Below are 71111 nucleotides of genomic sequence, written 5' to 3' on the forward strand. Positions count from 1 at the left end.
GTGCAGCATCATGCACATTTAATTAACACATTCCGTTTTTATTCTTGGCTCAAGGGATAAAAACAGTAACCAAAGTCACACTGAACAAATCCGATAAAAGAATACACGCACAACGTCATATATATTTGTTGACTGTCGTTGTGCAAGTTATGAGTCTGTTTCTGCGGATGGTATTTTGTAATGTCCGAGTTGGCTTGAACGCAGCATTGACTGTCGACGCTGGATCCGGGTGACGTCATCACGATAAGACGTAAGTGAAAGCGTGTGCGGCGCACGGCGAGGAAGAAGAGCCGCATGCGTGATGTGTGGTTGTGTAGAGGTGGCTAGGTCGTACGCGGTGGTCCTAGGTAATAGTAGCCAGACAACGGTTCGATTGCCGTCTTGGACTTTTTGACTCTTACAACGCAGGGGGGGACAAAACAAAGCTACCGACGTCTCAACGCCCTGGACAGCAGCAAAATGCCGAATATCAAAATATTTAGTGGTAGCTCACACCCAGACCTGTCTCAAAAGATAGCAGACCGCCTGGGACTGGAGTTGGGGAAGGTTGTAACTAAGAAATTTAGCAACCAAGAAACATGGTGAGTGTATTGTTGCTTTAGCTTCTTTAAAAAACAAAGTAAAAACAAGCAACGGGCTAGCTAACTGCGCCAATGTAGCCTAGCTAAACGTATCCAACGTGAAACGTGACGTCACGCTGAAATTGCCGCGCATGTCTTGGATCTCTTGCTGTTATTATGCCTGCAAATTCATGTATTATGTCTAAAAAAAAAGCTATAAGCATCCCTTTTTTGTTATTTTATAACCAAGCTCTCCACCTTTTAACCCAGAGTCGCAGCACATTTGACACCTTTTATTTATTCTTCTCCCTCCCTCTTGTGTGTTTTGTTAGCTCTTTGCTGCTAAGTGCTGTTTGTTTTGTCACCCCCGCCTCTACAGCGTGGAGATAGGAGAGAGTGTACGTGGAGAGGACGTCTATATCGTTCAAAGTGGCTGTGGGGAGATAAATGATAATTTGATGGAGCTCCTAATCATGATCAACGCCTGCAAAATAGCCTCTGCCTCCAGAGTTACAGCTGTCATCCCTTGCTTTCCATATGCCCGCCAGGACAAGAAGGACAAGGTGGGGGTGAGGGACATGTCTAATTATCTCTGTCATGCTGTTTGCCATCCAACATCATGACGAGAAGCCTCTGGCCATGTCCATGCACTGCTTTTTTTTGTTTTGCTCTTCTCATCCCTCCATATTTCATAGTCCACTGCCTGAAATCCTGTTACTTCAATATTAAAATATATTTTGGACATTTTGTTTAATGTACCGTATAACCTTTGACACCCACCATCGCATCCGGGACACCACATTGCTTGTATTACTGCAGGTGATTATTTCTCAGACATTATTATAGTGGTGTGATGTTTAGAAAAAGATGTCTAATCTCCAAGTTGAGTCCTATTTTTAGCCTCAAGTCACGTTTGCCACCAGACTTATTCCATGTGACTTAACAGATGCATTTTCATCACAGAGCCGAGCTCCCATCTCTGCCAAGCTGGTGGCCAACATGTTGTCTGTGTCAGGTGCAGACCACATCATCACTATGGACTTACACGCCTCGCAGATACAGGTGAATATTTGCAACACTGCAACAAAGGTGTGGTTTGTTTTTACTTCGGCAGAAGACCACTCGGGGTTTAATCACTTCAGCATACAATCGGAATTAGTGCTTGTCTTACTGGTGGCTAATAATATACCCGAGACAAGAACTGTGTGTGTTTCTAGGTATCATGTTTGCGGAACTATTGCTGTTCAAAATGTTTTAAAGCGCTATAATTAGCTGCTCTGCTCCAACCACACAGATCTGTACCAAAACATTACATTATTTGTGCATATTTGCAGTGTGAATGCAAGGGGATTAAGGGTAATGTCTCCACTGGTCACAATGAAGGTGGACATCACTGAAATGCAGAATTCTTCTTACCACAGTTAATTGGTTCCAGACCCGATCGCGTTACGTGTATATCCTCAAAGTAAGATTCAATGTTCATTCATTCATTCATTTTCTACCGCTTTTCCTCATGAGGGTCGCGGGGGTGCTGGAGCCTATCCCAGCTGTCTTCGGGCGAGAGGCGGGGTACACCCTGGACTGGTCGCCAGCCAATCACAGGGCACATATAGACAAACAACCATTCACACTCACATTCATACCTATGGACAATTTGGAGTCGTCAATTAACCTAGCATGTTTTTGGAATGTGGGAGGAAACCGGAGTACCCGGAGAAAACCCACGCAGATTCAATGTTAATAAACAGAATATTTTCTGACAATACTTTAGCACAGTGTTTTTCAACCTTTTTTTAGCCACGGCACGTTTTTTACATTGGAAAAATCTTGTGGCACACCACTAACCAAAAATGTTACAAAATGTCACTATGACATCACACGTGCATCAATAAGTCTATCGGAGGAACAAGGTAGGTGTTGCCACACGGACCAATATTACATTGCTCTGCCAGTCTTTACACCACAGACACTCCACAGTAGCCACGTTTTTACATGACCAGTTTTTCTCTTTCCGAATGACCTTTCGGGAAACAATGGTATCCATACAAAGGAATATTCCGATCTCTTGTCTACTTGCGCCGTGAAAATCAAACAGAATATAGTCAATGGGTCATGTGCGGTAAAACGTAAACATCAACATCACGTGATACCGACTTCTTTGAGTTTTTCTTTCACTTGTTGGAGTAACTCCGTATTGTCAGTTTTTCGTCTGTCTTGAAATTTAGTTTAAATAAAAAAAAACTTTGTTTAGCAGTCCAGTGCCGATTGCTGGCCTCCATTTTTAAAACTGAAGAACGTCTGGATCTGCGTGTTACGTCATATCTGAGCATGCGCTGAAAGAACGCGCCCGGGCTAAATTTAAACAGGAAAAGATCAAATTCAATCTTGCTAATATTTTTATAATTAAACTCAGGACATGTTTTATATAGATATATATTTTATTTTTTAATAAAACTGGACTTGTGAATAAAGTATAGAAGGGTTTAGATTCTGTTTCACAGGTGGCGCTAATGCATACGAAAGCTGCTTGCCAACCGCCAATAAAGTACAATGTATTTGCTGTAAAGTTGTGCTTCAAACGGAGAGAAGTACAAGAAGTCAAACATACCACTTCTACACGTATTGGGCGGTCTTTATTGTTTTTACTATCATGGCTGACCAGAATACTACATATGACTTGTCTGTCAATATTTCTTGACTGTTAGGCTATAATCAACCATAAAAGAGTGATCATATTACACGCTAACGATCGATTTCTGCGCGCAGCCAGCAGAGTTATCTTAGTTTACCACAGCATGCTGGTGTGGGTTGTGTCTGTGTTCGACTCAGGCTGTATTAGTGTGTTTGCAGTGTTGTTTTATAGCGTTTTGGAATGCCCGCTTACAAATGTGTAAGTTCTGAGTGAAATAAGGACAAAAGCTACAGCAGCAGGGACGCACTTTTATGTCTGCACGTCCAAGCTTGTTCCACTTAAGAGTCAAGAGACAAGCTCAACACACACACTTCTGGTCTTCACAATAAGCAACAAGTAACTTGTGCAAACATAATAAAAGTTAATTTTTAGTTAATCCATGTAATCGATATCAACAGAGCTCACTAATTTTTGTGAGTTACCTAGTAGGGATCGACCGATATGTTTTTTTTTTTTTGGGGCCGATACCGATTTTTTCCTATCACCCTTAGCCTTGTACCTAGTCCTAGTTGTGACATACCTGTGCATGCTCAAACTGAACACTTTTTAGCACACATGCATTACCTCCATGCCTACATCTGAAATGAGACCCCTTCCAATTATCTTTTAGGGATTCTTTGACATCCCCGTCGATAACCTGTATGCAGAACCCGCCGTGTTAAAATGGATTAAAGAGAACATACCCGAGTGGAAGAACTGTACCATCGTCTCACCGGATGCTGGAGGAGCAAAGAGGTAAACAGACCATTGAGACAAGGTGCTCCAGACTTGCAATTTAGAATCTAAGGAGATGATGATGATGATGATGAGGCTATATCTGTGGAGTGATTTCTTGGCTGTAACGCTGCTACTTTTTCATTCTTTGTGCAGGGTCACCTCCATCGCTGACAGGTTAAATGTGGACTTTGCCCTGATTCACAAGGAACGGAAAAAGGCAAACGAGGTTGACCGCATGGTTCTGGTCGGGGACGTGACCGGTCGGGTCGCCATTCTTGTCGATGACATGGCAGACACATGTGGGACAATCTGCCACGCCGCCGACAAGTAAGCATCAAGCAAACAACCTCAGAACGATACATGTGATCTCATACTAAACTAATAGTTTTTGTGTTTTAGGTTGATTTCTGCTGGTGCTACAAAAGTCTACGCCATTTTGACCCATGGCATCTTCTCCGGACCCGCCATCTCGCGCATCAACAACGCTTGCTTTGAAGCAGTTGTGGTTACAAATACGATTCCCCAGGAAGAGAAAATGAGGCATTGTCCCAAAATACAAGTAAGTCATTCTTTTGCAGTGGTTCTCAAACCTTTTTCTGTCAATTCTGGTTGTCATATTGTTGCAAAAGCAAGTTTGTGGTTATGTCAAAATCATCCCCCTTTTTATGTAGCTAACAAAATGCACAAATAGAGGAAAACAATGAAAAATCCCTTTTGGCTTTCTTATGTTGTAGCAATATTGTCCAGCAACTTACTAATAGTGATACAGGCAGCAGCGTTCTACTGGAATGGAATGGAATGGAATGGAATGGCCTTTAGTCATTATACAAGATGTACAACGAGATTGGAGAGCTTCTCCTTTCAGTGCAGTAGTCAAGTTTAAAAAAACAAACAAAAGAAGTATATAAAAGTAGAGTAAAAAAGACAATTTAACAAGATATATATACAAGATAGCCAAAATACGTATATACATAGTATTGCGCAGGAGCAGACATATTGCAGATATATTGATTTTAGTGCAATTATAAATGGGTCATAGTGCAAATAATGACTGGTAAAGTCACATATGAGTGTATTGTATTGGGTTGTTAAATAAATAAATATGATTGAGGTAGTAACAGAGGCAGTGATGGAAATATTGCACATTTGCATTATGCTAATGACCGGGTACGTTGTATCTCTGAGTTCAGGGTGGTGGTGGCTCTTGGCTCTGTAGTCATCTTGGGAGCCACGGTGTAACAGGATTTATTTTTGCATTCATCCTGCAGAAAACGGCATAAATTAACCCCATGCAGAATTTCCTACCAAAGAAAAAAGATGGCGTCACACTCCACAGTGAGAGAACAATTCATGGAAAGGAAGGCAATCTTGTTGCATTTTAGGGTGAATGTAGAGTCCCAACACACCTGAAGATACACAGGTTGCGTAGGAAGCAGGCGTTAGCCAACCAAGTGTTCAAAAAGAGTTCATTCATTAGTTTATTTAGATAACGTTTCGGTCTATTTGACCTTCATCAGACATATTTTCCCCATCCCGGCCCTGCACACATATATGTATGTCCCTGATGGGTGCAGGCGACCAATCCGGGGACAATCCGGGACCTGTTTTGATGAGTACCGCCTGTGGAAGGGCAATAACAGGTGTACAGATTTTAACATATGAAAAAAAATTTTTTTATACATAATTCAATTCAAACATAGCACATAAACACATGTACAAATAAGGGCATTCATGCCAATGATTTAAAAACAGTTTTATGAAAAAAAAAATTTAGGGTAAAAATTCAAGCTGGTTATTTCTGTCCATCGCAATTAAAGCTCTAACATTCAACAATTAATTTTTTTTATTATTTTATTTTCAGGTTATCGACATCTCCATGATCCTCGCAGAGGCCATCCGTAGAACTCACAACGGCGAATCTGTATCGTACCTCTTCAGCCATGTCCCATTGTAACGCCGTCCACTGTCGAGCCCAAAAAAAAAAAAATACATGGAGCGACATCCCCACACTCACAACAACAACCATTAGTGAAGCTCTCCTACCAACTCCACTTACTGTGGGATATGGGGGGGGTGGTCTGTTACCTTCACTTTGTACATTGTCTCCCACGACCGGGGGCACCAAATGAGCTCCCAGTTGAGGCAAGCGTATTTATTGTTCTTTGATTAAGTGTCTACTGTGCACTTTGTCCGCTTCTCATAACCTGTAGAGATCTTATAACGAACGAGAGACCTCAAGCGTGCCATCCGAGATCTCAGGAAGGAGAATTCCGTGGAATAGAAAGCTGTTACAAAGAGGATGTTTTCATGTATCCATCTGAATGTGTAAACATTAGTTTATGGTGCCACCACAAGCTCCACTAAACACCGAATGCCTCAAGAGTTTGAACTTGCTACTAATTTTATTTTTAGGGTGTTTCATGTAAAAAAAAATAATAACACGCAATAAACAACATGTGAGCGTTTCAACTCTTGAGGCACCCATTCTTTAGTGGCGTTATGTTTTATGACATTTTTGTTTTTATTAGCTCGGGGTCTCTGCAGATTGGAGAAACGATACCTGCTAAGTAACCCTGCTCACCCCAACCCTTTTCATTTTTTGTTTTGGGATTATGTATCGTTTTAATGCCAAACTATAACGTTTACTTTTTGAGTAGGCACCATTTATCTTGGTACGTGTTTTTAATAAAACTGATTGGAATCCGAAACAGATGTCTTTTTCATGTGTGCTGCACAGATGTGCCAAACTGACTGAATATTCATTTATATTTATAGTTATATTTTAAAGAAAATAGTAGGGATATGTGTCATTTGTTTTACTTCTGATTAAACCTCTTTAAATATTAAACCTTTAGTTTATTGCTGAATTAAGTGTAGTAATTGTGTTAAGATTAGCATTAAAAAATACATTTATTGAGTCAGCATTTGTTTGGCTACAAAGATTTAAAACAAATGTAACCAGTAATAATTCGCGATTTAAATTAGTTTTCTTCTTTTTTCACAAAATATACCTCGACTTCCGGCACTTCTCCAAATCATTAGTCTTCAAGACACTGAGACACGCCCGAGCTGTTGATTGACAGAACAGAACACCCAATCCCTGACTACATGACGTATTTGGTCTCCACCAATAGTTATTCTAAAGTGGGCGGGACAATGCTTGCTAAGCGCACTGCATCCTGTTATCTAGAAGCGGCGACTTATTTACTCGTCCTGATGACAACCGGACACTTTTGGGTTGTTATTCTGAATGAAAATAGAGGAAAATGTTGACATGTGTAGAAAGCTAACGATAATATCCGTGTCGGATGTATTTTTTTAGAGTTTAAATTGAGAAATCACAAAAAAAAAATGGTGCTGTCATTGTGGCTTGACTCTGCTTTTGTTTACAGTATTGGCATTTGACTGAGTAAGTACAATTCTTATTCATTTTAGTGTGATGTGTGATTTTTTTTATTGATTTTTTTTTATTCCCACATTCGACTGTTCATGTTCAGAATAAGGGTGAGGCACTTGATGTTGATTTATGATGTCATTTTCCAGCTGAAGAATGACCAGACTTCCCAACCCTGCACAAGATGAAGAGCGCCTTAGGGACTCGAAGGCACGTTTCCAAAGCTACCTCCACGGTGGAACCTCAAGCCTGCTCTCCACTCTTATTGTCTTCCCTGTCTACAAGACTGTTTTTCGCCAACAAATCCACAACATTCAGGTTCACCGAGCTGTCGATCAACTCCGCAAGGAAGGCCTTCTGAAGCTATACAGAGGTGTGACGCCGCCATTATTGATGAGGACACTTAGTGGGACGCTTCTCTTTGGTTTGCAGGATACATTCCTTCGCTTGCTGTCTTTGCCGTCCTTCAGCGTCATACCCCACTCATTTCTTCCGTCTGTGGCGGGCCTCGGTGTAGGAATAGTCGAAGCGATAGTCTTTACTCCATTTGAGCGTGTTCAGAATGTATTGCAGAGTGGCCACAATGACCGCCATTTACCGACTCTAAAGAGTGTTCTCATGAAACTGAAGGCACAAAGGATCTCGTCCGGGTTCTACCGCGCCTTCTTACCTATTGCAACCCGAAACGCTCTCGGTAGCGCTCTTTACTTTGGCTTAAAGGGACCCCTGAGTGCCGCTGTAGCCGGGCAGGGGCTCTCACCGTTAGCGTCCTCCTTCATATCAGGGACCTTGACCTCCATGGCAATTAGCTTGACCTTGTACCCGCTATCTGTACTGGTCGCGAACATGCAAGTCGGGGTGCAAGCAGAGCCGAAAGGGGTCACGGCCTGTTGGAGGATGCTGTGGAACTCCCGACAAAGGAGTGTGGTTTTACTGTACCGTGGGGGTGCACTGGTTATTCTGAGATCATGTATCACTTGGGGAATCACCACAGCCATTTATGACAGGCAACAAAAGTCCTCCAGTTGATACATCGAGATGTTAGAAATGCAAGATTGTGCCGCAATGTAAGCAGAATGAAAGAATGGGTGAATCAAACTTTTGATCGAGCATTAATTCTGTAAAAAAAAAAATAGGTCAAACAACAATCATCATGAATCATAACACAATTCATGACACTGTGTTTTGCTTTTTATGATAACCCAGAGATCAATAAATGGAACTTGTTGTACACTCTAAAAGTAATTCAGAGTATCTGTTGACACCACTTGATTTAATACATAAATGCAATGTAAAAAAAAATGTAATTAATTGATTTAGATCAGGGGTCTCAAACTCAATTTACCTGGGGGCCACTGGAGCTAGGGTCTGGGCAAGGCTGGGCCGCATCAGGTTTTCCAAAAAAAAACAACAAAAAACACATTTATTAAAAACAGAAAAATATACAAACTTTTTCAGTGCTTTGGTTCCAATTTTCTACAATAAAACCTCTGATAAAACATTCCACTGTTCTCAAATATCTTAATTTTTATTTTCTGCACAAAATAAGATGAAAAATAAATAAACAAATCAAGAATAAAGAAAATCAATCAATCAGTAATAAATATAATAATAATAATAATAAAACGGCAAATAATAAAAACTTAAGAAACCACATATAGTTGGTGGGTAGACAAATTATTTTTTTCAGATTAAAATGAACAAAGCATTATTAGAGCCCTGTAGACATGACAAAACACGACTATAGTCACATTTATACTCTTTTTATTTACAACATATTGCGCAACTGCAGGGTCTTGAGACACATGCTAACTCGCAAACTAGAAAGCTAGCGACCTAAACGGTAGCCTTCAAGTTATTTCCTTTAAACTTAAATAGCCAAAAACTTACCACTTCCACACGGATAGGGAGGATAACTATTAACAGTTATTTAACCTTTAACATGAACATTAATCAAACGTAATAATTTTTTCTGGGTACATGATACCATACAGCATCCATATCAAACTTGCGCGGGCCGCACTAACATTAAACTTTCATATCAAGGCGGGGGCCTCGAACTAGTGTCCTGCGGGCCACATTTGGCCCACGGGCCGTGTGTTTGAGACCCCTGATTTAGATAAACACAAGAAGGCATGGCTACTTGGATATAATAATAATAATATGTGCAATACAATTCACAACACAATTTTATTTTAAAATGTTACTTCCCAATGGATGGAAAAAATGGCTTATTTTTTAACACAACTATAAACAATAAATCCAATCTAAGGTAAAATGCTCATTTTGTCATGATTACATGTCTACTAGATGTGTGTAGAAACGTCATTAAATAATATTACACCAATTAATATTAAACCAGGCATCTTTCTTTCTGTATATTTGTATCGTTTTTTTATTTTTTACTATTTGGGTGGGGTGTATTTTGCACAGATATGCTATACCCCAACTTGTCCACTAGATGTCAATATATCACAAATAACCGCCACACCCAAATAGGATTTACAGCTCAGTGTTGCTCATTGCCAAAACACAGCCTTCACGCGTACATGCTAGTAGGCGGGACCGTATGTGCATTAGCCAATTGAATTGCTTCCTGTAAGCTTTGCTAGCCAATGGGAATCCGAGGCATAGGTGTGCTGGATGGTTTCCCGTACAAAGGGGGTGTGTTGCGCCTATTTATTAAGCCGTTTTTGCTTCCTGATCCCACACACTCATCTTACCTGCGGAACACGTTCACACTGCGCACCTCTGCACCAGGTAAAAAATATATACTCTTTGTGTATATACTTTTGTTGTTAATGCACAAGATTAAACTGTAATGTTTCCTTTTTTGATGACACCAGCAGTGTTCTGCTTTACTTTACATAATTTGCTGTAATGCAGTTTTATTTTATTTACCTATGATGTCTTTTTTGGATAAGGGCAATGCTATAATAACAAAGTGATCCATGTTGCAATCATAATAAAGGTAATGAAATGTTTTTTTAGACTTGCGTAACTTCAGGGTTCATTACAGTGCAGGTATGTTAACCGGGGTGGGGTTTGGCGAGTCTACCTGTTTGGGCCTGTAGCGACCACACCTTTTTTTGTGGTTAAAAAAAATTCAATTGTATCAGCAATGATGAAGCAACATACTGCCAGTTAATTGAATGTGTTTGTTTATCTTCTTATTTGTTTTTTCAGTGCTTGGAAAAAAAAACATAATGGGTGACAACAACCCTGTCACTGATGAAGTGGTGTCGTTTGACAAATGTAAGCTAAAGAAGACCATCACTTCAGAGAAGAACAAACTTCCGACTACTGCGGGTAGATTTTCTTGTTTTCTGTTCCCGTGTTGCATGCAAATATGCAATATTTTGTTTGTTTGTATCTGCTTTGTCCCCATTTATGATACTCTTTTTTTTTTTTAGACATTGAAGCGGAAAAGAAAGTGATTCAAGAGGAATGTAGTAAATGAATCTGCCCTTCATCAACCCTGGCTTCCGCTCCGCCGATGTATATCTTTCCATCTTCTGCCACTGTTGCCATGTGCCAATATGAGCCAAACATATATATACCACCCAATGTGTTTTATTGTTGTGTTTTCAAAAAAAAAACATCATTTAGAAAGAATCAGACAAAAAAAAAGCAGGAAATGTGCATTAATTTGAATTAGTGTGAGTAGCGCCATTTGGAAATATTACGAAAAAAAATCGCATCAAACATAATATTTTTGTAACTTGTTAAAATTAGCCTTACTGTTCTGCAATAAATTCCCAATGTTTCTTTCTATTGACATGCAATTTGACAAACTTTAAAAAGTGTCAAAAAAAAGATATGCATGTAAAATAAATGATTTGTGAAATGAAATGCTTTTGCTTTTTTTTTTTTAAAGTGACATGAACATGTTCCAATAAAGCAGTGTTTCTTAAAAAGTGGGGCGGAACCCCCCCTGGGGGGTTTTGTGTGGAACTGTCAAGAGGCTTTCGTTTTAATGCAGCATCTACATGTACAATTTGACTCTTGAATATACTGAAAAATATTATGAAAAATGAATAAATATTCATGGTACTTTGATCGATCGACTAATACTTGCTTTAAAACGCAGATTCCCTTTTGCCGATCAACACCCCCCTGTTGCATCATTCGGAACAAACCGACTTCCTGTCTTTGTGACACTTTAGATTAGATTAGTGCGGCATTTCGGGGCGAGGAATACTGTACACTAATGTACAATGTATACTGTAAACATTATGTCCCGGGAAAAGGATGAGTTACAGTATTATTGTCAGTATTGTATGGTAATGGTAATGGTTTAATTTCATTTGAACATGCATCAGATTACAATTGAATGCATCACATAATCAGTTCACAGTTCCACATGTCCAAAAGGAGTAGGAAGAAGCAAAGCTTATTAAATCCTACCCCCCCCCCCCCATCTGGTACTTTTACCATCTGAAACTCTTACATTTGTTCACTTCCTGCTTTCCTAATATGGTAATGGTTTTATTGCATTTGAAAATGCATCAGATTACAGTTCCACATGTCCAAAAGGAGTAGGAAGAAGCAAAGCTGATTAAATCCTACCCCTCCATCTGGTACTTTTACAATCAGTAACTGTTACATTTGTTCACTTCCTGCTTTCTATATAAGGTTTTTTTTAAATAATATCACAGTAATTGGAATGAAAAACTTGTTACAATTTTACAAAAATGAGTAGTAGCTCTTGGCTGTTTTCATTTAGTAAAAGTCGCTCTCACAAGAAAAAACCTTGGTGGCCCCTAATATAGTCAGTAGTACTCCTATCTACAATGTTTACACTGCATGTATGTGATCGCTATTATTACATACAAACATATAATGCTGTTTTGTAGTCCTATTATTTGTCTGTCCATCCCATTCTTCCATCAACTCTGAATCCCAGACATTACTTCCTGTTCGCCGACCACTCAGCTCCACGAGGGTCCACATTTATAGCGACACACACAGGCACTCTTACGATGTATACCAGGGGTCTCAAACACACGGCCCGCAGGCCAAATGTGGCCCGCAGGACACTGGTTTGAGGCCCCCGCCTTGATATGAAAGTTAATGTTAGTGCGGCCCACGCAAGTTTGATATGGATGCTGTATGGTATCATGTACCCAGAAAAAATTATTACGTTTGATTAATGTTCATGTTAAAGGTTAAATAACTGTTAATAGTTATCCTCCCTATCTGTGTGGAAGTGGTAAGTTTTTGGCTATTTAAGTTTAAAGGAAATAACTTGAAGGCTACCGTTTAGGTCGCTAGCTCTCTAGTTTGTGAGTTAGCATGTGTCTCAAGACCCTGCAGTTGCGCAATATGTTGTAAATAAAAAGAGTATAAATGTGACTATAGTCGTGTTTTGTCATGTCTACAGGGCTCTAATAATGCTTTGTTCATTTTAATCTGAAAAAAATAATTTGTCTACCCACAAACTATGTCTATAGGGGTGTTATGTCATATTTGAGAGCTCTAATTATGTTCATTCATTCATTAATTTTCTACCGCTTTTCCTCACGAGGGTCGCGGGGGTGCTGGAGCCTATCCCAGCTGTCTCCGGGCAAGAGGCAGGGTACACCCTGAACTGGTGGCCAGCCAATCACAGGGCACATATAGACAAACAACCATTCACACTCACATTCATACCTATGGACAATTTGGAGTCGCTAATTAACCTAGCATGTTTTTGGAATGTGGGAGGAAACCGGAGTACCCGGAGAAAACCCACGCATGCACGGGGAGAACATGCAAACTCCACACAGAGATAGCCGAGGGTGGAATTGAATACTGGTCTCCTAGCTGTGAGGTCTTCTCGCTAACCACTCGACCACCGTGCCGCCCTTCTAATTATGTTAAAAAAATATATTCAGAAAGTCACAAACAGCTTTTTTTCTGCTCTAACTACAAAAACAAATAATTTATAGATACTTTTTTGTTTGTAAGAATGAATCCTGCATTTTTGGGGCGCAAACAAAAGCCAACTATCAGATCTACAACAGGTCCAAGCCTGCTGCAGTAGAGGGAGTTGGTCTTTCACCTTTTTTTTTGGCTGCAAGTGTTATGCATGAGTGTATTATTAATGCAAGCAATGTCTGGACTCCTCTGTGATACCACAAGATTACCTCAGAGTGAGAGTGAACATGCCCTGGAAAGCCAATGAGGGAAAATGTATCAACTAGTCAGGCATGTTGTGTTTCATTCGATTTCCTTCAGATGGTGAGAACTGTGTTTTTCCACAACAGGCTTGCAGAAACATGCTCACGTTGCAGCAAGTGATCGTAAATATGCAGTACTGAAGAAGTGACTTGGGTTATGATGCAATACCTACCTATTTTATTTGTAAACATCATCTATGATAACTCGTTAATGTTTTTGATTTGTGTCACGTACAAATCAAATACTGAAAAATGAAGTGCTCATTTTAAGGCTGCCATTGCGAAGCTTCCTGTTTCAATTGAAGGAATGTCTTTCCTTGAGTCTGGTGCCTATAGACCACACGGCCAGCACTGACATGCACGATACCGCCCACCTTTTTGCAGCTAGTACAGCTTCGGTTATTCTAGCAGGACATTTTGTGAGATAAGAGGTCACAGGGGAGAAAGGACTCCACTCACAATCTTTTTTCTTGCTCATTCTAAAGATATTAACTCAGAATAGATTTCACAAAGTGTTCAGAAAATGTCAAAATACCACTTTTTTATCATTTAATTAGTTAATTTATTAAAGGGTGTGTCTCAATTACATTTGAATGGCCAAGTCTTTGTACAGAATCAGGGAAAAAGTTAGCACAATTCTAAGGACCACTGTCAAAAAAAACAGGTATGGTGAGAACAGCTGCCCAGGGGGATGCCCGATGTATTTTTTTTTTCATGGCAGCATCCCTGGTCAACATTGCAGACTCAAAAATAATTTGACTTAGTTCACTGACTCAAATCCAGGGATTTGATTAGCTGACTTCACTTGTGTCAGTGAAAATTAAAGTTACATAATTGCAACAAATGAATCATTAAACACAATGGTGTTCATTGTGTTGTGATATATTTTAAGCACGTGCAACAATGATTTTCTGTTGAATTTGTTCTGTCAAGTTGTGTTTGCCTACTTTTTTGTGTTTTTAATACTAATCTCAGTACATTCCGTACCACGGTTCATGTTAGATCTTCCACCCACTCATATCTTTATCCATGTGGTAAACAGCGACACCCGGTGGTTGTAATAAGGAATTAAAAAATAACATTTCATTCCCCTTCCAGTAGGGGGCGCTGGATATCAGCGCGAACCCTCGGGGGAGGGGCTCTGCGGGTCTTGCTCGGTCGGCTAACTAAACTCCATCAACAAGCTAGTTAGCGCCGAGTGAACGCCATGAATGCTCCCAGTGAAGCGCCGCTGGTTTTACGAGAACATGGACACAAACTATTAACGACGATATTCATCTGTTTGTGAGTCGCTGCCTCATTCATGCTGTCGCTTGTGCCCAGAGGAGTTTGAGGTCGGAGCGGTTGGGGTACGTTCAGTCGTCACTGCTTGAGAGGACAACACGGAACACTCACCGGTACGTTTGTTTTGCTGCTAGCATGCTAAGCTAGCTAACATGAAGCACAGCGCATGGGTGTACGCGATGGAGATGTTATTATGTTCATTGATGACAACAGCTACGTTTTAAGGCAATGGCGTTGCTGTTGGTATCGTCCAGTTTCTACTACAAGGGTTAAAAGTGATGTGAATGTGTTATTGAATACATATTTGACTGTTTAGATGAATGAACTGTGTGTGTGTAGAGAAAACTAGCATACTTCTGTCCTGTAAATAAACGTCACTTCGCCTCATTGTAACCATTCTAATATGAGTGTTACTCCCAACAGAAGAGCATGGTGGTTCCGGACAGCGCCAGCCTGCTCCCCCCTGATAATGGTAGTCCCCCTGGCCACATGGAGGGCTCCAAGCTTGGATGTGAGGAGGAAGTGGAAGGGGGTCAAGACCTAGCCGTGGTGGAGCTGGAGGAGGTCCGAAAGTTGCAGGAACTTGTTCATAGATTGGAGGTGCAGAATGAGACGCTGCGTAACCGGGGAAGCAAAAACATCGGCGCAAGCAGCCTCACCTTGCCTGTCAATATCAACGAGAGGCTGAATTGCGGTGGGGGTAGCAGAGAGTTGGAGCTGGTCACCCCGCAGGAAAGCTGCAGCAGCAGCGAAGAGATGTCTCCGCTTCCTGGGACCAACAGACTCGAGGAGGAGGAGGAAGGAGAAGATGATATAGTAGAGGATGGCGGTCCGTGCGGCGGCTTCCTCACGTTGACCTGCAGCGGAGGGCCGAGACAGACCCAGGGCCAAAGCATAACGCCTGAAAGCCCCTCGCAGGAGAGTTATGAGTCAGAGACCCTTGCAGAAAGCGATTCAGGCGTGGACCAAACAACGTTAGATGATGTGGACGTTCTCGATTTGGAAGATGAGTGTGCCGAAGTTGAAGATGAGGACAGTTGGTATGTTTCCACTACATCACAACTTAGCTTTTGGGTAGCATTTCAGCAGTAAAATGAGTCACATGTGCTTTTTTTTTTTTTTTTTAGTTTGAACTTAGTTTTTAAAGTGCATTTCTACCCTGTAGCGCATGTGACTGTTAGGTCTAATTAGGCAATTCTGAGTTCAGAAACATCAACATCCCTCTTTTAGATTATAAATGATGAGCAACAAATATTTGGAAAGCCACCTCAAGGCATATTTAGCATTGAAATTTATCAGGAAAGGAAATGAAGCCAGCTGGTGGGAGTGATTTTGGAAGTAGTGCAAACACCAGAGGCTGTTAGCTCTGACTTACTTAAAGTAAAAGGTGCTGTCTGTCTTGGTGAGGCACTCTGCTATTACAAGGCACTTCCTATGTAACGCCGTCTAAAGCACAACATGACATCTCAGATATAGTAAGTAGCCAAATAAGGAAATTGAAACAGGAGCTCAGAACATTCCGAATTTATTCATTGATTTTACCTACACACAATATTTGCAGCAAATTAATCCCCAAAGCAACAACAGAAGTCTTAAGCATTACTAGAAATAATTAGCATTGTGATTGCTTATATACAAATATAATGCAGAACAACACTGAGTTGGTGCTAGCTAATTTAGCTTCTCCACAGCCAGGCTATTCATGGCTTTTGTTCAGTTTCACATCATTAGCCATACCATATGTGATTTAGAGGGTCATCATTGCCAAAATACCCAGTAATCCGGGTAGGAACATAATCTGATGCTGGCCTGACTGCTGCCGCATGGATAAAGTGCTTTGGGTGGGATTTCACAGCATGTGACACGGGGGCCCAACTGTGTCCAGATTGCAACTGGGACACGGAAACTGAGTGGCGCTGAGGGAGGCTGTCGGAGCTCTGGGGAATGTGGGAGGCGATCTTTACAACAGGATAAATTGGTTGGACATTTTGTTTCTTGCTTTTAGAGCAGGAGTCTCAAACTCAATTTACCTGGGGGCCACTGGAGCTAGGGTCTGGGTGAGACTGGGCCGCATCAGGTTTTCCAAAAAAAAAAAACAACAAAAAACGGAAAAATTAATAAACTTTGCTTTGGTTCCGATTTTCTACAAGAAAAGCTCTGATAAAACATTCCACTGTTGTCAAATATCTTATTTTTCTACACAAAATAAGATGACAAATAAATAAACAAATCAAGAATAAAGAAAATCAATCAATCAATCAGTCATAAGTAAATATAATAATAATAATAAAACGGTAAATAATAAAAACTTAAGAAACCACATATAGTTGGTGGGTAGACAAATTATTTTTTTCAGATTAAAATGAACAAAGCATTATTAGAGCCCTGTAGACATGACAAAACACGACTATAGTCACATTTATACTCTTTTTATTTACAACATATTGCGCAACTGCAGGGTCTTGAGACACATGCTAACTCGCAAACTAGAGAGCTAGCGACCTAAACGGTAGCCTTCGAGTTATTTCCTTTAAATTAAATAGCCAAAAACTTACCACTTCCACACGGATAGGGAGGATAACTATTAACAGTTATTTAACCTTTAACATGAACATTAATCAAACGTAATAATTTTTTCTGGGTACATGATACCATACAGCATCCGTATCAAACTTGCGCGGGCCGCACTAACATTAAACTTTCATATCAAGGCGGGGGCCTCAAACTAGTGTGGGCCGCGTGTTTGAGACCCCTATTTTAGAGTAACATGCATGAATAAATACACGGTTTTCCCACTAGTTTAGGAACACTAAAACAAGATCCAAAAAGTGCAAAATTCAGATCTATTACTTCTGATCAAATGTCATTTTGAGAATTGTTCGACAATAGAAGTAATTCAATCGGTTTTCATCATGACATATGTCACTATGACAAGAGTGCAGTCAACAAAAATCGGAGCTTAACTGCCCTTTATGACACACTGCAACTGTTTCATTAATGAGGCCACGGGGGTTGGGCATTCATCGAATACGCAACGTTGATCAAACGCACTGTTGTGTGTCCATAAAAAGCCCTCCCACAGAGAAGCTGTGCTCTTCAGCGGGACGTACGACCTCAATATTCCCCTTTTGTGTCGTTGATTATTGCGCTGGGAAATTTGCGCCTTTGTGTTTGCCCAATGGAAAGATGATTTGTGGTTGATTCTGTTTCCAAACCAGTTAGTCCGGGTCCTTTTGTGTATGCACCTCAAAAGATCATCCCATGTGACTTATCATTTGTCTGTTTTTGTGTATATTTCCTGCATTGATACCCAAACTTGCAATGCAAAACGGTGCACTGTTTGAACCCTCTTTGGTCCTGGACACCTCCATTTTGCTAATTGTCTGACTGTGTAGGTTTTGTCCCAAATCTGTCCCAACTTTGTGGACAATAATGCATGCACAGCAAGAGGTTTTGTAGTTTCATGTCGCAACCACATTCTAATTCAAAGCTTTCCCGTGTATCACTCTCCCATATCTCTTTCACGTCTTTGCTCTAGTTTCCTCACCGTTTACAATGTGCTTTGTTTGCTGTCACCAGGTTGTATGTATCACCTAAAAAAGAAGTTTCAAACGCAGGACCCGGCTCCCCTTTGAAGTGGTGTCGGCAGGTTCTGGACCACCGTAGCCCAGAGACGGAGAAGGCATGTCGGACCCTCATAAACCGTTTGGACCAATGTATGTATTTTCTTTCATTCATTCATTTTCTACTGCTTTAAGCGGGGGTGCTGGAGCCTATCCAAGCTGTCTTCGGGCGAGTGTCGGGGTACACCTTGGACTAGTCGCCAGCCAATCACAGGGCACATATAGACAAACAACCATTCACACTCACATTCATACCTATGGACAATTTGGAGTCGCCAATTAACCTAGCATGTTTTTGGAATGTGGGAGAAAACCCACGCATGCACGGGGAGAACATGCAAACTCCACACATAGATGGCCGAGGGTGGAATCGAACCCTGGTCCTCCTAGCTGTGAGGCTAACCACTCGACCGCCGTGCCGCCATTTTCAATGTTTTTTTTTTTTAAGCATCTAATTTATGTTGTATTATACTGAAACATTCATTCATTCATTTTGTAACGCTTTTTCCTCACGAGGGTCACGGGGGTGCTGGAGCCTATCCCAGCTGTCTTCGGACAGGTCCGAAGACAGCTTCGGACCTGGACTGGTCGCTAGCCAATCACAGGGCACATATAGACAAACAACCATTCACACTCACATTCATACCTATGGACAATTTGGAGTCGCTAATTAACCTAGCATGTTTTTGGAATGTGGGAGGAAACCGGGGAGAACATGCAAACTCCACACAGAGATGGCCGAGGGTGGAATCGAACCTTGGTGCTCCTAGCTGTGAGGTCTGCGTGCTAACCACTCGACCTTTTCAATGTTTTTTTTTTTTAAGCATCTAATTTATGTTGTATTATACTGAAACAAATACTTGAAAATAAAGGCTAACATAATAAATTTTAGTATGAATACAAAATGGACATTGTAATCAATTTATGGATTGAATATAATGTTAAAAATACCATCAATTGTGTGGAGTTGAGGCGTTTGGGAGTGCACTACTTGGTTCCAACCAGCAGAGGCGTTGTTGATTCAGTCACAGCTAGTCTGCAAACATGCTAATTATTCTGCTCTATAAAACACTGGCATTCAGAACAAATCTTTAAAATAATAAATGAAATGTTGTCCCATCCTCACTTCAGGTCTTTGTGTCTCTACCTAATAGATCCTCTCCTTAAGATACTGTTAACTATTATTACAGATATTTGAGAAAATAGCCATATTATGTGAACATACTGCATTCTTGGTTATGTTGGGTGTGTGCACTTGAGGCAGAAGTAATTCAGTGTCTCATCCAACACACCCCTTTCATTATTTTATCTCTGTGCAGCACGTATTTCCTGCTCTCTCCAGAAGCCAAACAACAGCGCTTATTCCCAGTAGAGCGGAATGACTACAAAAGTCATGTGTCCCTCCCTGGGGCAGGCCTTCCTTTTTAAATGGCAACACAAGGAGTCAAACTGCATGTTTTACACGCACACACACACTCATATTTTTAGAAACACCACCTATACATAGCTAGCTGGTCATCTCAGTAGTTTAGTAAGTAAAAGTAAATAAAAGGAAATAGTATTTTTTAATGAACATACATTATTACAGTAGCTCATGCCCTGCAGTTCTATTGGTTTTCATTCTGCATCTTTTGTTTACGTCTTAAACCTGTTTTCACCTTGACTTTGCTATTGTTGTATGTAATCCCAGCTATCCCTTCTTTTTCCTCCCTAGCATCTCGATGGAGGAACATGTACAGCAGCCCATCAACAGAGGCAGGCTCAGGCTTGATTTCTCCGGGGTACCACAAATCGACTAACAAATCTCTACTAACCTGTGGCAGCTCAGGTATGGCATGACATTAACACGCTGTGCCCCTCATGTTCTGCACAACACTGCAGCGGTACTGATGTTTGTTTGGGTTTTTTTTGGAGGGAGGCGGAGGGGGTAGGCAACTTGTGTGTGGACTAATGTGTCAACAATTGCGGTGTCCTTTTTTGCATGTTCTACTGGGTTTGCTTTGTGTCACATATACAGTACACATATACATACATACTCGACAATAACGATGTACAGATGGCCCGGGGCAAGTAAATCCAATCAGTGATATTCCCGTCGGGCAAGTGCACTTTAGCATTCCATACTGCCAAGACTTTTTTTTTAAAGCGGTTCTTGTTGGGTGTTAAAACACGGACTGTGTAATTCCGGTGGTAATTTGCAAACCAATCCTTGCAAATCTTGAAATGGACCAATCAGAATCGTTTATTTAGACCGCGGTCTTCGTTTTACCCACACCCGTTCTTGTTCACGATAAACCAATCAGCGATCGTTTGACTACGAAAACATCTATCATGGCGTCCCTGCCAACATGGTCTAATTCTTCAACAACTTGTGAAGGAAAACACCAAAAAGTGATGAAACAGTGCCTCCTAAACAAGTATTTTATTAGCGGCAGCAAATCAAATGATGGCCCAGGTGAGTGAATCACATTGCTGTGACAATTTGAAGTGGTCACAATGAAACACCACCGATTAGATCCAATACCAAGTGCTGATTTTTGCACAAGCTACAAAATCTAGCGCTTCCATTTCTCTTGTGTATTTTTCTCACCTTTGCTTCACAAATTATTGTTTGACTATATGAGCATTTTTTCTGGATTAAAAACACTTTACTAGTACACAAATGTGTCTATTCAATAATGTTTCATTGTGGTGCACAACTTATGAAAGGCAAAGTGCCTAGAAGTCTCTTGACAATCCAGATTTCCATGCAACGTCATGATCTATGTAGGAAAACAACCACAAGAAATGATAATCATTTCATCTTTATTTGAGATTCTCATGTGATGCCACAAAAATTAGATGATATCATTATGGCAGTCTTTTCATTTTACATGGGGAAAGTTCGGGCAAGTAGTTCTCACCTTAAGGATTCCCCATGGGCAAATAATTTTTGTTTTTAATGTAGAACCCTGACATATACCGTACTTGAAAAAATTTGTTTGACAGTACCGGTTATCAGCAAAAAAGCCAATATCGGACATACCTAATTATATAACCTTACTTACTTAATACTGCGGAAGATGGCTAGTAATTGTCTAATGTATGTGTGTATGTGATGTGTGCACACTGTTTCTAAAGGTGTTTAAGGAATGCTAACCAATGACGTGTACGTACATAACTGTCTGACTTGAGTGTAGCTGTTGCATTTGCCCTCCTGGTAGTCCTGACATTGCTAAAGTTGTCGTCAAATTCTACAAGTACCAGTTTTTGCATGACTTTATAAATGTTCAGCCAATCTTAATTCCGGCACATGTGACTTTACCAGGACACATGATCCAAAATACCGTACCAGCGACAGGTTTGGACACACAAACTGAGAAGTTACGTCCAGACTTTTCACTGGCACGTAAACATAACATACGTGTGTTTGTTTGTCAGTGTACTAACCGAGCTGCTTGGTGGGAAAACAAACTTGAGGTGTTGCTTTGAAGCTAACATTCTTCAAGCTCATTATGACCGACTGTTTGACAAGTGACTCATTATAAATAGTACAGTGAGCCTCGTCAATCGACACCTGCCATGAGCAGAGCAGTCTGATAAATTCTGACGGCACCTAATCTTTTGTGATCTGATGCAGTTACCATATTTATCATTGTCCTCAACAACTAGGACATCATAATTATTGTCCTGGTTAAAATTACAGTGGAATTTCCTAAAGTCACCTAGAATGTCAACACATGGATAGGGGCTGGCGTCTCACTTTTTTTTTGGATCTTACAATGAAATTCTAATGGAAATAATGTAATATCTAATATCCCAAACTGTGTGACTTTTCCTGGTTGGTTTTCCAAATTGGTACAACTTCAAGGTATTGTGATTAATTTAAGGATGCATTTCATAACGGCCTAACCGACCTTGTTCTGTTATGAAACATGAATTCACATTAAAGTCAGCTACACACATGTATGTGTGCTATAGACTTTGGGGAAACACTGAAGTGACTACAAAAATGTGGCCCAGGATGTTGATCCCAAAGATGCTGTGTTAAGCAACTCATCCCACTCTTCCAGGTGTCTCAGGTGGACCCTCAGCTTTAAGCTCCCAGTCCTCTGTAGACAGCGAACTCAGTACTTCAGATGACTCCATCTCCATGGGTTATAAGCTGCAGGATCTTACCGATGTCCAAATCATGGCTCGCCTACAAGAAGAGAGTGAGTTCAGACATGGTCACAGTTGGCCTTTCTGCATGAAGTTTTTCAATTCAGCATATTATTAAGTATTGGTTATTATTTTTTTATGTTAGGCCTGAGGCAGGATTACGCTTCCAGCTCAGCATCTGCGTCACGTCGTAGCTCCACAACGTCCCTGCAATCCCTTCGCCGGGGAGGCACCTACAGCGACCAAGAATTTGACAATTACAGCCTGGAAGACGAAGAGGATGAATTCAGCCCGGTGCCCCAGCAACGTCGCCGCTTCACTCCCTCGCCCTTGGGGTCACCTCGGTGCCTGTCGCCGTCCACTTCCAACCACGGTCAAGAGCATACCAACAGACTCGGGGCCCCTCGCACAAGAACACCCAGACGCTCTCTCCAAGGCCCTAGTGCGGAGCTCCTCAAATTTGCCAAGAGTGAGGGTAGGCAAAAATCTTAATTCCGATCATGCCCAATAGTATTTAATTTCAGTCAAGGTGATCACACCCGTGTTGTCCACCTGTGGTTCCAGAAGAGTTGAGGCACAGCATGCCTAATCTGGCCCCCCGCACCAGCCTACGTTCCCTGGAGGCAGTCAGAAACAGCCGCAGCATGGAGGCTAACCTCCAGAGCTCTGGCAACCGCATGTCCCACCTGACTCCCTCCCCTTCCTCAGGTAACCCCCGCCCTCATTTTCCTGACCCCCTTCTCCTCTCATAGAATGACATCTGCCTACCGGGATTGCTGAATCCCTGAGCAATGTTGCTTCCATGACAACGCCTACACTACCTTACCCTACATTACGTTACTGTTACTGTACATTTGCACGTGCATATTATTAGAAAAGCCTTCTACAGTAAACCTCGGGTATATAGGATTCAATTGTTCCCACTGGTTTTGTCCGATATAAGCGAAATCCGTTATATGCGTATACCGGAAAATGTCCGTTTTACGGTATATGCGTAAATCAGATTTTATCCGTTATAAAAAGGAACTTCCTTGACTATGTTTCCAATGTACCTGGACGCGCAGGCAACGCTGCAAATGACGTTGTATAGCGGCCTGTCACGATTCGGCGAATCGGAGCGCCACGATGCGGCCATCCGATATATGCGAGGGAAATTTAATGGAAATGCATTGGAACGGGACTGGAGATTTTGTCCGAAATAGGCGAAATCCGTTATAAAAAATACGATATATGCAATTAATTTTTATTGGAAATGCATTACAGAAAAATCGGTTCTTTTTTATCTGTCCGTTGTGAGCGAATTTCCGATATATCCGAGTCCGATATATCCGAGGTTTACTGTATAACAGCATGAATTAATGACACTCCCTTTTGATATGCAAAGGCTATTTCGACAACTCAAATGTATGCTCATCACAGTCAGCCTAGATGCCACATTTTCCTTTTCTGATCTGTTATTCATTAACCTGACAAACATAGAATGACTGGACACTTTATTAGGTAACATGCACACACTAATAAGATCCTTTAAAAAGTTACTAATTTAACAATACAGGGAGTATGGTACAGTAAACCTCGGATATATCGGACTCGGATATATCGGAAATTCGCTCACAACGGACAGATAAAAAAGAACCAATTTTTCTGTAATGCATTTCCAATAAAAATTCATTGCGGATTCATCTGATTTTTTATAACGGATTTCGCCTATTTCGGACAAAATCTCCAGTCCCGTTCCAATGCATTTCCATTAAATTTCCCTCGCATATATCGGACGGCCACATCGTGGTGCTCTGATTCGCCGAATTGTGACAGGCCGCTATACGACGTCATTTGCAGCGTTTGCAACGTTGCCTGCGCGTCCAGGTACATTGGAAACATAGTCAAGGAAGTGCCTTTTTATAACGGATAAAATCCGATTTACGCATATACCGGATATAAATCCGATATATGCGTAAAACGGACATTTTCCGGTAACGGATTTCGCTTATATCGGACAAAACCAATGGGAACAATTGAATCCGATATATCCGAGGTTTACTGTAGTATGAAACCGCCCTCCATCATAATATGAGCTGCATCTGTTATGACGTTCATGTAACTGTTATACTGTGTGTTCATCAGAACTGAGCATTGCCGTATTTTATAAAGGTGGACTTTTATTGTTTCGGAACTTGTGCAGGCGTGCCCAGTGATGTAGTCATTCTATGTTGGAACACTTCTTGCTTATCTTTTTCCAGACAGTGTTTGTTTTACACCAACGGTCATAAAAGCAGCACTTGACAAGCACCATCTTTCCTATTTACCAAAGGTATGTCCAGTAGTCGTCTGCGTGGCAACGGCCAGTCTCCTCTCTCTATGCGAGCTCCGGTGAAAGCTGTCACACCCGTGGGCTCTATGGCATCTCGTCAGCCTTCCAGAGGCCTGCCTGTTATCCAAGCGCCTACCGCAACTGGGGCACGCAGGGTCCAGCCCGGTGGTTCCGCTAATGGCGGCACCTACATACCAGGGAGAACCTCCGCTGGGACAGGGCGACCTGCGATGGGAAGAGGGCAGTCTACACCAGCACCATCCACTCGAAGTAAATTATCACAACCTGCCAGAAGGTGAGTGCTTTAATAATGTGCATATATACTTTTGCCTCCATTGTGACTACTAACTTCTCACTCAGAGAGTGCAATGTTACTCTTCATCTTATGAGGTCATAACAATAACACCATTGTGCTACTGAGTGATCATAAAGAGTAGTTTGATGACACTTCAAGCGGTTCCTGTGAACAAAGACAGACTCTCTTGTTTTATCATCAGGTCTTTGGGTATGGCTAGAATCTCAGATGAATCCTGGAAAGATGGCTGCTACTGAGTCCGATGGGCCCGACGGATGAAGGAATTTCACTGCTGCAAGCCTCGCTTAATTCAGTGACTTCTTTAAAGTACAAAGCAAAGTCAGGACCGGATTTAGTCAAGACTCTTCTCTTTAGCTTGCATGAAGCATTGTCAGCAACATCCAGTGTGGATGTTTCGACTAACAAGAAGGCACACTCCCAACATAGACAATCTCAGAGCTTCCAGAAGATGTCTTTGGGGGAATTTTACTTATTTTTTTATGCTAATTGTGAAACACTGCTGGAATATTAAGGGTTGTAATTACTTTGTGAAGTTATTGATATGAAGGCAATTTAAAAGAACATGTTGGTTTGTGCATTCCTGTGTGAATTCCTACTAGATGTAGGCACTGCATGCATATTGTTTGTTTTTTTTCCCCCTTTACGTAACCGTAACATGACAATTCTGTCATGTGTCGCACAATATCATGTGAAAATTTTTGGAATGATTTTTGTTTACACAGCAATGAAACTGCAGCATTGTACCACACTGCCCTTGTTCATATTTTAAATATATATATATGTATGTGGATTGTGCCAAGGTGCATCTGAGTCACAACACTCTTACCAAATTATCACTAGTCCTCAAAGGTACAATGATGCATTTTTATCGCACATGCGTTGGCAGTGTCTTTGTGTTTTGGTATCTACTGAAATAAAGTATGTTTATGCAATGCAGGCCTCCCTGCCTTAGACAGCTCCCACTGTCGTGTCGTGTATATCTGAAAAGAAGGAACTAAAATAAAGTGCAGTCTAAAACCGACGGTGTCTATTGACTTGTCTGTTTGCATCCCATGCTAACAAGTTCCAATCTGCAGCAGCAGGATGCTTGCTGGGTGGATGACCAAAAATGCTACCCAACCCCTCCCTAACAAAATGGCCTACAGGCCTCGTCGGTGCAAACAAATGTGGGAGGAAATTATTCTGAAATGTTTTCATGGATTTGTATGGTTAAAATAAATTGTGTTTCCATGCACACTGCGCATATTATGTTGTCATTAACATAAAGACTGTTACAGTAACTGCTCTCTTATGCATGACGCAAATAGTAAGGGATCAGCGGTAAACGAGGCCACGCATTGTCTGCCCCCCGCCCTCCCTCTGCTTGTCAGGAAGCAAGCTGATTGGCCGAGGCCTAGCAAAGAGTGCCCGGGGATCCAAAACTGCAGGCCGCACTTAGCTTACCGTCAAAAATAAACCAAAACAATAAAAGACAAAACGGAGGAGAGTGAGAAACACCGAAAGAGTCGGAAGACGACATTATCAGGTAAATTCGCTTTTATCCAATTCGAATGGAACGTGGTTTAATCCGCAGGGGCCCAGTCGGCCGTAGCGGGCCTCTTTCAGCCTTCTCGAAAAACAACATGGAGATAATGCGGCACAAGGCGGCTCCACCTAGCTTAGCAGGCTAGCTAGCCAGACGGACGGTATTGCTCGCGAAAATTCCGAATTTATATCTTGCGAGACATGAGTTCGGCGTCTTGTGTGGTGACGCTATTATTCTTAGACCATTGTTAGTCATATACTTTAGAATTTCCAATTTTACGGCGACCGACGAATGTGGGGGTTAGCCGTTATGCTAAAACAAAATGGCGCTGGGTGGATCAGTCATAGCTTGTTTGCTAGTTAGCTTCGCTTGGGTGGAAAGCGGTAGTCGACCATACGGGAAACATTACATAACGTATGCGGTATTTCAAGGCTAGGCCATTTCCTCGGTATATTTATACATACTGAAATGATAGGGTGGGCAAATGATGTGTGAACAAGCAATTAGAAAGCTAGGGTAACTTTAGCGCACTGCAGATAGGCAATACATTGTTTTGAGCAGTGACGTGACGGCAGTGCATTTCCTCCTACTGATAACATGCAGGAATCCCACAGAGGCGATACTTGCGGGCTTGTCCTGCCCACTTTGCAGGGCACCCAGCACTTTTCCAACCGAGCTCTTTCAATCAAGCTCAACTAGCTCCAGGTGTATGGTAATATAGCCCCTGGTTAAAGGCGCTTGCAGTACTATTAGTTGGCAATGGACGGAGCCAGTGGTCAACAATATGTCGTTCCACTTCCCCAGTGCACCAAACACCGCAATTAAGTTTGATGCAGCCCATCACACGTTCTTTCTCTACTATATATATATTAGAGTGTATACAGACAATAATGCATTGATCTCATTACATTTCAATGTGATATGGGCACTAATATTTGTCATTTTCTCTCCCAGAGGGCTCAAATGCATTGATGGAAGGACACGTCTAATATCCTGTTTTTATTTTAAGGTTCTGGGCAGCAAATGTGAAGGTATTTCATTTTGATTTGTATGAACTACTACTACTATAACTATGTTATAGTAAGCAGCACATGCATTTAAGGGGGACAAAGCTAATAATAATATGTATCTTATAGTTTTCAGGTTGTTTTATTTTGCCTGAATCAAACATGGACCAAGGAGGCGGTGTGTTGGAATTACATACGCAGGAGCTGAAAATGCCCCATGCTATGATCATGCAAGACTTTGGTAGGTGGTGATGTTGATCAATGATTATTAAATTTGTAATCTGGAATCCCCCAATTGTAAAACTGATGTGAGAGTGTGGCTAATAACTAATAAAAAAAATCGCCTGAGTTGTAACACATTAATTTAGAGCACAGCAACATGCCAATTAGTGTTCACTAAGGATTGTGTGGATATTGGTACATTGTACATTTATGTGACATTTGGTCATTTCTTTTAAACACAATGTAACCGCCAAGTAAATTGTGTAGTATACAAACAATATAGAGATGTGCAGGGTTTCATTACATTCAACATTCATTTGAGCTAGTCTGTTTAGTGCAGTTTAGGGCAAAATGAGGTTTAGATCTTTGATGTGAAGACATTTGTTTAAAAAAAAACAAACAAACAAAAAACTCCATTTTAGTTGAAGAGTCTGTCTTAAACCATTACTGGTAACAACTTATTCTTGGTTAGGGAATAAAATATCTTAAACCGGTGACATATAGTAGCATTTACATTTAATTGGTTACTCTCTCCGGCTTTTATAAAATAATGTATGTGATATAGTATGTCACTGACCTTTCAATAATAACTTAATTTTGTTTTAACAGTTGCAGGAATGGGTGGCTTGGCACACATTGATGGGGATCACATCGTGGTGTCTGTGCCAGAGGGCATGCTCCTTTCTGATGTGATGACGGACGAGGGCATCCTCCTGGAGCACGGGCTTGAGGTGGAGGGCCTGACTCAGGTCGTGGAAGGCCTTGAAACCGAAGTGGTTGAAAGTCTACACGCGGATGTCGAGGGATTGGAGGCAGAGGTGGTTGATGGGCTACAGACACAAGTGGTGGAGCTCGAGGCTCATGTCGTGGAAGGCCTAGACGGTGAGGTGGAGGTGGAGGGCCTCGAAGCACAGGTGGTTGAAGGTCTGGAAACTGAGGTCGATGTGGAGGACCTGGAAGCTCATGTTGTCGAAGGCCTTGAGGAAGAAGTGGAGGTGGAGGGCCTAGAAGCAGAGGTTGTTGAGGGTCTGGAGGTGGACGTAGAAAGTCTGCAGTCTCAGGACGTCGACGGCCATGAAATAGGAAACGAGGACATGGTACACTCGGAACACAGTGTGATCATGCCGGAAAACATCTTGGGGACAGAGGTTGCAATCGAGGCGGCTCTGGACCACCACCACCACGTGCTAACCTCAGACCTTATCCAGGATGCCAACCACGACGACATGTCAGACCAAGTGTTTGTCGCAGAACTTCTGTCTGAGCACCAGGACAACACTCTTGACCACCAACTTGTAGCAGAGGGGCTGATGGTGACAGAAGCCAATGCAGAGACCATAATCCACCAACAACTACCACCTGAGGCGGTTCCTCTGCAGATGGATGAGGATGACGACGGGAGAAGCAGCTCTGAAGATTACCTCATGATTTCCTGTAAGTTTGTGTTCCAGATATGGCAGTGTTGATTATGAATGTCGTGTTTTTCATATGTGTTTGTTGTTTAGTGGATGAGGTGGGAGAGAAACTGGACATAGGAGACACCCCTCTAGAGATTAGCACCGAGGTAATGGAAGACAAGGAGTGCAAAGAGGATGGTGCTGAAGTCATCAAAGTCTACATTTTCAAAGCGGAGGCGGATGATGATTTAGGCAAGTTGCTGAGTTTTTCTATGCCAAACCAACTTTATGACTTTGATTAAAACATCATCTTCTTCTTCTTCTTCAGGTGGAACAGAGGTGATCACAGAGGACGATTACCAAAATGGCCACCCAGATCTTGAAGCTGCATCCTCAGGAAGACTTGGAGTTGGCCGTGACAAGATGGTCTACATGGCAGTCAAGAAGGAGCCCAAAGTAGAAGAGGACGATGAGGATGACAGCGATGAGGAAGACGACGACGATGATGACGACATTAGTATGTTCCCTGGGTCAACGAATCAAAAGCTTGTGTTTTGTTGTGGACTTACGGCCGTGAAGACTTCATTGAGATCGTGACCCATATGAGAATGGTATTGCTTGTTTTTTCTGTGTGCAGGTAATACCATAGATCAGGTGAAGAATGGAGCAGCAACACAATTTCTACAAACTCGAGAAGGATTGGCCGCCAACCGTGTGCTCAAAACCAAAGCAAAGAAAAAGAAGAAAGGAGAGACCCGCCAGTGTCAGACCGGTATGAGCCATACGCCCTTTTTACCGGGTTTGTGGTACAGATGTGCAAGTGGATAGATTGCGGCTTTTTCTCAACTTTCCACTCAAGTTTTCAACTTCCTCTTTCAGCTGTCATCATCGGGCCTGACGGCATGCCTTTGACTGTCTACCCCTGCCACATATGTGGAAAGAAGTTTCGCTCACGAGGCTTTCTCAAATGCCACATGAAAAACCATCCGGACCACCTCCTCAAGAAGAAGTACCAGTGTACAGACTGCGACTTCACCACCAACAAGAAGATCAGTTTCCACAACCATTTGGAGAGTCACAAGCTGCTCAGCCACAACAGCGAGCGCTCTCCGGAATACACGGAGTACGCGCGGCGCCACCATGAGTCGAGCCCCCTGGGCTCGGACAAGCTCATCGTCAAGGACCGAGAACCCAAGTTGCATCACTGCAAATACTGCGACTATGAGACTGCTGAGCAAGGCCTGCTCAATCGTCACCTGTTGGCGGTGCACAGTAAGAACTTTGCACATGTGTGTGTTGAGTGTGCCAAAGGCTTTCGCCACCCATCCGAGCTGAAGAAACACATGCGGACCCACACAGGCGAGAAGCCCTATCACTGTCCGCACTGCGAATTCCGCTGTGCAGATCAGTCCAACTTAAAGACTCACATCAAGAGCAAGCACGGCGCAGATCTGCCCTTCAAGTGCAGCCACTGTCCCCAAGCTTACGCCGATGCACGGGAACTTCAACGTCACATCGAGATGGTGCAAGGCCACAAGACCCACCAGTGTCCGCATTGTGATCATAAGAGCACTAACTCCAGTGACCTGAAACGACACATCATCTCTGTTCACACCAAGGACTTCCCTCACCAGTGTGACGTGTGTGAGAAAGGCTTTCACAGGCCCTCGGAGTTGAAGAAACACGCCGAGACGCACAAGGGCAGCAAGGTGCACCAGTGCCGGCACTGCAACTTCAACGCTCCCGACACGTTCACCCTGAGTCGCCATATTCTATCCTTGCATACCAAGGAACTTCCGTTTAAGTGCAAAAGGTGCCGGCGAGGCTTCCGTCAGCCTGCAGAGTTGAAGAAACACATGAAGACGCACAGTGGTAGAAAGGTTTATCAGTGCCAGTATTGTGAGTACAACAGTACGGACGCTTCTGGCTTCAAGCGGCACGTCATCTCCATTCATACCAAGGACTACCCACACCGCTGCGACTACTGCACCAAGGGCTTCAGGAGGCCTTCTGAGAAAAGCCAGCACATAGCCAGGCATCACAAAGACATGCTAATGTAATGTGGTCACTCTTAATCAAGCTCACTCCTCCACCCGCAGTAAATCTGTGTCACACACTCGGAGGTAATATTAGTGTATTAAACATAAATGGTGTAGGCTGTTGAAGGCAACTACATTATATTTGCCGTTCTGTGTTGTAATGGATGTAAGAAACTCCTCCCAATGCCAGAACACATTTTAGTTGTAAGTAAAATCTTTAAAAAAAAAACAAAAAAAAACTAAATGAGTGTGCGCACTGAGTGGGACATCTGTAAATTATGTTTCTTTTTGTTGTTGCAGAAAATCACATAAGAACATATATTCAGGGTTTCAAATGTCTATATTTTTATACCCATTCAGCTGAAATGCTGCAAGAGGCTAATTCTGTCCTGAAGTAAATGGAAATGGTGGTTAATGATCATGCTTCTTCAGAAGATGGGAAAAAAAAATATCCGTATTACCCAGCAGAATCATTATAACCAGCTTTTACCCCAACATTTGTTTTGACTTCCATCTGTTGTTCTTACAGCTTGCACCATTCAGGAGCTCCTAAAAAGCTTTTGAGTGATGTCGACATACATTACGCACCTTCTGAGCATATCCAGTGGTTTTTATTTCCACCGTTCTGCATTTAAACACTTACATTTCCCTCAAAATGATCACGGAAGATGCAACTGCAATCAATTGTATTAAAGTTAATTCAGGGTCCCGGGATGGTTACACGAGTCAAGCTCATCAAGTCTGACTTGACTTGACTTCAGAAATACGACAATTCTAATTAAGATGGTGCTACAAATGAAACGGGCTTTTAAGAAAATAAATTAGGGGGTTGGCTTCAAGTTCGTTAACCACTCTGGTGGTTCCATCCGACTGTTGTAAGCTGCATTTGTGGATGACGTTACTTTTGACGCTGATGTGCTCCGTTTAACTATTTGCTATCATGCCTTACATCTGCTGGTCTTTCTCCCTTAAGCACTGATGAACACAGCCAATTTGAAAATAAGCATTTTTTTTTTAACTCAAGCATACTGTATCAATCCCATTCTCCCAGAGATTGTGTTTGAGTCAGTAGAAGGCACTTTAATAACTTGTATTTTTTGTATTTTAATGACATGTATGGGGTATATAAATATATGTATATGTTTAAGATATATATACATATAATATAAACCCTAGCTAATGATTACAAAGCCTTGTGAGTGGGTAAATGTTATCTATAGCAAGTGGGCACAATACAATTGTTGTCGAAAGTGGTGGATGAAACCATTTATTGTTTTGTTCCATGGCAAAGAAGTGTTTGGGTTTTGTGTTTTGGTTTGTGCTCACTAACAAAGGTTCCCAGACCCTAGTCCTGCAGTCCTATATGTAAACCCAGCCCAATCCCGCATTTGGGATTATTCCCTTGTCGGTGGTCATCATAATGGCATTAGTCTATTAAGTATGCACATATGCTGTTTCCATGAAATTGTGGTATATATTAAACTCCCTGCATTTCATGTACCTTTAGTCTATATTTTTCTTTCAGTCTGATTGTGGATAAACTACTGGTTGGGGAAGAAACCAAAATAAACAAATATCTTTTTATGTTTCTTGTTTTTCCTGATTTGACAGTTATAGTTGAATCAGACTTTAGGTAAAGTATTATTGTTGAATAATTGGTTCAATACTTGTGCACGTTGCCATCAGATACAAGTGTTATGTCATCAAGTTGAAATGTACACTATAGTTGACCTGAGCACCGCGAACAAAAGAAATGTAACATTGGGTTGGGTTGCCAGCAGCAACTGACAAGGATGCAGCCATCAAAATGCCAGTCATCAATCTCCCCTTTTATTCCGCAGAATCATCTGAGAGTTCTCTCAAAAGAGGCCGCCCGGTGGGAGCCACCAGTCTGCCTTCGCAACTCAATTATGTGCTTGTTTGGGGGCAGTCGAGCATCCAACACACTCCCACCTAAAATGGCCCATCAGTGATGAGAATCGGCGGCTGCATTAGGACGTAATCCAGGTGTGTGCACAAGGTCACTCATTTATTTGATGTATTCATCAGACATATCAGCGCATGGGTTGATTATGATGATGCACTTGTGAAGGGTAAATCCATGAAACCTGTTGATGTGTCTGACTCAGATTTAATCATTTTGTCCCCAACAGCTGTCAGCAAGGCCAAATATGTGTGTTTAGCTTTATAGTGCATGTGAGTCGGGATCACGCAGCAATGTGTTTTGCAACATGACAGTGAAGGGAATAGCAAAGACCTGGGAATTTAGCCATCAGGTCCTGATTTTGGCAGACAACCATGACACATTCCACACCCGACGCTGGCCCACTTAGCCACAGTGGACAGATCCAGATTTTCTCAGACAAAGCTATATTGCTTCCAAGTAGAGATTGCGGAGTCCTCGGGGAAATCACAATGCTTTGGAGTCAGGGACTGTGTCAGCAAGGAACGGGCTGCTGATAAGTCACAAAAGACAACTATTGACTGGGAGAGCATCCGAAGGCCTGTGACAGTTTTTTTTTCTGCATGAATCGTGTGTATTTGCATCCTAAAGCGCCGAACAAATCCATCAGGAATTTGCAAACTTGTGAGAATTGTGTTGCGTCACATGAATTCATTTACTATGACAAATGCTCAAAATGGGTCATTTCTCAAAATGTTGCACTTCCATGTTAATCTACAAACACTAATTTTACTCGTGTTTCCAATGCCATCACAAAAGCTGAATCTAAAATTGTTTTATGTATTTAATGTGGTGGAAATTCATGTATGTTCATGTTTGTTTGTGTTTTTATTTTGTAAAATGAAAATGATCCTTAGTAGCTGTCGTTCTTTTTGGGGTATTCTAACATGAGACATTAGAAATCATTTCACAAGCAAAAAGTGACACGCCTTTTTTCTCTTTATATTATTAATTAATTATTATATTATAATAATTATATTTATAATTTTATATATATATTATAATATATATTTATATTTATTATATAATTATAAAAAATATATAATTATAATTATGCGAACTGAAGATTTAAATGATTAAAATTGACCCTGTAAATATAAAGTAAAAAAGAATTATTATATAAATAATAAATAAAAATATTATATATATATATATATATATATATAATATTTATTATATATTTATATTTATTATATAATTATAAAAATATATGTATAATTATTATAATTATACGAACTGAAGATTTAAATGATTAAAATTGACCCTGTATATTCAAATGTTCAAATTAATAAAATTGTAATAGTTATTATAAAGTTAAAAAATGTATTATATATATATATATATATATATATATATATATATATATATATATATATTTCGCAAAATAACAGGAATATAAACATTTTATTTTCTTTCAGAAATCGAAGTGACATGGGGGACCAATGATGTGTCATTCTCGCTAGATGTCGCTAGAATCACACCATACAGGTAAGCAACACAACCAAGTCCAACCGGGCTTTACTTCATTCATTTTAATGACGCTATTAATACTCATGAAAAAAAGGTTTATTGTTATTAAGTTTATTGTTTTAACTTACCTGCCCAGGGGCTGCAGATGGAAAGTAGCTATAGCTGAACTTGGTGTTGGCACATTACTTCTGGTAAATAAGTAAATAAACTAATTACCAATACCTTTAAATATGACGCAGAAATACATCACACTTTGTATCATGATCGATCATTTTGTAGTTCTTTTAGATGATGCCGTTAGCAGTGTAACCGTAGAAAACTGCGTTTCCATAAAAGGAGCTTTACTGCGATTTCACTGTATTAAATATTATACCATTGTAATATTATATACAATTATCACTTTCTAAACATTTTCACTGACATAAATGGAACAAAGGCGAGACAAAACTGAAGGGAATAGAATGATAAATGATTCAAGCAGGTTGTCAGGGCGGAGGCACGTCACCGCCAAGTGGGCGTGTCTCATCGGGCTGAGCGATGCACCGCTAAGCCGCAGCAGAGCTTCAGTCAGACGGGCAGAGAGCAAGCCGATCACCGCGCCGGGTGTGTGTCTGTGTGCGTGTTGGCCGGAGTGTCGGCGATGGAAACCACGGAGATATTTTTGTACATCTTCCTCGTGTCTCACTACTTGTGGAACGTCGCGTTCATCTCCTGGCTCTTGGTGTTCGGTTCGCCCACGGAGCTCACCAACTATGCATTGCCTCACTGAAGTTGGCGTGGAGCGGCTGCAGACTCGTTATGGACTGTTGTGAAATTCTAGCATTTCCTCTTTTGAGAACTGGTGACCCACACAGGATTTCCGGAGGATATTACATCTGTTTCTCATAACGGTCCATGCCACTGTTTTGGTCACCATGGAGAAGGCTGCTGTTAGAATAGTGTAATAGTGTACCTGCCATCTTACTTTGTTAGGGGCTCATTGGTCAAGTGAACTTTCCACACAAGAGCTGCATCCAAGTGGAAGAAGTCAACCATGGCTTTACCAGATAGCGGCATATCTGCAGAGGAGGTGCCCTTCCCAGAGATCATCGAGCTGAATGTCGGCGGCCAGGTGTACATAACCCGCTACTCGACCCTCACAAGCGTGCCGGACTCACTGCTATGGGAGATGTTCAGTCGCAAGTCAGCCAAAGGACTGGCCAGGGACACCAAAGGGCGTTTCTTTGTGGATCGGGATGGCTTTCTTTTCCGTTACATCCTGGACTACATGCGGGACCAGCAGCTGGTCCTTCCAGACCACTTCCCCGAACGTGGGCGGCTGCAGAGGGAGGCAGAGTTCTTTAACCTACCCGAGCTTGTCAAGCAACTGGCACCCAAAATCAGCAAGCAGAACTCCTTGGGTGATGACGGGTGTCAAAGCGACCCGGAGGACTCGTCACCTGGGATCGACACAGCCCGGAACCTCGGGTCCCTGGGTGCTGCTGCGGCAGCCTGCGGAAGCCTGATGCCCAGCCCCATGGACGGGAAGAGGTCCGGGTTCATCACCATCGGCTACAGAGGCTCGTACACTCTGGGCCGCGACAGCCACACCGATGCCAAATTCCGTCGGGTGGCCCGCATCATGGTCTGCGGGAAGACCTCCCTGGCCAAAGAGGTCTTTGGGGACACCCTGAATGAGAGCCGCGACCCAGATCGTCCGCCTGAGCGCTACACGTCCCGCTACTATCTCAAGTTCACATTTCTGGAGCAGGCCTTCGACAAGCTGGCCGACGCCGGCTTCCACATGGTGGCCTGCAACTCCACAGGAACCTGCGCCTTTGCCCACGAGCAGACAGACGACAAGATCTGGACCAGCTACACTGAATATGTGTTCTACCGTGAGTGACGCTATCGACCATTGACCTCCCCTCACCTTGTCTCCAAGTGTCCCCCTCCCAAGCCTCAAGCCTGGCTCCTGCACCAGTAGATGTACCGTAGATGTTCCTGTCCCAGACTCCGCAGTTCCTGAACACTGACTCTTTGCACCTTCTCCCTTGACCCCTTAGACCCATTCAGCTTTTAGACCCTGCCTCATCTAGTTGTAGTCTTGCAGACACGGACCTTATGTACGTACAACCCTACTTCACACGCTGAAGCACAACTTTTGTTGTAACTTTGCTAAAATATCTCGAAAAAGGGCTTGAAAGAGCGGCCATGATGTACTCCTGCCTTGCTCCTCTGAATTAAATCACCACAGTAATTGGACATCTTATAAGCCTCACCGGGACACGAGCGGTAAAAGAACTCGCATTTCCGGCGATTTTATACCCCCCCGTGTCACGGGGGGAGGGGATTGTGCCATAGTCGACCTGTCAGTTGTTATGAACAGATGAGGGTTTAATAAAAGCCTCTGCACTCACAGGGACAATACGAACAGGAAAAAAATAGCATTGCTGGGGTTTCCTTTCCACTGCTGCTTGATAAACAGGCATATAAAGGGACCGTGTGGACATAAACACAAAGGTCACGGATGAAGTGTGTGCATTGATTGTGCAACGGAGCGTTTAGTATTTTAACCACCTACGCTAGGCGGGGGGGCATAGAACCACAGAGGGGGTGTTGCACCACTCGCAGCCCACTGCTCCATATTTGTTGTGTTTTTCTTGACCACCCGGTCTTGTTTGAAAGATGTAACCTCAGTGGGTTATGTTGTGGATTCATGTCAGTGTTGTTTGAAGCTGTTGCATATTTCATGATGATGTCACTTGACTGTCAGTGAATACCAAATGAGAGAGGTAGGTATGACGGGTGTAGTCTCTCCGTAATCGGTCTCCATAGTCTTTAACGGCCGGCCTGTACATGAGAAACATACCTCAGGCCACAACAGGCTCGTTTAACAGTTGCGTTCAGTTTGGGGAAATGTTAAGATGGAAACATCGAGTACGCATATGGCAGCTTGCTTTGCAACAAAGGAAAAGCAGAATGTTCCAGACGCCTCGATGCCCCCTGCAAAGGAAAGATGCCTTGATGCCACAGCGAAGAAACGAAAGTACAGTAAACCTCGGATATATCGGATTCAATTGTTCCCACTGTTTTTGTCCGATATAAGCGAAATCCGTTATATGCGTATACTGGAAAATGTCAGTTTTACGCATATATCGGATTTATATCCGGTATATGCGTAAATTGGATTTTATCCGTTATAAAAAGGCACTTCCTTGACTATGTTTCCAATGTACCTGGACGCGCAGGCAACGCTGCAAATGACGTCGTATAGCGGCCTGTCACGATTCGGCGAATCGGAGCGCCACGATGCGGCCATCCGATATATGCGAGGGAAATTTAATGGAAATGCATTGGAACGGGACTGGAGATTTTGTCCGAAATAGGCGAAATCCGTTATAAAAAATCCAATATATGCAATGAATTTTTATTGGAAATACATTACAGAAAAATTGGTTCTTTTTTATCTGTCCGTTGTGAGCGAATTTCTGATATATTCGAGTCCAATATATCCGAGGTTTACTGTAGAAACACCATGAAAGCGGTTCAAGCAAGGGCAGTGGCAAAAGTTGTTTGGTCCAGGATTCGAGCCTCAGGACTCCAGCCTCGAATGTATAAAAGGCCGGGCAGGGAAAGGAACAGTGCTTTTTTTGCAGCTGCGCTGTAATAACACCCGCTTACTTGTAGGCATACAGGGACTGCAGATAAGCCCGGACGTCTGTATTAGGTATTGTTGTCAGGAATAAACAATCTGGTTCTCATTCTATAATTTGGTTCTTTAAGACTCCCTAATCCTCTATTCGAAACCCACTCAGGGGGAGGATTTCTACACTACAAATGTTTAAATTGAAAATGTTTAAATTTGAAGTTCAAAATAACCATAGAGGCGTTTTCCCCATTGGTATTTGTATTTGTATGGTGTAATGAAACATCACAATGTGAAGACCCCCCGCCCCGCCCGCCGTTGAAATTAAGTATTTGTGAAATAAAGGATTTTATTTCTATTTTATTTGGTATTTTTCATCCAAAATGTTTTCTGAATCAGAATCAGAAAAGGGTTTATTGCCAGGTATGATCAAACACATACTAGGAATTTGTTTTGGTATAGTAGGTGCAGACACATCTATTAAAAAAGAATAAAAAATACAAAATATACAGAATAACAGTATAAATATATGTACACAGTCTGTTTTTTGTTTGTTATTCCAGTCTGATTGTTTTTCCTAAAAGTCCAAACTGGGCGTTAATGTAACGCATATAGTGAAAGTGTCATTTTATTTTTTATTATTTTTTATTTTTTTCAGCATTTAACGGCATCCACTTAAAGCAGAATCTTAGACAATACATTTTTTTATTGGATTATTTTTTGCATCATTACAGCTGAGTCAAACACTTGTTTGCTGACATATGGCACTTTCCATAGACCGTTGTCGCTATGCGGTGCAGGGCATATAAACATAAGTCATAAATGCATGCATAAAAAAAACTAATGAACAAAACAGCAATAAATGATGAAAACTGTACAGGCAGGACACAGTAAAAAATACAAAGCATTCACACATAATAATAAAATACAAAGAAAAAAAATTACACAAGCCTCAGTTTTGTCAATAATTGCCTTCATTGCTTTTTTATGACTTCTCATGTACATGCTGATTTTGCCCGCCGTCAATAAACAACAGCTGCAGGCATGTATTTTCACTTGAACAATTACGTGTTCGCATATGTACGGTAGGTGGGATAAATCCCTTTGTAAATCTATGACTCATGCAACACCAGATTATCACGCACGAGCAGTTTTCCACATGCACCGAACCTGATATCTCTTGTCCGTGATGAAACCGTTCATCAACTATAAAACGCAAACGGCTGCTCCCTTCCTGGAAAACAAAGAGTCCTCCAGGGGAATGGGACTGTTTTATGCCTGCAGCGTCTCCTAAGCCCAAAGCAAACAGCCACAGGCAGCATTCCTCTTGTCACTGTCTGTCCGTCACAGGGAAAATCTAGCTTAGAAGCCATTCTTGCACTTTGGTTTAGTAGAATTGTGTACGAAATGTACTGCATTGTAATTACAGAATTCAATTACCTCACTCCAAAAAGTGATTTATTTTTTATGGCAATGATAAACCAATTTATTTGGTGGTAAGATAAACAGTACAACGTGTTCAGGGATGCTGTTCAACCTTGGATTTGTTGAGATTTCGAAACTATGGTCATTAAACCTGCGTTAACTGTAGAGACTATTTTGAAAGTGGCATTTTAATGGTCATCGGCCATCTCTGTGTGGAGTTTTCATGTTCTCCTTGTGCATGCGTGGGGTTTCTCCGGGTACTCCGGTTTCCTCCCACATTCCAAAAACATGCTAGGTTAATTTGCCACTCCGAATTGTCCGTAGGTATGAATGTGAGAGTTGTAGAAATCCTCCCCCTGAGGACTCTATTTGGGATCCTCAAATAGAGGATAAGGGAATCTTAAAGAACCAAATCATACCTAATACGGACGCCCGGGATTATCTGCAGTCCCTGTATGCCTACAAGTAAGCGGGTCTTATTACAGCGCAGCTGCAAAAAAAGCACCCTTCCTTTCATTCCTTTCATTCCTTTTATACATTAGAGGCTGGAGTCCTGGACCAATCAGCTTTCGCCACTGCCCTTGCTTGAACCGCTTTCATGGTGTTTCTCCTTTCGTTTCTTCGCTTACTTGTAGGCATACAGGGACTGCAGATCAGCCCGGACGTCTGTATTAGGTATTGTTGTCAGGAATAAACAATCTGGTTCTCATTCTATAATTTGGTTCTTTAAGACTCCCTAATCCTCTATTCGAAACCCACTTAGAGTCCTCAGGGGGAGGATTTCTACACTACCCCCTTGTGTACCGTGTGAGGTTGGCTGCCCACCCTATGCAAAACTCCCAACATGAGTTCCGTTAATCATTGGGTTTGTTTTTGATTATTTTTGTTTTTGATTATTTTATAAATCAATCCAAATTAAGCCAGACTCCAATTTCCTCCAAATTAAACAAAAAATAATCACAATCGAGTTAAAAATGAGTTATTAAAGATTTAAGTGTCCGGCATTTACATAATCAGCCCCTCGACATTCACTCAATATAACCAAAACAGGCTTTTTTTCTGCTCATTTTGTGCAGTAAAATGATCAATTGCGCTATCCTTATGCCATAAAAATAATGTAATGTAAATGTGAATATGTAAAATAATCACTTTGATACCATTTTACCAGTTTTGGGTGGGGTAGTAGGGGACCAACTTCACAGCTATTTCGACAGTAATGGTTGTATATTGACTCATTTTCAGGGGACAATAAATCTAACGTGGACTACTATAAAGTATATATTTTATTTCTGTAGTATTTTACCTTGAGAAAGTATGCTGTACTAATAATGATTGCTGAAATTTAAGGGATGCACTGACTCCCTTGGCATATTCTATTTCAGTGATTTAAGTTCTTGTGAGTCTACTTTCAGTTAAGTCATTAGCACAAGGATGTCGAGTCCTGCCTAAGGTATCACATTCAGGAATCCGGCCCTTATTTTTGAGTCGTCATGGGACTCGACATTCAACAGTTGATGTGTGAGAGCCACCGACACCTGGACAACAGGTTTATTTTGAAGCTTTTGAATGCCCTTATAGGAAACACTTAAGTATTGACTGTGGTGCAACTCCATTGATTGCTGAGCATCATGCAGCAAAAACAACGCCACTGCAGAAAGGCATGTTGTATTGCGGTTCAAGAATTTGCACTAAAACTAAAAGAGAAGGCGGAGCGCCCTCGGAGCGCCAGTCTGTTCTCGTTGCCTCGCGGTGGTGATTTCGCCCCTCGTCATGTTCCCGTGTTGTCATTGTCATTGCGGGGCGCTCCACGTGGCAGCGCGCCTTTCGTATGATCGCCTTGTCTCTCAGCCAGCTGGGTCAGCGCTTTCCCTATTTGGGTAGCGATAGGAGAGGAGAAAGCATGAAGGGATGTACATCAAAAGGGAAAAAGCGGGGCTGGAAAGTGGGCCAAGAGAGATAAAGAGAAGCAAAGTTAGGAACGGGGGAGCATTTTTGCAAAGGCAAAGAATTTGGCACGTCTCATCTCTCTCTGAGTTGTGCCCGCATGAAGTATTATGTTCTACTGAGAGGAAGTGGACTTAAACAACGGACTAACTGACTGACCGGATATTGGGTTACACCAGGGGTCTCAAACTCAATTTACCTGGGGGCCACTGGAGCTAGGGTCTGGGCAAGGCTGGGCCGCATCAGGTTTTCCAAAAAAAAAAAAAACGCATTTATTAAAAACAGAAAAATATAACTTTTTCAGTGCTTTGGTTCCGATTTTCTACAATAAAAGCTCTGATAAAACATTCCACTGTTCTCAAATATCTTAATTTTTATTTTTCTACACAAAATAAGATGAAAAATAAATAAACAAATCAAGAATATAGAAAATCAATCAATCAGTAATAAATAAATATAATAATAATAATAAAACGGCAAATAATAAAAACTTAAGAAACCACATATAGTTGGTGGGTAGACAAATTATTTTTTCAGATTAAAATGAACAAAGCATTATTAGAGCCCTGTAGACATGACAAAACACGACTATAGTCACATTTATACTCTTCTTATTTACAACATATTGCGCAACTGCAGGGTCTTGAGACACATGCTAACTCGCAAACTAGAGAGCTAGCGACCTAAACGGTAGCCTTCAAGTTATTTCCTTTAAACTTAAATAGCCAAAAACGTACCACTTCCACACGGATAGGGAGGATAACTATAAACAGTTATTTAACCTTTAACATGAACATTAATCAAACGTAATATTTTTTTCTGGGTACATGATACCATACAGCATCCATATCAAACTTGCGAGGGCCGCACTAACATTAAACTTTCATATCAAGGCGGGGGCCTCAAACTAGTGTCCTGCGGGCCACATTTGGCCCGCGGGCCGCATGTTTGAGACCCCTGGTATACAGTATATGAACATTCATATAATACCTGCACACTCCAATGCCATTTGGCTCTACAACTTGCATATACACACAAATCTAATTAGTTTTTAATATTAACATATTATCATATTAATATGATGTTCTTTTTTTCCACAGAGGACCTCATACTGAAAATCAATGTATACAGTAAATATATATTGTATTTGTATGTATGTTTGATGCTTTTTTTTCCAACACATGCTTTTTTTTTGCACGTTCTCCACGTGCATGCGTGGGTTTTCTCCAGGTACTCCGGTTTTCTCCCACATTCCAAAAACATGCTAGGTTAATTGGCGACTCCAAATTGTCCATAGGTATGAATGTGAGTGTGAATGGTTGTTTGTCTATATGTGCCCTGTGATTGGCTGGCGACCAGTCCAGGGTGTACCCCGCGTCTCGCCCGAAGACAGCTGGGATAGGCTCCAGCACCCCCGCGACTCTTGTGAGGAAAAAGCGGTAGAAAATGAATGAATTTATATATATATATATATATATATATATATATATATATAAATGTCAGCAATAGTCCAATATATAGTCCTATATAGTAGCAATAGTCCTGTGGGCACATGTTTGATTGACATTTTGAGGGCTGATGCTGAATGAAGACAAGTCGTCCTCCACTGAGCACTGAGTTTGTCAAAGTACCCCTCAAACACATGAAACCACACAACACAATCCACACACGCTGGATGAAATTACCAGAGTATAAAGGCGAGAATAAAACCTTTGACTGCAGTACCAGAACATGGAGGGCCCCAATGACTGGGTTTGCCTTGGGCCCCCGCCCATCTCTGCACAGACCAGTCGACCAAATTACGATATTGGCTGCGCAAAATGGTGCGCTGGATGAAATCACCAACCTGCACCACCAAATTAGAACCCCTTGTGTTGAGTCGAGAATAAAACCTTTGTCTGCAGTACCAGAACATGGAGGGCCCCAATGACTGGGTTTGCCTTGGGCCCCCAAATGACTAAATACGGAGGAGGGGGAGATAACGGCGCATATACAGCCGTGCTGGAGGACATAACAGTACTGTGAAGGTACACATCTGGTTCAATGCCTGACTCACTAAAAATAGTCCAACACACAATGAATAAAACGATGCTCGCAGCCAGTGTTGCAGCACGCGGGCGCATGCGGCGTGGGTGTTGTCATCAAGGATTACATGCACACCGAATGACCTCACAAGGGTATGCATGTGCAAACACACAAAAAGCGTTAACGTCATGGCTTGATGGAGAAAGCATCGCAAGTGCTACGCCGTAGGCTCTTTTCTATCCCATTTCCCACATTTGTTATCTCTCCTCCCAGTTAATAAGTAGCAAAGATGCGCTTCTTATTACCAATCTCATGATTACTACTGTCAAGAGAAAAAGAGGGAGGCAAATGCTTGTAAATGCATTATGAAAAATTACAATAAAGAGTGGAGAAAAAAAAAAAAAAAGCAAGACAATCACAGCTCCTAATCATTCCCCTCATGCAGGAGGCTTACTGCACATCTTCCCTCCCTCTGTGAGTTTGTGTTGGCTTCATTGGTGCCAGCTGCCTGCTCAGCATAATGGCAAACTGGGGAGCGCATTGCCCTCATGTGGCCCCACTGGTAGAACCCCTAGCTAGCGCTGAGCAAACACAGACTTCCTCCCCCCCAACTTGGAAAAAAAAAACTTAGCCTCCAAACATGGCACGGTGCAAATAACCAGAATGCGGTTGACTGATGCCAAAGTTGCAGCTGAGGCCATGAATAAGCAAAGAGCCACAGATGGTTGCAGCTCAGTGCTTCCAATGAGCGGCACGCTGACAACAAGCGATGCCGCAGCCAGTTTGAGATGGTCCCACAACAACTCTCGGGGCGCTGATACATGCAGTAGGTCTATTCATTCATTTATTTTATACCGCTTATCCTCACAAGGATCTCAGGGGTGCTGGAGCCTATCCCAGCTGTCTTCCGGCGTGGTGGTAGTGTGATGGCCTGGGGCTGTTTTGTTGCTTCCGAACCTGGAAGACTTGCTGTGATAAATGGAACCATGAATTCTGTTGTCTAGCAAGGAGAATGTGCGATCATCTGTTAGCGACCTTTAGCTTAAACCAAAATTTTGAATTTATTTCCATAATATTTTGATTTTGCTGTTTGTTTGTTTTTTAGTTTTCTTGTTAAATTGCATTTTCTGAATGTACACGGGCCAATAAACAAAAAAACAGCCGCGGGCCACACTTTGGACACCCCCGAATGAAGACGTTTACATGCGTGTTCTAAAGCTGGCTTTACGCCATTCCATAAAGTATGGCGGTGGTAGTGTGATGGCCTGGGGCTGTTTTGTTGCTTCCAAACCTGGAAGACTTGCTGTGATAAATGGAAACTGACCTTTTTTGCAGTACATTTAGCGAGTACTGCAAAAAAGGTCAGTCAGGATAATTCACAATGCCACCTCCAGAGAACATACTAACTCCTTACGTATGAATTATCTTTACTGACCTTTTTTGCAGTACATTTAGTGAGTACTGCAAAAAAGGTCAGTAAGGATAATTCACAATGCCGCCTACAGAGAACATACTAACTCCTTACTTATGAATTATCCTTACTGACCTTTTTTGCAGTACATTTAACGAGTACTGCAAAAAAGGTCAGTAAGCATAATTCACAATGCCGCCTACAGAGAACATACTAACTCCTTACTTATGAATTATACTTACTGACCTTTTTTGCAGTACATTTAACGAGTACTGCAAAAAAGGTCAGTAAGCATAATTCACAATGCCGCCTACAGAGAACATACTAACTCCTTACTTATGAATTATACTTACTGACCTTTTTTGCAGGACATTTAGCGAGTACTGCAAAAAAGGTCAGTAAGGATAATTCACAATGCCGCCTACAGAGAACATACTAACTCCTTACTTATGAATTATCCTTACTGACCTTTTTTGCAGTACATTTAGCGAGTACTGCAAAAAAGGTCAGTAAGGTTAATTCACAATGCCGCCTACAGAGAACATACTAACTCCTTATTTAACTCGAGGCCAACAAACAGATATAAATAAGGTTTTGGAAGAGTCTGTTCATCGCTACGCTAACACCAGTAAGACACTGTGTGAAAGGTGAAATGTCTCCAGCATATTTAAAGACGTAAGCATAGCGTCGTAAAGGTGTCAGCGTTGTCTGTTCTTAGGCTGGGATTCACCTCGGCCATCTGGAGGCTGGGCCTCTAATCTGCCCCTCTAATTATCAGTAATCTGAAGGGTCAGGTTTGTCCTTTTGTGCGGCGGACTATAAGCCCCTGGGTATGGGACACTGGATGGGTCAAGCGGTTCCAGTTTGTCCAAGCGTCAGCCATGTATCATCTGTTGAGCTTGCGTGTGCAAATCACATCCAAAGCTTCATTAGTGTTTTGATTATGAATGACGTGCGTCCAGTTTTCCGCAGACTCTCTCTTTACACCTCCTGCCTCTCGATGTTTGTGTCACTCATGTTCTCTATATCATGTAGATTGACAGCTGTGTAATTGCTGAGAGACATGCAAATATGCACCATTTTTTTTGTGCTTGCATTTCAGGGTGTAAATTTTGTCGGAAAAATGTAGCGTCACAGTGTCTAATTACACCCCCGCATGTTTTTGCTGTGATGGTAATCAAAGAGCGTGAATGAGAAGAGGTGGCGAGGCCAACAAACAGATGTTAGATATGTGAGCTGAAAGCTTGGTAATGAGATGTAAAACATTTTTTAAAAAGTGGCAAAATGAGCAGGGCAGCTGCCGTATGTACCAGCTCACCGTTATTACTCTTGGAAACGTAAATATGCACTGTTGCACTCGCTCTGTCATACCGCAGTGACGTTACCATGGAGATGGTGATGTCCTTGCATTGGTCAGGTCATAGCAACCATCACCAGGACTGTTATCCGCTAGCGTATTCTATCATTTACCTTTATGTCATATTTCCTGCACGTTTTTACCTTGCTCTTACATGTTTTAGGAAAAGTACTGTGTTACTTTTGAAAATATTTTTATATTATTATTAATTATTTTTTATATTATTTTATATATATATAATTTCAAAAGTAACATGGTACTTTTCCTAAAACATGTAAGAGCAAGGTAAAGACATGCAGGTAGAGTGGTTAGCAGCTAGGAGACCAGGGTTCAATTCCACCCTCGGCCATCTCTGTTTGGAGTTTTAAATTTTGAATTTCATAAAATTTTCGAAATCAGTTTTTCCAAAATAGATTAATTAATAAATCTCTTATACTGTTTTGTGGTTTATTAGAGCTTATTTTTAGTCATGAACTAAAAGGCATTCAAAAGACACAGACTCGATTGCCAGAACAACAGGTGTTTATTGCAGGCAGAATAATCCTAAATAAAACCCAGGCTACTGTTGCAGCCTAATGCTCAACTCTGAACCCCCAACATCTTCACTCTATCAGGTTTTCCAAAATAGATTAATTAATTAATCTATCGCTTACACTGTTTTGTGGTTTAATACAGCTTATTTTTAGTCATGAACTAAAATACAAATAAAAGGCATTCAAAAGACACAGACTCGATTGCCAGAACAACAGGTTTTTATTGCAGGCAAAATAATCCTAAATAGGGCTGCACGGCGGGCGAGTGGTTAGCGCCAGACCTCACAGCTAGGAGACCAGGGTTCAATTCCACCCTCGGCCATCTCTGTGTGGAGTTTGTATGTTCTCCCCGTGCATGTGTGGGTTTTCTCCGGGTACTCCGGTTTCCTCCCACATTCCAAAAAAAACATGCTAGGTTAATTGGCGACTCCAAATTGTCCATAGGTATGAATGTGAGTGTGAATGGTTGTTTGTCTATATGTGCCCTGTGATTGGCTGACGACCGGTCCAGGGTGTACCCCGCCTCTCACCTGAAGATACCCCCCCCCCCCCCCCACACACACACGACCCTCGTGAGGAAAAAGCGGTAGAAAATGAATGAATTAATATATATATAAATAAAATGTCAGCAATAGTCCAATATATAGTCCTATATAGTCCAATAGTCCTGTGGGCACATGTTTGATTGACATTTTGAGGGCTGATGCTGAATGAAGACAAGTCGTCCTCCACTGAGCACTGAGTTTATCAAAGTACCCCTCAAACACATGAAACCACACAACACAATCCACACAGTCAGTACGTTTACATGAACCAAAACAACTCCCATTATTGCATGGAATGGCGTAAAGCCAACTTTAGAACATGCATGTAAACGTCTTCATTCGGGGATAATAATAATAATAATAACAATAATAATAATAATGTTATTATTATTATAAGCAGATATATTATTATTATTATATTATTATTATAATGTTATTATTATGATAAGCAGATGTTATTATTATTATTATTATTATTCTGTGATTGGCTGGCGACCAGTCAGTTATTATTATTATAAGCAGATATTATTATTATTATTATTATTATTATTATTATTATTATTATTATTATTATTATTATTATTATTATTATTATTATTATTATTATTATTATTATTATTATTACCCCCGAATGAAGATGTTCCAAAACTGGCTTTACGCCATTCCATGCAATAATTATTATTATTATTATTACTATGAACAATAATAATAATTAAAAAAAATATTATTATTATTATTATTATTCTGTGATTGGCTGGCGACCAGTCAGTTATTATTATTATAAGCATATATTATTATTATTATTCATAATAATAATAATAATTATTGCATGGAATGGCATAAAGCCAGCTTTGGAACGTCTTCATTTGGGGGTAATAATAACAATATTATTATTATTATTATTATTATTATTATTATTATTATTATTATATATTATAATATATATATATATATAATATATATTAGATATTATAATAATAATTATTATAAGAAAATAATAATAATAGTGTTTTGTGTGTGTTTTTTAGTTAATTATTATAAGCAGATATTATTATTATTATTATTCATTCATTCATTCATTCATTTTCTACCGCTTTTTCCTCATGAGGGTCACAGGGGTGCTGGAGCCTATCCCAGCTGTCTTTGGGCGAGAGGCAGGGTACACACTGGACTGGTCGCCAGCCAATCACAGAATAATAATAATAATAATAATAATGGCTTATAATAATAACATTATTATTATTATTATTATTATTATTATTATTATTATTATTATTATTATTATTATTATTATTATTATTATTATTATTATTATTATTATTATTATTATTATTATTATTATTATTATTATTATTATTATTATTATTATTATTATTATTATTATTATTATTATTATTATTATTATTATTATTATACAATTGTGCAAAGGACTCTTTCCCCTTGAGTAGATAAAACCTCCCAGTCACAATTCCAGGAAGGGTGACCAACACATCAACCCTCACGTGGGACGTTTAGTGACATGAAGGTGCTAAGTGTTGGCAGCCATGACACATTAGAGCTGCTAATAGCAGTAATGATGGCAACAGAGTGATGTGTCACACCGAACAGATGGGAGCAGGAGAGGACATGTGAGAAGTACTCCGGCTTTTGCATCCACATCCCTGGAGGGGAAGGTTGAGTGCTCTCTTTCGCTCTTTTCCTCCGCAAGGCTTAACGGTGGAGGAAATCACGGAGCCCATCCCCCCAGTGGATTATTCCTCCGACACTGCTAAGCCCCCATACTCCCACGGCCAGGCATCCTCAAACACATGTATTCATTACAGCAGATTTGGAATGCACCGAGCACACTGAGACAGCGGGTGGAGAACACGTTCCTGCCAACCCCTCCCTCGCCAACATCCTCTTCCTTTCTTTCTGTCTTTATGTGTCCCACTTTCAAATGCCTGTGCATGCTTAGAGTATAAAGACACACATCATAACTCACATGCAAACACCCACACGCGTGCTCACGCATAAATGCACAAACACAGAAGGTGAGCACACTCGGCACTCGTGCACTTGGACACTCGAGCACGTGTTCGCTTTCAGTGTGTGAAGACAATCTGCGGATGTCTTTTCACACAAAGGTGCGTTTGGGGGTTGTGCGTGCGTGAGGCATCTCGTACCTGCCTGTCTTTGCAGAAGCAACGGCTCACAGGCGGCCGAGAGATTACAGGTTCGTGTATTTTCAGATACTGTGCTTCACAGCCGCTTCACCTCCACACTCAGCATGTGTGATTTAACAACGTGTGACTGTCCATGCAAGCGCTGTCGTTATCATTCAGCATGCTGGAGGCATGCACCTACTATATATACGCTATACTGTATACAGCAGGGGTCTCAAACTCAATTTACTTGGGGGGCCACTGGAGCTAGGGTCTGGGCGAGACTGGGCCGCATCAGGTTTTCCAAAAAAAAAAAACGCATTTATTAAAAACAGAAAAATGAATAAACTTTGCTTTGGTTTCGATTTTCTACAATAAAAGCTCTGATAAAACATTCCACTGTTCTCAAATATCTTACTTTTTATTTTTCTGCACAAAATAAGATGAAACATAAATAAACAAATCAAGAATAAAGAAAATCAATCAATCAGTAATAAATAAATATAGTAATAATAAAACGGCAAATAATAAAAACTTGAGAAACCACATATAGTTGGTGGGTAGACAAATTATTTTTTTGCAGATTAAAATGAACAAAGCATTATTAGAGCCCTGTAGACATGACAAAACACGACTATAGTCACATTTATACTCTTTTTATTTACAACATATTGCGCAACTGCAGGGTCTTGAGACACATGCTAACTCGCATGCTAACTAGAGAGCTAGCGACCTAAACGGTAGCCTTCAAGTTATTTCCTTTAAACTTAAATAGCCAAAAACTTACCACTTCCACACGGATAGGGAGGATAACTATTAACAGTTATTTAACCTTTAACATGAACATTAATCAAACGTAATAATTTTTTCTGGGTACATGATACCATACAGCATCCATATCAAACTTGTGCGGGCCGCACTAACATTAAACTTTCATATCAAGGCGGGGGCCTCAAACTAGTGTCCTGCGGGCCCACATTTGGCCTGCGGGCCACGTGTTTGAGACCCCTGCTATACAGTATATGAACATTCATATAATACCTGCACACTTTAATGGCATTTGGCTCTACAACTTCTACAACTTGCATATACACACAAATCTAATTATTTTTTAATATTAACATACGTGTCCCATATATGATTCATATATGTTCTTTTTTTCCACAGAGGACCTCATTCTGAAAATCAATATATACTGTAAATATATATGACATTTGTATGTATTTTTAAATCATAATGAGGCCATGAAAATCCTGTATATATATATATATATATATATATATATATATATATATATGCTTAGATTTGTTTTATTGTTAGTTATTAATATAAATATTTTGGCTTCTATTATTTACATTTGGCTTATTTGTTCTGCTTTTCCCATTTTTTATTTATTACTACAACGCATTGCAGGTCAATAACAATTTTTATATATTTTTCTAGTTCATTAATATTATTTATATTATATTAATATAATATAATATTATTATATAATAATATTAATATTATTAAATTATATTATTATATTATGGCTTCAGGCATCTAATCTTTTATTAATGTAAAGGGCATTTTAGCATGGTAAAATAAAACAAAAATAAAGTAAAAATGCTCATCCTTTGATGACAACTGATAGAAACATAATGGATAATAATATTAATATTATTAAATTTTATTATTATATTAATATTATATTCTTATATAATAATATTCATATTATTAAATTATATTATTATATTATGGCTTCAGGCATCTAATCTTTTGCTAATGTAAAGGGCATTTTAGCACAGTAAAATAAATAAAATAAATAAAAATAAATGATGACCTTAAATGACCTTAAAAAGGCACTTCATGATGGAAAACCCTCCACTGTGACTGAATGACAACAATTCTGCAAAGATGAGTGGGCCAAAATTTTTCCACAGCGCTGTAAGAGACTCATTACAAGTTATCGCAAACACTTGATTGCAGTTGTTGCAAACACTTAATTAGCTTTAGGGGGCAATTTAGGGGGCTCCGTGTTTTAATTCCATAGGATTCCAATGAATGGACCACATAATCCAAATATAATGACAACTAATGGACATTTCCTGTATGAAAGTATGTTGAAACCTTTTTTCTTCCACCTGTAGGAGGTTCATCTATAATTCCGAAGGCCAACACAACATCAGATTTCCGCATTCAGCCTGAAGTGGCTCCATCTAATCCTCAGACGGAATCGGCCTCGGCGGATCCAATCAGCAGCATCAGCAGCACCACTGGCGGACGAACCCAAAGCCTCCCAGAAAGCAGCAGCATCACAACACCAGACATCCAACCATCGCTGCCCCTTGACTCCCCTCCTGCTCGGCTCACCCCTCCGCTTCCCCCTCCTCCTCCTCCACCATCGCTTCCCTCTGGAAGCCCCGATTTTTCCCCTCCATCCCCTCCTGTCCCGACCCACACTCTACCATCATCTAAATCTTCCAGTCCTCCTTCAACTCCGCCCCCGGCTGAGAGCCCCCATCGCCCGACCACCCTCCACTTAAAGACGCTTCCCAGGATCAACCCGCGAGAAAACGGCGCACCTCCTCCTGCTATTAACGAGGATGAGGAGGAGCGGAAGCTGCTGGAGGAGGATCTAAAGAAATGCATTGATGACTTCAAAAAAATCCGAATGCCCAAAGTGTTCCCCGATCGCAAGAGGCACTGGCAAAACGACCTGCTCAAGAAGTACAACGCATAGTGCGCTCGGCGAATACGTTTGAACCCGTCCATTTTCCACCATCTTCTTACGGATGTTGGCAAGTTTACTTTAACGCTCCAGTAGAAGCACCGGCATGCCGACTGAATCGCAACGACTCTTTGAAGCTAGCGCGGCTCTAGAGTGTTAGCTAGTTAGCTTTGCAAAACGACGCTCGAGTTTCCCCGTCATGCACGACGACGTCCTTTTAGTTAGTGAAAAAAACTTGTGTTCATCCAAGCTTTTTGCAAATATTATTAAATATTTTCAAATGTATATCAGTAGTAATGTGGTGTCATTATTATTTTTGAATATTTTAGATAATTTAGCACTACAATCATCTTTGCGCTTCGAATTTCGTAAAATTGTAAAAATCAGTTTTTCCAAAATAGATGAATTAATAAATCTCTTCTACTGTTTTGTGGTTTAATACAGTTTATTTTTAGTCATGAACTAAAAGACAAATAAAAGGCATTCAAAAGACACAGGTTTGATTGCCAGAACAACAGGTTTTTATTGCAGGCAAAATAATCCTAAATAAAAACCCAGGCTACTGTTGCAGCCTAATGCTCAACTCTGAACCCCAACATCTTCACTCTATCAGTTTTTTCAAAAATAGATTAATTAATTAATCTAGCTCTTATACTGTTTTGTGGTTTAATATAGCTTATTTTTAGTCATGAACTAAAATACAAATAAAAGGCATTCAGAAGACACAGATTCGATTGCCAGAACAACAGGTTTTTATTGCAGGCAAAATAATCCAAAATAAAACCCAGGCTACTGTTGCAGCCTAATGCACAACTCTGAACCCCCACATCTTCACTCTATCATTTTTTCCAAAATAGATTAATTAATTAATCTATCTCTTATACTGTTTTGTGGTTTAATACAGCTTATTTTTAGTCATGAACTAAAATACAAATAAAAGGCATTCAAAAGACACAGACTCGACTGCCAGAACAACAGGTTTTTATTGCAGGCAAAATAATCCTAAATAAAAACCCAGGCTACTGTTGCAACCTAATGCTCAACTCTGAACCCCCAACATCAGTTTTTCCAAATAGATTAATGAATTAATCTATCTCTTATACTGTTTTGTGGTTTAATAGTTTATTTTAGTCATGAACTAAAATACAAATAAAAGGCATTCAAAAGACACAGACTCGATTGCCAGAACAACAGGTTTTTATTGCAGGCAAAATAATCCTAAATAGGGCTGCACGGCGGTCGAGTGGTTAGCGCACAAACCTCACAGCTAGGAGACCATGGTTCAATTCCACCCTCGGCCATCTGTGTGTGGAGTTTGCATGTTCTCCTTGTGCATGTGTGGGTTTTCTCCGGGTACTCCGGTTTCCACATTCCAAAAACATGCTAGGTTAATTAGCGACTCCAAATTGTCCATAGGTATGAATGTGAGTGTGAATGGTTGTTTGTCTATATGTGCCCTGTGATTGGCTGGCGACCAGTCCAGGGTGTACCCCGCCTCTCGCCAAAAGACAGCTGGGATAGGCTCCAGCACCCCCGCGACCCTCGTGAGGAAAAAGCGGTAGAAAATGAATGAATGAATCAATACATAGAAAACATTTTATTAGATTTCGACTCATGAACGATGGAAGCAAAAACTAGTGTTGTGGTTCTATTTGTGTTTCTGTGTATGGGGATCTCATACTGACTTCTGACCATGGCTCTAAAAAAGATTAAGAGGAAAAGCAAGGCGGGCAGCTTCTGTTCAAGGAGCCATTTGGACTGCAGTGAAGATTCCATTATTTTTTTTCTTTTGGAAAGTTGCCTCTCTTGTTTTTTTTCGTTTTTTTTTTCCTCCGGAGGAAACTAACCAGTATGTTGCCAGGGCCAAATGATGCTAATTCAGATCAGAAGCAAATTGCACAACTACACAGATAATCATCACCGCCATTTGCCTGAATTGTGTTCTTACGTTTTGTATATCATTATATGTGACATTAAGCAAATTTAACATATTTAAACCTATTTTTATGTATTTATAGTAACAATAAAAGCATTGTATTCTACATATTTTCTAATCGTAATCTACAGTCATAGCCAAAAATGTGGCATATATTCCAGAATGTTATAAAGCGTAATAAATGTCATTAAAATGAACGCTATTTCCACTGCATTTCAGCCCTGCCACGAAAGGACCAGCTGACATCATGGTAGTGATGGTAGTGAACACGAAGGGCAGGAAAAAAGCCATTTTATTCTAGGAAAAACATCACGGACTGACGACTATTGGCAAACGATGCAGGGATTGAACTCCTGAAGTCATTGTTTTTCTGATGAATCCAACTTCCGATGCCTGGAGAGGAAAAGGTGAGCAACCATGAGTCTATCACAAACTATCAGTACACTCACAACAAGCTTGTCAACCAACTGGAAGTCATTGGAGGTGAGTATACAGTATATATGCCTGTATGACAACATTACAATCTGATTCACGGTGTCATCTGTCAAAAAACACTAAATTCATCACCCAGTAATATTGTACTCAAAATATGTATGTACATATATACAAAAATGTCCTAGTATTTTTAAGTTTTCCTGCAAGGCATCATTGGGGAGCTGCAATGACGTCAGCCCCGCTCTTTTTGTTTTGGGCTTAGTGTCACCTGGCTCCCTCTGGTGGACATAAGCAGCATGACAACTCCTTTTCTATGAATGCGCTCCTCCAATTAAATGGGTTTTTCAAACTAAATACATAATGGGAACACTTTAAAAATATGTTTTCTTTCCATATAAAAATTATATGATACACATTTCTAGATTTCAGAGTTATAACGTTTGTGTGTTAGTTGCTGTGTGATGAATTTAAAGGACGCCTTGAATCATGTGATACACATTTCTAGATTTCAGAGTTATAACGTTTGAGTGTTAGTTGCTGTGTGATGAATTCAAAGGATGACTTGAATCATATGATACACATTTCTAGATTTCAGAGTTAAAACATTTGTGTTAGTTGCTGTGTGATGAATTTAAAGGACACCTTGAATCATGTGATACACATTTCTAGATTTCAGAGTTATAACGTTTGAGTGTTAGTTGCTGTGTGATGAATTCAAAGGATGACTTGAATCATATGATACACATTTCTAGATTTCAGAGTTAAAACGTTTGTGTTAGTTGCTGTGTGATGAATTTAAAGGACGACTTGAATCATATGATACACATTTCTAGATTTCACAGTTAAAATGTTTGAGTGTTAGTTGCCGTGTGATGAATTTAAAGGACAACTTGAATCATATGATACACATTTCTAGATTTCAGAGTTATACCGTTTGAGTGTTAGTTGCTGTGTGATGAATTTAAAGGACGACTTGAATCATATGATACACATTTCTAGATTTCAGAGTTAAAATTTTGAGTGTTAGTTGCTGTGTGATGAATTTAAAGGACGACTTGAATCATATGGTACACATTTCTAGATTTCAGAGTTGAAATGTTTGAGTTAGTTGCTGTGTGATGAATTTAAAGGATGACTTGAATCATATGATACACATTTCTAGATTTCAGAGTTAGAACGTCTAAGTGTAGGTTGCTGTGTGATGAATTTAAAGGACGAATAGAATCATATGATACACATTTCTAGATTTCAGCATTATAATGTTTGATGGTTAGTTGCTGTGTGATGAAATTAAAGGACGACTTGAATCATATGATACACATTTCTAGATTTCACAGTTAAAATGTTTGAGTGTTAGTTGCTGTGTGATGAATTTAAAGGATGACTCAAGATGAAACATTTAGTACAACCCTGAAGGCAAAAAGTAAGAAAAATATCTGTTGCACTGCTAATCATCAAAAATGTCTCACCTCATCAACACTGACTTAAAAGCTTTCCCCCACCCTCTCCCTCTCTCTCTCCTCTCTGCTTGTGATTAAAAAAGCTCAGCCATTCGGTTCATTTTTGTGATTACATTATCTTCAAGCTCGCAATGGGGAGAGTCGAGCCAGAGAATGCAGTGTACCACAAAGCAAAATGGGTTCTTAGCAAGGGCCAGAGTGGGGAATAATAATGACATAATCACTATGTGAGCCAATGCACTGTGGCGTTCGTTCCTGCATAAACTCTTAGATAACACATTGCTCGATAATTCTTATGGAAAAAAAGTCATTATAATCATGATAGTGACAATTCGACATCAGGTCTTACCATCGCTTTAGGTGTCATGTGACATTACGTAGGCTTGACCTTGATAATGATAATAAATAAGGATTATTACTAAAATAGGAAGTGACGTAGGTCTCACGCATGCTTAGAACCGGTTGTGTTTCGGGACGGATTGCGTAATAACAGCACTCACATCCGTATGTGTGTGACAGTCAAGACAGCTAAGATAATAATCCAAAAAATAATTCAATTCCGCAGATTAGAACAGCATTTTATCGGCGGTGGAAGTTCGCCAAAGTCTCATTAAAGAAGACGTCTTATCCTATAGTTGTTTTTTTGTTGGTTTTTTTTTGGTTGTTTTGATATTTGAGCTGTCACAAAAGCCAAAAATATTTTCATTCACGTTTCACAAAAATATATATTTTTTGTTGGGAACAGATATTTTCCTGAAACTTACCTCCCTGTATGTTTTACTTAGTTGTTTTGATATTTGAGCTGTCACAAAAGCCAAAAATATTTTCATTCACGTTTCAAATATATATATTTTTCAGTTGGGAACTGATATTTTCCTGAAACTTACCTCCCTGTATGTTCTACTCCTGGAAAAAAGTAGAAACTAACTTTTTGTTCTGATGAAAGATACAGGAGTAGGATCTTTCTTTTGGTAGGTTCCATCTTTATATAGTCATAGAAAACAATAATGTGTGTGCCTTGAAAAAATCACTCAAAATCATCCTGAAAGGGGGTTGTCTTTCGAAAAATGGCTGGGATTGAATGAGTTATTTGCACAATATCACTCCAATAACCTCCATTCACAGACAGTCCCATTATAATACAAATTATAAAACAACATAAGGTGGCAAGAAATATTTCAGGATTGAATAAAGCAAAAATTTGTTCTCAATCAGAAATCACTCCACACTCTTTATTGCTCTCTGGTTCTACCATATCTTACTTATTGTGTGGAAATATGGGCTAATAACTATAAAAGCAATCTTCACTCGCTAAATGTACTGCAAAAAAGGCCAGTAAGGATAATTCATAATGCCGCCTACAGAGAACATACTAACTCCTTATTTCTAAAATCACAAATACTTCAACTTGCTGATATAGTTCATCTTCAAACAGCTAAAATAATGCATAAGGCTAAAAATAACCAATTACCTAAAAATGTCATCCAATACTTCTCTACAAGAGAGGAGAAATATGATCTCAGGGAAGAACTACATTTGAAACACTTATATGCTAGGACTACGTTAAAAAGCCATAGCATTTCAGTATGTGGAATCAAACTATGGAATGGATTGAGTAAGGACCTCAAACAATGCACAACGATGAGCCAATTCAAGAAACAATACAAGCAGTTGATGTTTGCTAAATACAAGGATGAAGAGTCTTGAACCAGTCATGATGTGCTATATATATCACTATATTGACACTTACTATGGTACCCATTATGTCATTGGATGGTCATATCACCTTGTACTTTGGTACGTGACAAAAAATGGAAAAATTGAAAAATATATTTTTAAAAATTTTAGAAAATTTAAAAATATTTGTTTAAATATTAAAAAATTAAAAACAATTTTTTAATATTTTTTTTAAATTTATTATTATTATTTTTTTTTACAAATTTTAAAAACAAACTGTATTACGGAAAGCAGGAAGTGAACAAATGTAACAGTTACTGATTGTAAAAGTACCAGATGGAGGGGTAGGATTTAATAAGCTTTGCTTCTTCCTACTCCTTTTGGACATGTGGAACTGTGAACTGATTATGTGATGCATTCAATTGTAATCTGATGCATGTTCAAATGAAATAAAACCATTACCATTACCATAATGTATCCATAGCGTCAATCTACGAGATGGGATGTACTTCACACTCCTGTCAACACCCCCGGCCGACCCCAAGTGGCTGCTGGTTGCTGAGAAATCCATCGATAAGGTCGTATAAAGTATTGCTTCATCAGCTCCTTTGTCAAATATGTCATCATCGTACAGCGTTGGCCTGGGGAAGCATCAACATCCTGTATAGAATTGCAAGTCAGCCCATCTGAGTCAGGATGCCAGAGATAGAAATATGTCTCGGTAATTTCAAATAGTGATTTACTGTGATAGAAGCCGCAACACTTCTGCTCGCATTTCGGGCATCTCGATGAGAATCCTCACTTGTGAATTCTCTTTCTTTATGTCGGGTACAACTTGCTGAAGTTGGCCTTCAGACTTCCAGACATGATTAAGATTTGTTTGAAGTCTCTTCTCTTTCACCAAAGAGAATCTTTAAAATAGCCTTTGAATTAAAGCGCTAAAAGAGATCAAACCTGGTACATTTTAGTACAGTATGGTGTTGTTAGGAACATAATTTACCACTTCTTTACTTTCCTGTTGTGTTAGCTTTCTAGTATCATGTCTAATGTTAACGGGTCGGTTTTGACCCATGTATTAAATCAGCTATAAAATACACTAAAAACAATAACCATCAAATTTGCTTGGTTACCTTCTTAGGCTTCCTCATACATGAAAATATTGGTTTTAATACTTTTGGTGTGGGCATGTAGGCTTTTTTTGTCACTATACCCCTCCATTTTAATTTCCAAAAATGGTCAAATGAACCTCAAAAGAATCATATTCATAAATTGAAGGTTCTTTTGTTACCAATAGAATATAATAATAATATAATAATAATACATTTTAATTGTATAGCGCTTTTCAAAATACTCAAAGACACTTTACAGAAAATGTAGTTGAATAAAAACAAGTAAACAGAATAAAAAATATGTTAAAATACAACATTCATTAGTTTATACGAAGTTAAAACATGAGTTAAAACATGATTAATTGGTTCCAGACCCGACTGCGAAGTAAACAGAGTAGAAGACACACCAAAATACAACATTCATTCGTTAATGAAGTTAGCGAAGTACACAGTTAAAACATGAGAAAAAGCGGGGCGGGGCACAGCAGTCAGATATAAAAAGTATATCTATATATCTATATATATCTCTTAAATCAATGAGTTTGATTTATTTTCTCATTTTAGTATGAATCACTAAAGAAACATCTATGGTGTTGGGGTGAATTTTGACCCATATATATTAATGTGAAGAAAAGGTAGAAAAAGTGATTGTTTTCAGCAACAGAACTTTAGTATAAAGTGAAATGAAAAAGCAGAACAGGTCCAGATCTTGGTTCACTGTACTTCTTGCCATTCTTTCCATGATCCAAATTGTAAATGTGAAATCAGCCATCAGTCAAATGAGTGAATTCACCTCACATGTCTGGACCTTGTTTTTCTGCTGGTATACTGGAAAAGCGGTCAAAATGAGAATCCCCTGAAGCTTACATGATGAGAAGAGGAGCTGGTTGTCATTGTGTTGGCTAATTGTACACTTATGATTTCAGTTGGGGCTCAAAATATTGCTTTATAGTCATATTATTATAACCGGCTCCAAACCCACCCTAACAGTTGTAGAAATCCTCCCCCTGAGGACTCTAAGTGGGTTTCGAATAGAGGATAAGGGATCTTATCTTAAAGAACCAGATTATTTATTCCTGACAACAATACCTAATACAGACGTCCGGGCTTATCTGCAGTCCCTGTATGCCTACAAGTAAGCGGGTCTTATTACAGCACTGCTGCAAAAAGCACCCTTCCTTTCCCTGCCCGGTCTTTTATACACTCAGGGCTGGAGTCCTGGACCAATCAGCTTTCGCCACTGCCCTTGCTATTTGTGAGACTATGTGTTTGCTTTTATCTTTTTTAGCTAGCAAAATTGAGCAAATACCTTCACAATACAGTGGTCATAATTTCAACCAAACCATTTTAAAATGTAGTCAAAATTATTATTTTTTTTGGTTTTATTTTGTTGAAATAGAGTTTCCTGACAAAGTCATAAAGCCTTGATGCAATAAACAAATGTTATGTGATTCTTTTTATGCGTTAAAATATAAAACGGGTCGGGTTAACTAGTTATTATTAACTAGTGGCTCTTTTAAGACGAGTCTGCTTTTTAGACGATGTAAAGATGTTCTATTTAATGAGTTAATATTATTACTCTCGCAAGTACCAAATAAAAGCCGTCAGGGCACAGCACACTGCCAGGAGGGCCACCAGAAATTGTGCCGAATAAGTTAGAAATTGAAGAAGAGGGTTATACAGACATATCACGGTTATTGGTCGTTTATTATATTCTTTATGATACATATTCATTGAAGCTGACGTATACAAAAGAACAATATCAAGGGATTAATTAAGTCTCTGGTGCTGAAACCATCAGTGGGTTAGGTCTCAACATTTGATACTGGACAGGTTTTTGAATCATCTTGGTCTTAGCAGGTAGTACCAGAATATTTTTTCAAGAAGTCATCTTGCGTTATGACTGGTAGTACATGGTTCATTGTCTTGGCAAGTACAGCTAGAGTTTATTTCCAAAGTGTCATCGTCTTGTGTTGATACTGCAACCACCGGAACGGGTAGCACATGGGTGGGTTTTAAATCACCAATGGTACTGGTCTCGTATTGTGTTGAATCCTTTGGTTCTTTAGGAGGGGCATCATATTCTTCCGTGGTCTCATGTTGTCTACCCGAGACTTGAAGTTGTGGTGATTCTAACTCACAAGCTGACATGATGGTTGTTGAGTCATCCTGGTCTCGGTAGGTATGACCGGAGTTCATTTCCAAAGTTCCATCCTCTTTCACTGACGTAGGGACGGATGTAGATGGATCTTCTGGTTCTTTGGAAATGGAACCACATTCGTTCGTGGTCTCGTCATATCTACAAGTAACTTCCTTGTTTTCAACAAGATCTGCTGATCGGTACTCTTTGGTTGATGTGATCCAATCAAACATACTTGATATGGGACAGGTTGCCGAATCACGGTCTTGGAAAGTATGGGCCGAGCTTATTTCCAAAATGTCCTCTTCTTTAGCAGTCCCTAAAATGGGCAGAACTTGTGTAGGTTTCAAATCACCAATGACATTGATCTCGTATTGAGTCGTCATAGGGGCGGTCGATGAATCTTCCGGTTCTTTGGAAAAGGCAACGCATTCTTCCGTGGTGTCGTCACATCGATTAGTAACTTCTGCGGATTCTAACTCCTTGTTGGATGTGATCCGATCAGACATACTTGAATAATTACGGTCTTGGCAAGTAGGACCAGAATTTAGTCCTAAAGTTTCATCATCTTTTTCTGATACTGCAGATGTCGAAACCGGAAGCACTTGGGTAGGTTTTAAGTCACCGATGGCGTTGGTTTCATATTGGGTAGTTGATGTAGGGGAGTTAGTAGATGGTTCTTTGTAAGGGACGCCATCATGTCCAAACGTAACGTCTACGCTTTCGACAAGTTCTGGTGATTCTAACTCCCGGCAGGACGTGATCCAGTAAGGCATACTTGTTGAATAATCAGTGTCTTGGCAAGAAGGACCACAGTTTATTTCCAAAGTGTCATCTTCTTTTAATGGTACTGAAAATATTGGAACGGTGAGGAAGTGGTTAGGTTTTATATCACCAATTGGATCGGTGTCATCTTGCACAGTTGACTTCGGCGAAGTCGATAAATCTTCTGGTTCTTTGGAAAGGACATGAATTTTTTCTATGGTTTTATCCTTTGCACCCTTAACTACTATGATTTCAGTTGAGTCCAGTTTCCTAGTGGACGTGATCCAATCAGATATATTTGATATGGGACTGGTTTTTGAAGAATCATTGTCTTGGAAAGTCGGAACAGACTTTATTTCCAAAGTGTCACCCTCTTTCACGGATACCTCAACCTGGGTAGGTTTCAAATCAACGTTCAGGTTGGTCGTTTTTGTAGTTGCTGTAGAGAAAGTCGATGAATCTTCCGTTTCTTTGGAAGGGCCGCCACATTCTTTCAAGGTTTTGTCTTCTTTATCCGTAACTTCCATGCTTTCAGGAAGTTCCGCTGATTCGAACTCCTTGGTAGACCTGATCCGATCACACATACTTGATACTGGATAGGCTGTTAAATCATCTTGTTCATTGCGAGTAAGACCAGTATCATCATACCTTGCTCGTATTAGATCATATGGAGTTGATTGCAAATTGGTAGTGGGATTGGTGTCATTGAGTGTCCTTGGAATATCGAAGGTAAAGGACTTTTTGGAAGTGGTGTCCCTGGGTTCTGACATTGTGCGATCCATGGATATTTCCGTTGTTTTAAAATCATTTGCCGGTTGAAAGCATGTGGAGGAATTTGTCCGATCAAACAAACTTGAGTCATTTTGTTCTTGGAAAACTGAACCAGAACGTAGTCCCAAAGTGTCAACATCCTGCGTTATTACTGAAATATCGAGAGTCGGTTGCTTATCTGGAGGTTTTAAAGCACCAGCGAGGCAGATCTCATGGCGTGGATTTAACAACGGTGTTGATGTTGAATCTATTCTGGAGATATGGTCCGCCGGTGTCTCGTTATCTTTGACCATAACTGTCCCATCTGTCCATTGTGTTGTGATTTCTGACGTGATCCAATCAAACTGACTCGAAATGGGACTGGTTGCGGAGTCGTCTTGCTCATCACTAGTTTCTCTTTTAAAATCATCTGCAGATTCCAACTCACTGGTGGTCGTGATCCAATCAAATGTACTCGACATACGACTGGTTGTCAAAGTATCTTGAGAACATACGATGACTGAAGCATCTGCAGGTTTTATGTCGGGAGTGGGATTTGTCTCTTTGAGCATAGTTGACGAAGAGGAAGCAACTGAATTCTCTGCTTCCGTGGAGGTCGAACCATGAGCTTCTGCAATGGTGTCATCATCTCTGCTGGTAACCTCAGTGTTTTCCAAAACATCTGCTATTTCAAAGTCATTCATGGACATAATCCATTTGAACATATTTGATAATATGGTTGCCGAATCATCTTGCTTTTGGAAAGTCGGACTACAGTGGTCATCCATAGCATCATGATACTTCACTATTCCTACATTATTCACAATCGGTGGTTGTGAATCACCAGTGGGAATGTTCTCATGTGGTGATGTTGACATAGTGGTAGTATCTGATTCGTGTGGCTTTTTGGAATTGGTTCCACTTTCAAAAGCATCTGCCGATTCTAAACCACAAGTAGACCCGATCGAGTCTGCCATATTTGATACAGGACCGATTATTGAATCATCTTGCTCTTGGTTAGAAGAACCGGAATGTACTTTTAAATTGTCTTCATCTGCAGTTGGTAGCTCTTTGGAAGCAGAGTCAGTAGGTTCTACCAAAGTCCCATCATCATCTCGCTCCATAACTTCTAAACCAGCAAATTCTAAACCAGTCATCCATTCGAATCTACTTGATGTGAGACTGGTTGTTGACTGATCTCGTTCTTGGTAAGTAGGACCAGTATGTACTTCCGAGATGTCCTCATCTTCCATTATTCCTGCATCATCAAGAGTTGGTCGCAGAGGTTTTAATTCACCGATGCGATTGGTCTCACGGAGCTCATGTTGGTTTGAAGTAAGGTCCGTAGGTTCTTTTGTGGTGTCATCATTCATGCTTTCAAAAACATCTACAAATTCAAAACCACTAGTGGACATGATCCAATCGGACATACTCGATTTGAGATTGGCTGTTGGATCATCTTGCTTCTGGCAAGTAACGCCATCGTTTTCTGCTTTTCCTGGGTCATCTGGAGTTGTTGATACATTTGTACGTTTTAAAACACCAATGGCGTTGGTCCTGTAGAGTTTCGTTATTGAAGAGGTAATCGAATTCTCTGGTTCTTTGAAAGTAAGGCCAGTCGGTTGACTGGTTTTGGGATCATCTTGCTCTTGGGGAGAAGAACGAGATTGCACTTCCAAAGATGATACAAGGGACGTAGTTGAGTCCTCTGGTTCTTTTGTAAGACCAGTAGGTTGGTCCAAGGTCTCATCATCTCTATCCATAACATTCATAATTTCAAAAACAGCTGGAAATTCTAAACCACTGGTGGAACTGATCCAATCAAACGTACTTGACTTGAGACCGGCTGTTGAATCATCTTGTGCTTGGAAAATCGGAGCAGAATTTTCTTCCAAAGTGTGATCATTTTCCGCGACTTGTGCATTATCGGGAATTGGTAGAGCAGGAATCGAATTGGTCTGACAGAACACAGAATGATAAGTAGTTGAATACCCTGGTTCTTTGGAAGTAAGACCAGAAGATTCCTTTCTGGTATCATTCTGAACATTCAAAGTCTCACGAGAATTTGCCAGTTCTAAACTGTCGGTGGACATGATGCAATCATCTTGCTCTTGGTAAAAACCACGATTTAGTTCTGAAGCGTCGTCTGTTTCTAGTACAGGGAAATTTGGCATTGATAGCACATGTTTGGGTTTTAAATCCCCAGTGGTTTCAATCTCGTAGAGTGTACTTGATTGAGTAGGTGAGGTAATCGAATCTTCCGGGCCACCAGGTTTGGAACTATGATGACTTTGTGCTACTGCAGTGATTGATGGCACGGATGAAACAGTCATCGCGGATTCTTTTCCAGAAGTTTGATTCATCTCATGGATCGAACTTGTTCTCGAATCATATCTTAGTATAGACTTAGGACTGGTTAAATCTGGTTCTGTTTCTAAGCATCTTCTGACATTTAGGTCATCTGGTAGAATTGGTGTTGTCCTGATTTGGGATTCCGGTGTGTCTTTGGGATCCTGATTCCAAGTTACGGCCAAGTTGAGGTTGCTTTCCGCTATTGGAGTTGGTTGATCACTTCCTTGATCGACTTCAAGGTTCAGACATGACACCGTGGCGTTTGTTGACATCACGGCATCACACGGCACTTCAACCGTTACGTCATTTGTAGCAACTTCTGCCATGCACGGAAAAAGTGACGGTTCCTTTGATATATCTCCGCCACTGATACAGACGCTGATTGTGTCCGTTTCGAAAGTACAGTTCAAATGTATCTCTGGTACGGTTCTTGATACGGTACAGGTTGATGTATCCTGTTCTTGTAAACCAGTTCTTGGTTTTGACACTGAGTACACATCGCCGTCTAAAACTGCCATGCTCATAACACATGGCATTGGCTGTTCACATTCAGCTTTTGTATCACCGGGGTAATCAATCGCTGCACATGGAGGCGTTCTGGACACGGTCAAGGTTGTATTGTTGGCAGTCGAACCGGAGAAAACAACCGTGTCGTTATTCCTACCTATTGCAGCTGCGTATGGAACAACTGATTCAAGCAAATCAGCCACAGGACTTAATCCACCTCCGATCATTCTTAGCATCCTCGATATGATAGTTATTGAATCCAGTTGACTTCTGAAAGATCGGGTATTGGGTACTGCATCTCCGGTTAGTGTTAAGCTTGAGTTTGGTAGTCGTGGGTTCTCTTCCAAATCACCACTGGTGATAATCTTCATTTGTTTGACTCTGTCATCTTTTCTCTTCTCTTGGCAGAGAAACTGATGAAGGATTCTCACAGTTTTAGTGACTAAGGTACCAAAAACAAAACCAAGCGTTATGATGGGCATGTTGTCTCAGCAAAGTTTAGAGTCACAAACTAAGAAATGTCCTTAGCAGATATGTGTTGCTAGTCTTGCTATTGTGCAGGGAGTAAAGTAAAGCTTTTTTTTAAGCTTTGTTAAAAACCAAACACAGTGTATGCAATGTCATCGAATGATGTTTACCTGTGTGACATCATGACATGACTGAATGATGAAATGAGTGAATTAATCTTCTAGGACTTTAATACCATTTGTCACATTAAATGTTGGAGTTGACACAATAAAAATGTAGGTGTCTATCTTCATTCAATCTTACATGCATGCCCAGAAATAGTAGATTATACTGTTTGTCATGATTTGGTACTGCAATGGGGGGGGTGAGAATTTATACATCCTATAGCCCGCCCTCTGTCAAGTATGAGTATAAGTATAAGCAAGTATAAGTATAAGTATAAGCAAGTATAAGTATAAGTATAAGTATAAGTATAAGTATAAGTATAAGTATAAGTATAAGTATAAGTATAAGTATAAGCAAGTATAAGTATAAGTATAAGTATAAGTATAAGCAAGTATAAGTATAAGTATAAGCAAGTATAAGTATAAGCAAGTATAAGTATAAGCACGTATAAGTATAAGTATAAGTATAAGTATAAGCAAGTATAAGTATAAGTATAAGCAAGTATAAGTATAAGTATAAGTATAAGCAAGTATAAGTATAAGTATAAGTATAAGTATAAGTATAAGCAAGTATAAGTATAAGTATAAGCAAATATAAGTATAAGCAAGTATAAGTATAAGCAAGTATAAGTATAAGTATAAGTATAAGTATAAGTATAAGTATAAGTATAAGTATAAGTATAAGTATAAGCAAGTATAATTATAAGTATAAGTATAAGCAAGTATAAGTATAAGTATAAGTATAAGTATAAGTATAAGTATAAGTATAAGTATAAGTATAAGTATAAGTATAAGTATAAGTATAAGCAAGTATAATTATAAGTATAAGTATAAGCAAGTATAAGTATAAGTATAAGTATAAGCAAGTATAAGTATAAGTATAAGCAAGTATAAGTATAAGCAAGTATAAGTAAGTATAAGTATAAGCAAGTATAAGTATAAGTATAAGTATAAGTATAAGTATAAGTATAAGTATAAGTATAAGTATAAGTATAAGCAAGTATAAGTATAAGTATAAGTATAAGTATAAGTATAAGTATAAGTATAAGTATAAGTATAAGTATAAGCAAGTATAAGTATAAGTATAAGTATAAGCAAGTATAAGTATCAGTGCGCGAGCCACGAGTGAGTCATTTAGCGGCACGCCACTTTTCGATCTCATTCAGTTTAAGTCATAATGGTTTAGAATTCGGGCTGTTAATCGATTAAAATATTTAATCATGATTAATCGCAGCTTTGGGCTGTAGTTATTAATTAATTAATTAATTGCAGATAGAAACATGTTTTTATCTATAATTAGGCAAAATCTTTTTGCGGTGAACAATTTGATGTGCAACTACAACGATTACATCAAATTTTATGTAAATAAAATGGATATATATTTCGGAACTATGGGCCATTATTTAAAATAATAATAATTTTTGTATTACTATTTTGTATACTATACTATTAGCTCTTAAAAACGTTCAGCCAATACAAAATGTGAGCGAGTTCAAATAGGATTTGTTAATTTACGATATTGATTTTAAATTCTAAATGTTTGTGAGGGAAAAAAGCCAATTTAGGAACATTCAGAAATTATTATTATTATTATTATTAAAGATTTGCCATTTCCTTCAGGAAATGTACAAATGCCTAAAAATAAAAATACCTTAAACACAGGGCAACATATTTCAGAAAAATTGCAAAATCAATATAATTTTATTTCTATTTTAAAACACATTAAAATACATAGAAATTCATTGTCCGGGCTGTACGGTGGTAGAGTGGTTAGCACGCGGGCCTCACAGCTAGAAGACCCGAGTTCAATTCCACCCTCTTTTCTCTGGTTTCCTCCCACATTCTAAAAACATGCTAGGTTAATTAGCGACTCCAAATTGTCCATAGGTATGAATGTGAGTGTGAATGGTTGTTTGTCTATATGTGCCCTGTGATTGGCTGGCCACCAGTCCAGGGTGTACCCCGCCTCTCACTTGAAGACAGCTGGGATAGACTCCGGCATCGCCCGCGACCCTCGTGAGGATAAGCGGTAGAAAATGAATGAATAAATTATTTGTCCTACTTTGTTTGACAGGCATTGAACGCACCATCTACTGTTCTCCCATGCACTTCTGAGTCTGCTGGCTAGCTTAGCTTCAAAATATGAGAACTCTCTAACGAGTTCCAGTTTTATAACAAACACAAAATGTTTTTTGAGCCCTTAAAGACAACTTTGCATATTCAGGTAACAAATTTAGAGACAAATTTCAGAGTCATTCAAGCTAATAATCAGGCACAATTTAGAGAATAAATAACTTCATAATTCTGATTCTATACTCCTGACGTGTCATAAAAATTACCACTTAAAAACTCAATTCGAATGAGCTATTGCAATGCATTCTGGGACATTCATTTTATATTAACAGATACATTTTTGTCTGCTGCTTTCAGAGTTAATATATATAATTATTTTTTAATTACACCCCCTGCTGAAGTCAATATTACGCTGCTTAGAGGAGAATTTTTACATATGAAAGTGTGGCTGTTAGGAAACAAATGCATGCCATTTATTAGAAAGCAGAGCCCGGCTTTGACCAGAGGCCGCCCGGGTGCAATCAGCAGAAAACACGCTCTAAGGAGAGGCAGCAGATTGGAGAGAAAGGCCAGCGATGATGTGTCACAGTTGTTCCATTTCCATCATTAAAACCTGGAGCCTAATCCTGGAGCTACTTTAATCTCCTAATTCTGTGCCATTTTTTTCCCCCTCTCTTTTCCGCACTCGTTCTCCATTCTTTCTCTCTTCTTGCTGATTTAAAATCATGCAAAAGCCCCCCCTTTCTCTCTCTCACATACACATCTGTATGAGTGTTTCATTAAGGTCACTCCACTTGACTTGTTCTTAAAGCCCTCACATACAGTAGAGTCCATGGTGTATATTTCTATGGTATGCTTTTTTCATGCCCTTTCCATTTTATTGGATATTATATTGAAGCATATGTAAGTAGATACGTAGGTACAGTATAGAGCAGGATGGCTGTACACTATATACTAGGGGTCTCAAACATGCGGCCCGCGGGCCAAACGTGGCACGCAGGACACCAGTTTGAGGCCCCCGCCTTGATATGAAAGTTTAATGTTAGTGCGGCCCGCGCAAGTTTGATATGGATGCTGTATGGTATCATGTACCCAGAAAAAATTATTACGTTTGATTAATGTTCATGTTAAAGGTTAAATAACTGTTAATAGTTATCCTCCCTATCCGTGTGGAAGTGGTAAGTTTTTGGCTATTTAAGTTTAAAGGAAATAACTTGAAGGCTACCGTTTAGGTCGCTAGCGCTCTAGTTTGCGAGTTAGCATGTGTCTCAAGACCCTGCAGTTGCGCAATATGTTGTAAATAAAAAGAGTATAAATGTGACTATAGTCGTGTTTTGTCATGTCTACAGGGCTCTAATAATGCTTTGTTCATTTTAATCTGAAAAAAATAATTTGTCTACCCACCAACTATATGTGGTTTCTTAAGTTTTTATTATTTGCCGTTTTATTATTATTATTATTATTATATTTATTTATTACTGATTGATTGATTTTCTTTATTCTTGATTTGTTTATTTATTTTTCATCTTATTTTGTGAAGAAAAATAAAAAGTAAGATATCTGAGAACAGTGGAATGTTTTATCAGAGCTTTTATTGTAGAAAATTGGAACCAAAGCGAAGTTTTTTAATTTTTTTTTTTATTAATTTTTTTAATTATTATTATTTTTTTTTTTTGAAAACCTGATGCGGCCCAGTCTCACCCAGACCCGAGCTCCAGTGGCCCCCAGTAAATTGAGTTTGAGACCCCTGATGTAGAGCCCTGTACAGATAATGGATGGATCACATGCTAACATTCCATATATTTACTATGTATATATATATATATATATATATATATATATATATATATATATATATATATATATATATATATATATATATATATATATATATATATATATATATATACACATCCTGCATATATTTCAAGGTATGGTATGGCACATGGTTCAGTAGTTCAATCTATGGCTTCAGTGCATGGTCTATTTCTCTTTAAGGCACATATGTGCTTTATTGCTTTTTTTTTTGCAGGTGCTGACGTATGATTGGAGACCGCATCCGATGCCGTGCATGGGAATTATGCACCAAATATAGAAGCAAATTTCAAACAGGCTGATGCTCCTGCAGGAGAATTATATATTTATAAGCACTTCTTGTAATAATGGTCCAAACTCACAGGACCAATGTAATAACCCTCGCAGTACTTTTTGGGTTTTTTTTTCACTGTTGTTTCCACAGTTGTTCATTATTGATTTCTTGGTGATTCCCAAAATGATCATGCCTTTTAAAATTCACAGCAATAAATGCCCTGCTGACATGCTAACATGACCATCTGCTGTCACCATGCACCAGGAGCAAGCCTGCACGTGTTTCTATTTAATCTCCAGCATCAGAGCTACGTCGTTGATGACTGGTCCAGTTTCGCCACAGGAGTCCAAACAATGGAAAATGTGAGTAATATTGCTGTACTGTACTGTTTAGCAAAGGTTTCTTTACCATCATTTAAAAACAATCCACATACAGTATACATCGGTGGTCTCAAACATGCAGCCCGCGGGCCAAATATGTATGCCGTATGGTATCATGTACCCAGAAAAAAATATTACGTTTGAATAATGTTCATGTTAAAGGTTAAATAACTGTTAATAGTTATCCTCCCTATCCGTGTGGAAGTGGTAAGTTTTTGGCTATTTAAGTTTAAAGGAAATAACTTGAAGGCTACCATTTAGGT

General features: G+C 40.0%; 6 protein-coding genes and 1 long non-coding RNA gene across 10 annotated transcripts; 6 read left to right on the forward strand and 1 right to left on the reverse strand.

Annotated features, from left to right (window-relative positions):
- Window positions 1-251: 251 nt before the first annotated feature.
- Window positions 252-6408, forward strand: prps1b (phosphoribosyl pyrophosphate synthetase 1B). 2 transcript variants are annotated; one of them, XM_058063840.1, is made up of 7 exons: window positions 252-581; window positions 940-1129; window positions 1524-1622; window positions 3863-3987; window positions 4123-4296; window positions 4369-4528; window positions 5831-6408. In XM_058063840.1, the coding sequence occupies exons 1-7, from the start codon at window positions 460-462 to the stop codon at window positions 5921-5923; spliced, it is 963 nt and encodes a 320-aa protein (XP_057919823.1). In that variant the 5' UTR covers window positions 252-459; the 3' UTR covers window positions 5924-6408. The 2 variants fall into 2 exon arrangements, with proteins under 2 accessions (XP_057919823.1, XP_057919824.1); XM_058063841.1 differs by having other exon boundaries at window positions 253-581; window positions 940-1123.
- Window positions 6409-7145: 737 nt separating this feature from the next.
- Window positions 7146-8619, forward strand: LOC131110484 (solute carrier family 25 member 53-like). Its single transcript, XM_058063656.1, has 2 exons — window positions 7146-7378; window positions 7513-8619. Exon 2 carries the CDS (start codon window positions 7520-7522, stop codon window positions 8390-8392), a length of 873 nt encoding a protein of 290 aa, XP_057919639.1. The 5' UTR covers window positions 7146-7378; window positions 7513-7519; the 3' UTR covers window positions 8393-8619.
- Window positions 8620-9996: 1377 nt separating this feature from the next.
- Window positions 9997-11215, forward strand: tmsb1 (thymosin beta 1). The gene is made up of 3 exons (XM_058063422.1): window positions 9997-10123; window positions 10550-10672; window positions 10777-11215. The coding sequence occupies exons 2-3, from the start codon at window positions 10570-10572 to the stop codon at window positions 10821-10823; spliced, it is 150 nt and encodes a 49-aa protein (XP_057919405.1). The 5' UTR covers window positions 9997-10123; window positions 10550-10569; the 3' UTR covers window positions 10824-11215.
- Window positions 11216-14647: 3432 nt separating this feature from the next.
- Window positions 14648-26219, forward strand: zgc:66447 (SLAIN motif-containing protein-like). Of its 3 annotated transcripts, none has more exons than XM_058063154.1 (9): window positions 14648-14921; window positions 15232-15848; window positions 18388-18524; window positions 20146-20259; window positions 22484-22624; window positions 22717-23046; window positions 23139-23279; window positions 24883-25177; window positions 25380-26219. In XM_058063154.1, exons 2-9 carry the CDS (start codon window positions 15238-15240, stop codon window positions 25432-25434), a joined length of 1824 nt encoding a protein of 607 aa, XP_057919137.1. In that variant the 5' UTR covers window positions 14648-14921; window positions 15232-15237; the 3' UTR covers window positions 25435-26219. The 3 variants fall into 3 exon arrangements, with proteins under 3 accessions (XP_057919137.1, XP_057919138.1, XP_057919136.1); XM_058063153.1 differs by having other exon boundaries at window positions 14650-14921; window positions 23136-23279; XM_058063155.1 differs by lacking the exon at window positions 23139-23279.
- A 298-nt stretch (window positions 26220-26517) lies between these two features.
- Window positions 26518-32888, forward strand: znf711 (zinc finger protein 711). The gene is made up of 8 exons (XM_058063152.1): window positions 26518-26723; window positions 27678-27754; window positions 27860-27971; window positions 28562-29386; window positions 29458-29601; window positions 29678-29866; window positions 29987-30121; window positions 30229-32888. The coding sequence occupies exons 3-8, from the start codon at window positions 27893-27895 to the stop codon at window positions 31407-31409; spliced, it is 2553 nt and encodes an 850-aa protein (XP_057919135.1). The 5' UTR covers window positions 26518-26723; window positions 27678-27754; window positions 27860-27892; the 3' UTR covers window positions 31410-32888.
- A 2090-nt stretch (window positions 32889-34978) lies between these two features.
- Window positions 34979-52828, forward strand: kctd12b (potassium channel tetramerisation domain containing 12b). The gene is made up of 2 exons (XM_058063156.1): window positions 34979-36698; window positions 51963-52828. The coding sequence occupies exons 1-2, from the start codon at window positions 35855-35857 to the stop codon at window positions 52553-52555; spliced, it is 1437 nt and encodes a 478-aa protein (XP_057919139.1). The 5' UTR covers window positions 34979-35854; the 3' UTR covers window positions 52556-52828.
- Window positions 52829-54634: 1806 nt separating this feature from the next.
- On the reverse strand, window positions 54635-58912 carry LOC131110471 (uncharacterized). Its single transcript, XR_009120895.1, has 3 exons — window positions 58795-58912; window positions 58520-58711; window positions 54635-54872 (listed from the first exon to the last, which is right to left on the reverse strand). It is a non-coding gene; the product is annotated as an uncharacterized LOC131110471 (long non-coding RNA).
- Window positions 58913-71111: the final 12199 nt, after the last annotated feature.

Source organism: Doryrhamphus excisus, chromosome 23, assembly GCF_030265055.1.
Source record: "Doryrhamphus excisus isolate RoL2022-K1 chromosome 23, RoL_Dexc_1.0, whole genome shotgun sequence".
NCBI classification, from domain to species: Eukaryota; Metazoa; Chordata; class Actinopteri; order Syngnathiformes; family Syngnathidae; genus Doryrhamphus; species Doryrhamphus excisus.

Excerpts from the sequence above, each read along its gene's own strand:
- znf711 (XM_058063152.1), top strand. The coding sequence starts at position 27,893 with ATGGACCAAGGAGGCGGTGTGTTGGAATTACATACGCAGGAGCTGAAA. Across the intron at positions 29,867-29,986 it reads CGACGATGATGACGACATTA|GTAATACCATAGATCAGGTG; the intron begins GTATGTTCCCTG and ends TTCTGTGTGCAG. Across the intron at positions 30,122-30,228 it reads GACCCGCCAGTGTCAGACCG|CTGTCATCATCGGGCCTGAC; the intron begins GTATGAGCCATA and ends TTCCTCTTTCAG.
- tmsb1 (XM_058063422.1), top strand. The coding sequence starts at position 10,570 with ATGGGTGACAACAACCCTGTCACTGATGAAGTGGTGTCGTTTGACAAA. Across the intron at positions 10,673-10,776 it reads CAAACTTCCGACTACTGCGG|ACATTGAAGCGGAAAAGAAA; the intron begins GTAGATTTTCTT and ends TTTTTTTTTTAG.
- zgc:66447 (XM_058063153.1), top strand. The coding sequence starts at position 15,238 with ATGGTGGTTCCGGACAGCGCCAGCCTGCTCCCCCCTGATAATGGTAGT. Across the intron at positions 15,849-18,387 it reads GTTGAAGATGAGGACAGTTG|GTTGTATGTATCACCTAAAA; the intron begins GTATGTTTCCAC and ends TGCTGTCACCAG. Across the intron at positions 23,280-24,882 it reads GACTCCCTCCCCTTCCTCAG|GTATGTCCAGTAGTCGTCTG; the intron begins GTAACCCCCGCC and ends TATTTACCAAAG.
- kctd12b (XM_058063156.1), top strand. The coding sequence starts at position 35,855 with ATGGCTTTACCAGATAGCGGCATATCTGCAGAGGAGGTGCCCTTCCCA. Across the intron at positions 36,699-51,962 it reads CACTGAATATGTGTTCTACC|GAGGTTCATCTATAATTCCG; the intron begins GTGAGTGACGCT and ends TTCCACCTGTAG.
- prps1b (XM_058063840.1), top strand. The coding sequence starts at position 460 with ATGCCGAATATCAAAATATTTAGTGGTAGCTCACACCCAGACCTGTCT. Across the intron at positions 1,130-1,523 it reads ACAAGAAGGACAAGGTGGGG|AGCCGAGCTCCCATCTCTGC; the intron begins GTGAGGGACATG and ends TTTTCATCACAG. Across the intron at positions 1,623-3,862 it reads TACACGCCTCGCAGATACAG|GGATTCTTTGACATCCCCGT; the intron begins GTGAATATTTGC and ends ATTATCTTTTAG.
- LOC131110484 (XM_058063656.1), top strand. The coding sequence starts at position 7,520 with ATGACCAGACTTCCCAACCCTGCACAAGATGAAGAGCGCCTTAGGGAC.